Source organism: Hypomesus transpacificus, chromosome 23, assembly GCF_021917145.1.
Source record: "Hypomesus transpacificus isolate Combined female chromosome 23, fHypTra1, whole genome shotgun sequence".
NCBI lineage: Eukaryota > Metazoa > Chordata > Actinopteri > Osmeriformes > Osmeridae > Hypomesus > Hypomesus transpacificus.
Genome location: NC_061082.1, coordinates 11252578 through 11324666, shown reverse-complemented (window position 1 = coordinate 11324666; position 72089 = coordinate 11252578). Strand labels below are relative to the sequence as shown.

General features: G+C 44.3%; 3 protein-coding genes across 4 annotated transcripts in view; 2 read left to right on the top strand and 1 right to left on the bottom strand.

Annotated features, from left to right (window-relative positions):
- Window positions 1-15678, top strand: part of gtdc1 (glycosyltransferase-like domain containing 1) — a 26540-nt gene extending 10862 nt beyond the window's left edge. Inside the window, exons 5-9 of the mRNA XM_047047615.1 lie at window positions 5893-6002; window positions 7418-7562; window positions 9860-9930; window positions 10340-10431; window positions 11130-15678. Coding sequence (XP_046903571.1) covers window positions 5893-6002; window positions 7418-7562; window positions 9860-9930; window positions 10340-10431; window positions 11130-11237 — 526 coding nt within the window. The 3' untranslated portion in view covers window positions 11238-15678. The remainder of the gene's footprint in view (window positions 1-5892; window positions 6003-7417; window positions 7563-9859; window positions 9931-10339; window positions 10432-11129) is intronic.
- A 4128-nt stretch (window positions 15679-19806) lies between these two features.
- arhgap15 (Rho GTPase activating protein 15) lies at window positions 19807-59529 on the bottom strand. The gene is made up of 13 exons (XM_047047145.1): window positions 59427-59529; window positions 58129-58303; window positions 55902-55967; window positions 55472-55621; window positions 53618-53707; window positions 44692-44790; window positions 44249-44402; window positions 42396-42518; window positions 39362-39460; window positions 37417-37494; window positions 35264-35398; window positions 26934-27039; window positions 19807-20411 (listed from the first exon to the last, which is right to left on the bottom strand). Exons 1-13 carry the CDS (start codon window positions 59438-59440, stop codon window positions 20228-20230), a joined length of 1473 nt encoding a protein of 490 aa, XP_046903101.1. The 5' UTR covers window positions 59441-59529; the 3' UTR covers window positions 19807-20227.
- Window positions 59530-70375: 10846 nt separating this feature from the next.
- LOC124485644 (protein ADP-ribosylarginine hydrolase-like) overlaps window positions 70376-72089 on the top strand; it is a 4184-nt gene continuing 2470 nt past the window's right edge. The window contains exons 1-2 of one of the 2 annotated variants that reach the window (XM_047047362.1): window positions 70376-71120; window positions 72026-72089. The exon at window positions 72026-72089 is cut by the window's right edge and continues 279 nt beyond it. In XM_047047362.1, coding sequence (XP_046903318.1) covers window positions 71040-71120; window positions 72026-72089 — 145 coding nt within the window. In that variant the 5' untranslated portion in view covers window positions 70376-71039. Of the gene's footprint in view, window positions 71121-72010 lie in introns of both variants that reach the window. The other variant, XM_047047361.1, reaches the window with a different exon arrangement.

The following is a 72089-nucleotide window of genomic DNA, read 5'->3' as shown; positions in this document are numbered from 1 at the left end:
CCCCTCAGCCCCACCAGCGCTGCCCCTCTCCTACAGCGCTGCCCCCCTCAGCCCCACCAGCGCTGCCCCCCTCAGCCCCACCGGCGCTGCCCCTCCCCTACAGCACTGCCCCCCCTCAGCCCCACCAGCGCTGCCCCCTCCCCTACAGCGCTGCCCCCCTCAGCTCCACCGGCGCTGCCCCCCTCAGCCCCACCAGCGCTGCCCCTCCCCTACAGCGCTGCCCCCCTCAGCTCCACCGGCGCTGCCCCCCTCCTGCCCCTCCAGGAGTGTTGTTTGACAACATGCCGGGTGGAAAACTAGTGCACGTTTTCATGTCAAGTAATGGAGTCAGTTAGTAGACGCCAAAGCGACGTACCCAACAAGGGGGATTTGGAACCTGCGAGTTCTAGCGCTCAATTGCTCCAACCACCGAGCTACACCCTCCTGTTCTAGAAGCTGTGGCTGGAGGTTGGATGGTGAGACCTCATGAACTCAGATGAGTACACCGGGGAACTCTTATTGTGAAATTCTTAGTTCGAGTGGTGTGTTGATAGTTGATAGACTACCGGGAGTGCGTTTAGCTCTCACAGGGAGAATCCTCCTCGGAGGGTTTTTCGATCCTAATGTGACGTAGTGGTGCAAGTTGTTTCAGCGTTCTATGCCAGTCTCCGGAGAGCAAGCCCCCTGTGATCTTCTGCTGTGTCCGCTGGCCGGTGTCACTGAGGACAAGTTCACACATTCTTCTCCTCTCCAACCGCCAGAGAAGCTCTGTTTCCTCACCAAAACACGTCCGTAAATCAGATTAACTACCGCAAAGACCACCAGAGCTGCTCGTCCTCGCTGGCGGCGGCGGCTGTGGTTCTCCGTCGGTGCCCCCCCGCCCCCCCATCTCTGTGTTTGCTCTGGCTAGCTGTTTTTCACCTACTCTTATATCAGTAACAAAAGCACCCAGGGTGTAATCTCCTCTAAACTGAGCAAAACACAGATGGATTATCGCTCCCAACATCCAGGCTTCATAAACGCTGGCTTTATTCTGGGCTAAATTAGGATTTACCGATTGAGGGGCAGAGAGAAAGAGGGAGAGAAGAGGATAGGTGGGAGCAAGAGTGAGAGCTAGATAATCTCCTCGATTGAAGCTGCTCGCAGTTTGTTTTATTTCCCTACTTCCTTTCTTCCCTCCATAGCTCCACACACACACACAAACTCACACACACACACACCACACACACTCTGTCTCTCTTTGTTGCTCCATCTCTCTCGGGGGCTCACTAGTTTTTGTATCCTCATTCCCAGATTGTTAATCTGTGTGTGGCCTGGATCCCTGAGATTACAGGACTGTCTTATTGCAGGCACTGACCAGGGGGGGGGTGGAGGTGGGAATGGAGGGATAAAGGGATGAGATCAGAGAGGCCAGCCAGTAGACAGATGTTTACAGGTAGGAGGATGGCCTCGTGCCACGGTACTGAGGATCAGGGATGGAGAGAGAGAGAGAAAGGGGGGGTTGAGGTCGAGGGAGAGAGAGGGGTAGAGGGACCGAGGGTGAGAGAGAGGGTTAGTAGAGAGAGAGAGAGAGAGAGAGAGAGAGAGAGAGAGAGAGAGAGAGAGAGAGAGAGAGAGAGAGAGAGAGAGAGAGAGAGAGAGAGAGAGAGAGAGAGAGAGAGAGAGGAGAGAGAGAGAGAGAGAGAGAGAGAGAGAGAGAGAGAGAGAGAGAGAGAGAGAGAGAGAGAGAGAGAGAGAGAGAGAGAGAGAGAGAGAGAGAGAGAGAGAGAGAGGGGGGTGAGGGTCGAGGGGGAGAGAGAGGGGTAGAGGGACAGAGGGTGAGGGGAAAAGAGATGGAGGGAGAGTAGAGGTTAAATCGAGCAGAGGTTTAGCCCCTGACAGCTCAGGACATAGAGGTTGAGCAGGATCAGCTCTTACCTCAAGAGGATTGCAGCCCCGGGGGTCTGTTGATTTGAAAATGACAAACAAAGCAATCAGGACTCACGTAGGCACACCGCTGTGAAGACGAGGGGAGAAGGAGGAGGAGGAGGAGGAGGGGTGTCTTAGACGGGTGTCCCTAGATGAGGTTGGGGATAAGGTAATCATTTGGATGCAGGGCACGCGGTGTGCAGCGCGTCTGACGCCACCCTCAGACTGATGACGTCATCGGCGGTGGGGATGTTTCTCCGTCTTTGTTAATCCGCTCGTCGGGCTGGCAAGTGGTCATTATTGACGCACATGCAGACACAATCATACATGCGCGCATGCACATTCACACATACATACGCACAACACATACAGTACCTACACACACACACTCACTCTTGGCGCTCATCTCAGCATTCCCCGGCCTCGCCCTGCCTCCTGACCTCAGAGAACCCTTCGTCAGCAACTTGGGACAGGAACAGGAATTGAAAGTCAAACGTGGAGGCATGAGGCAGAAGCACACTCATTTAGCATCCCAGCAAGGCAACTTCTGCTTTTCAGCTTCATGCTCGGTTTATTATGGTAATGAGTAAGATCGTAAGTTCTACAACCCTGTGTGGAGTCAGATGGAGAGAACATCCAGCTATTGAACCAGGCTTGTGGACCAGACCTCTGAAATAGCTAGTGTATCATGCTTGTGGACTTGGCCGCTAACATAGCAAATGTATCAGGCACCAGGACTCTCAACACTTCAGTGTCACTTTCAGTCTATCTACGACGTCCATGATCCTTGTGCAGATTCACTTTAACTCACTCAAATTAACCACCCAAGAACTGTCAATGGGTATGGGCAGTTGATGATTAGTACCCCAGAAAATATGAGGTGTTTGAACGTGAACTTATGGCTCTCTACTCTTTTTCTCTTCTGTTTTCTTGTCTACTACTGTTCTGTACTACTCTACTTTGTTACTCTACTCTGTTATCTTCTCTACTATATTCTGTTTCTCATCTCAATTACTCCACTCTGTTCTCTACTCTGTCTTCTACTCTACTACCATCTTTTCTCTACTCTGCTTCTACCCTCGCCTCTGTTCTCTACTCTACTAATCTGTAATGCTACTGATATGAACCCAGTCTTTGTCTTTCAAGTGTCCCTTAATTAGGGCTCTGCTGTTCAGTTTTCCCGTGATTGGGCTCATTTCACATTGTGCATCGGAGTAAATAGTATTTGAATTTTAAAACGCACCTCTTGGGTGCAACATAAAGGGGAATATTTAATCCCAGCTTTCTAAATGAGAGGATCTTATTTTCTTTTGGGCTGGTATGTTCTGCATATTAAAGAGGGATGGAGACTTCTAGATCATTTCTCCGCTTCATCTGTAGACGTTGGAGGTCACTGGGGTGGTGTGCTGTACCGGCACAAAGGACTGGAGCTACGGAGCAGAGGAGAAGACGAAAAAGAGAGTGGAGGAGAAGGGAGGGGAGAAGAGAGGATAGGGGAGAAAGGAGCGGAGGGGGGCGGCAGAGAGAGAGGACAAGAGGGGAGGAGACGGTGGAGGACCGGCGAGGGGAGGAAAGGAAAGGAGAGGAGGGAAGTAGAGAGGATACACGAAGAGGGGAGGGGTTAGAGGAAGAGGGGAGAGGAAGGTGAAAAGGGGAAATTCAAACGGCAGCCATGAACAGCCACATCATCTTCACGGGAGTCTGTACCACAGATGTTTACCTCGTACATAGAGACAGGCCCACCCTTTTTGAACGCTCTGGTTTGGGGCGAACGATCCGTCGACCCACCGCTCAAACGAGCCCCTCAGAGGGACGCACCTTGACTGCCAGAGCAGCCTGCCTCTGCCTGGATGCAGGTCAGCAGGCTGGGGAGGATGACGGGAAGATTTCGCCTGTCTTTGTTTGTCTCTCACTCTGCCGTCAGGGGGGAGGATGATGGCGACTTGGTGCTCTGTCGCTGGGGGTTAACGGGCGTCATCAGGGCGAGATCCAGGTCATCAGTGGGGGAGTCAGGCAGGGTGGTGTGTGTGTGTGTGTTTATGCATGCATGCATACTTGGCAAGAGGGGGGGGGGGTGTTTATGTGCATGCATGCATGCATACTTGGGTGTGTGTGTGCGAGTGAGCGAGCCGGTGCTCCGGACTCTTCCTGACAGTCATATCCCACACATTAATGAGCACTGCTTTGTTTTCCAGTGGGGGGAGGGGAGTGTGTGGCGCTATCACAGACCTCTCTGTCACTGCGCTCCTGGAGCAGTAACAAGGGGATAGGGATTCAGAGGCAGGAGAGGAAATAAGGGAATTAGCGTCTTATCCGCAGGGGAAGGGAGAGAATACGAGGGCTGGAAATGAGGATAAATAAGCTCCCGTAATATCTCACCTAAGGAGGTCCCAGAGAGGAGGTGTGTGGAAGAGTACTGGTACTGTTTGACCTTCACACACACACATGAGCACACACATGAGTACACGCACCACACACACACACACACACGCATGAGCACACACACATGAGCACACACACACACGCGCACAGACAGCTACGGGAGTTTCTCCTTGCCACTAATATACTTTCCAGCGTAAAGGACTTTTTACCCCGAGTGTGTCTGACACTGCAGACTTCATGTGAAACACAGCATTTCCCTTGTGTGATGTTGTTGTTGTAACGTCTGTCGTTTTTGGGAGGACAATTCTGCCCTCGCTCCATCTGTAAAGCTAACAGTGACAACTCAAATTTAAAAACATGTCGGCCTGGTCGCTAGTCTGCACCTTCTCTCCCCCTCCTCTCCCCTTTCCCTCCGCCTTCCCTCTCCCTGGGGTTTAAAGGATCCTTGTTGATCAGTTTAAAGGCTGCCCCCTACTGGCCTGGCAGCATCGCTGTTGTTCTGTCATCACAGATTCAGTCAGCATGTTGGCGTGCTCAAATCCGCCTGCACCAGAGCCCTGTTACGTCACAGAGAGGTGAGCTCGACAGGTCTCCAGAGAGACACGCAAGTGAGACAGGTCCGTTCGCACTGACAACCTACATTCGGGCCTCTGTGATCTATCTGCTGTCTGACCTGAAGTGGCACTCGTCCCGTTGGTGCTGCTGCAACATTCAGCGCTGGTTTACATCACCGGACCTCACAGGGAGAAGGTGTGATGGGAAGAAACATCTGTAGCTGCTGTTTGCGATCATCAGCGCTCCCGTTGGCTCCCCTTTATGATGGCGTGGAAGGGAGGGGGAGAGAACAGGCTGAGGAGGGAGGAACAGGATGAAGTGAAGTGGGGGGGGGGGGGGGGGGGATGGATGGGGACGAACAGGGGGAGGAGAGGAGGGGGAGGAACAGGGTGAGGAGGGGAGGGGGATAGGGTGAGGAGCGTAGGGGGGGATAGGGTGAGGAGCGTAGGGGGGGACAGGGTGAGGTGAGGAGGGGGGGGACAGGGTGAGGTGAGGAGGGGGAGGAACAGGGTGAGGTGAAGAGGGGGGGGGGGGGGGATGAAGCGACGTGTGACATCTGCTCGCCAGCTGAGCGCAGCACCTGTGTGTGTTAACTAGGATCTCCCAGGCGAGCGTGCCCTTCAGGGAGGAGAAGAGGAGCAGAGCAGGCTGGTATCACTGTCTGTCCCCCCCCTCCCCCCCCCTCTCACACCGCCTCACGCTGCTCCTCTCCTCCTCCCACACCTCCCCCGCCGCCCCCTCTCTCCCCACCTGCCGGAGCAGAGATCACAGTCAACTACCCCCCAGGGAAGACTGTGATCTGTCTGGCTGCTGCTGCCTCCTACAACCTGGGCTGGCTGGGCTGGTTCCGTGTGTGTGTGTGTGTGTGTGTGTTTATAGGTCAGAGCTGGTTATGGCCAGGAATGTAAGCCTCCAGCTCTCCTGTGTACCACGTGTGTGTGTGTGCGTGCGTGCATGTGTGTGTATGTGTGTACTGTAGGTGAATGTACTTGTGTACACCCATGTGTGTGTCAAAGTAAAGTCCATCAAAAGGCTGTATTCTGTTTGTGTGTGTGTGTGTGTGTGTAGGGAACACGACAAAGACCCGGAGCTGTTCTTCAGGACGCTGCTCAAGCTGAAGAACAGAGGCCTGGCCTTTCATCTGTCTGTGCTGGGGGAGACCTTCACCGACGTACCAGGTACACACACACACTTTGACACACCAACTCCACACACAGACCCCCTACGCTCGCACACAAACACAGACAAACATACACAAACTCACTCTACACTCCCACCTTACACACACGTAGTCGGGTCTCGGTGGTGAGTGAGTCTAGTTTACAGATGGCCCTTCATGTTCCAAAGCAGCAGAAAAACTTGGTTGACTTTTCACTCACCTTAGAAAAGTGATGCCAAGACATCACGGTTAGGCCGTGCGGGTGTAAATATTACGGCTTTAAACGTAATTGGTTATGAGATTAGATTAAAGCCTAAGGTCACCTGACATACAAACACATTACACTCTTGGGAAGGGTTTTAATTGATAAAACACACTTCCCATTAGGATGTGATGATGCTGTAATGACTTTGGGACACTCCAATGTATTTACTCAGGACTGTTAAGTTAATTAATACTCCCCCTCTAAGGCCTTTAGTGGAGCGGGAGTTACAGGAAACACACTCTCTTATATTAGAATGTAAACTTTTATAGTAGCAGAGAGGCCCTAAATCCTGCCTCATATTTACTAATTACCTTTATGATTGCTTGGAAGGCAATCACATTAGGATCATTTTAATCTACTCTGATTTTCCTAATAGGGTCATGGTATTGATTCTTTTTGCTCGCTCACCTGTTTTTCCTCTTCTCATATTGTCGGCTCTACAGTATATCACATACTCGTATATCGTATAAACCCTAAAGCATTTTTATAGTAAGTAGGAAAACTTGCCCAATTTTACTTTCTCAAAGCATTACAATCCTAAAGCCGTAAAGTCTTTTTAATTGGAAAGAAGTATAAATATTTTTGGTGAAAAAGTGTAGGCTACACACAAATATTTGTTTTGTTTTATTTGATTTCTGGGCCTCAGTCGTCTGTCTGCCTGGCTGACCTTTTGTCTTTGCTGTTGTGTCTGCTGAGACATCTTCATCATCATCACTTCCTTAGCGGGATGCCGAAGCATGGCCCTCGTTAGTCCAGAAGGCCACAGCAGATGGATCCTCGACGACATGCACTCCATCACATTATTTCTCTCAATTTATTCGCCATTCAAAGTGAATTCTTTTCTAGGGGAATCGAATTGACTCAAACTCTCAGGTCGGTGTCAGTGGATAAGCAGTTCATGAAGTAAGCCACTGCCCTGGTTTTTTAGTCATGGGGACAAAGGCCAGCAGTCACTGACATTTTACAGCAATCAGCTGAAGACATATCAAATAATACTCTTTTATACTCTATCCAGGTCATGAAAGACAGCTATTGTGAGATATACAGTCACCTCCCTCTCTCTTTCTCTCTGCTCACTTTCATCCCCTCCCCTTTGTTGCTCCCTTCCTGTCTCTTTCTCCCGGCCATCCTGGATGCCCCTCTCCCCCCTCCATCTCCTCTATCTCCAGATGTCTTTGCGGAGGCCAAGGAAGAGCTGGGTGCCCATGTTCTCCACTGGGGCTTCCTGCCCAGGAAGGAGGACTACCTGGGGGTGCTGTGCCAGGCAGACGTGGTCGTGTCCACCGCCAGGCATGAGTTTTTCGGAGTGGCCATGTGAGTCCCGCTCCCCATGGCGACGCAACGCGGCTCAGTGCTTCTTAGAGCATTATGCGAAACGCCAAGTTAATGTTGTTGTTGAGGAATACCGATAGTATGCAGCCAATGATACCAGCTTGGTAGTGCTGTTGGTTTTCCGCCATTTCTTTTTGGCACTTTACGAAGCAGTGTCAGAAAACCGAGCCCACAGAAGTGTGGATTCATGCACCAGGCAGGTTGAGTTAAACATCACCCCGCTCCCTCCTTCACCTCAAGAGAGTCCAGAGTTGGGACTCAGCGATCCGACCCCCTCGCCCCCTCAGCGCCAGACTTCAGTCACTTTTCTGGGGTGCGCTTGATGTGTCGGGTGAGACGCTCCTGGCCAGGGTGGAGCTGGGACAGAGAGAGAGAGTGCTTCAGTGGAGATGGGCTGTGATCCTGCTGCTCCCAGGGGAGGATGGAGGGGAAAATGAAGCGTGGTGCTTATTCGGGCTGCGGAGGAGAGTGTCCTTCTGAGTGAGAGGAGGGGTCTCCCTCTGGGGGGAGCCTTCCACAATCATGTACTCTGCTTCCTTTCATCCCAACCAAGGGGAGCTCAAGCACGCAGGCCACCCACTGAGCTCTATTGATAGTACTGTGTGTGTGTGTGTGGCTGTGTAAGTGTGTGTGTCTGTGTGTGTGAGAGAGAGAGTGTTTGTGGAGACGCGCGAGAGGCTTAATGCGTGCATGCGTGTGCGTGTGTGTACACGTTCGGGGTCCGGCCGTGTTTTTCAAGGTACAGGCAGGGAAACACGCGCCAGGGATCGATACGTACATGGGCTCCTCTGAGAGTCGACGCTCACCAGACGAGCTCGTCATCCCTCTCCTACGGCTCGCCCTCACACCTCTGCAGCAACACTACGGGCGAGCACATTAGCTTTAGTAATGACTGAGAACAACAGCAGATAAGTACTGGCCCTCACTCCAGGGATAATGCAGGCCTCTTGAGTCCAACGGAGAGAGCAGTCCGGTCATGTGGCCCAACGGAGGTGTCACCAAAGTGTTTCATCCTCATTACAGTTGAACGTGGCCTAATCTGATTAATCACGGGCAGGCGAGTTGAGCAGGCGCTATGCATGCCCTAAAGTGAAGAAGTCATTTAGCAAAAATGATCAGCTAATTATATTTGAGATGAAAAGCCTGATAACCATTTGGGCGCTTATGCATCAGAGGGGTGAAACGGAACTGAGCTTGATAATCGCTTTCATAGATCGTGCTGTCAGACGCCGTGGGCCTGTTGTCCACCTGGGAATTAGCACGATCATCACAGCTGTGTTCTGGAAGGCAGGACTGAGTGCTGTTGGATTACAGAGCGTGGACTTCTCCATCCTTGTGCTTGAATGTTACTGTTGGTCCATTTATCAACAACGCGCTGCCCAGAACCGAACTGTTGCTGTTCCAATAAAACGTACTGTAACTGCATTTCATCTGTTTGGGGAGGATTCGGGTGTCGTGTCAAGGCCAAAACAACAATACTCTGTTGAAATTACGTTTTATTTATTAGAAGATGTTGAAGTAGAGGAAATGAATCTCTTTTCACCCCAGCGTAACATTGCTAACTCTTTTGTACACTATATTTTCCAAGTGAAATCAAATGAACCTGGGAATGATAATCTGGCTGTTTAAATATGCATGTCGGTAGCCAGCGTGAGAGATGGTGCACCATGGTGATGGCGAGGAGTGAGATTGAAGAATCATCAAATATGTATGTGCCATTCCACAAAATATTTCAGAAGCTGTGTGTTTAGGAAGCCTACTGTGGTCAGTGGGTGTTCATGGAAGTGGAATATGCTAGAGAATTGATTAAACTTTGTCACTATTCTCCAGTGTTAGTTGCAAAAATGTCATCAGTCTTCTTGCGGTTGTTCTAAGAAAAGGACTGGAGGTTGATCCTTGTCCTGCAGATATTTTCTCATCCCTGCCTTTCTTTTGAAGGTTCCATTTATTCAGAAATGTGCATGAAAATAAACCAGTGGCAGAACAGTGTGGCATCAGACTCAATGGACTGCATTATCCAGCTCCACAAGGCTCAACCAATTATTAGTGGCAGAAATGTCATGCATTTTTCTTTTTTGTTGGGCGAGAAACAAACACATTGTGTGCTTTTCCTGAGATACATTTGTGATTGAAACATATTTTTCCAGCACATTTAAAAAAATGTTGTTGGACCAATTGTTTAGAGTATCAGAAACACAGAATATTTTATTATTTTTGCATAATTGCATGACAAACTAAATGTAATTGCAAACTAAATGTGTTTAACATTGTTCCCCTAGGTTAGAGGCTGTCCATTGTGGCTGCTATCCTCTGTGTCCAAAGGCCTTGGTTTACCCAGAGATATTTCCAGGTACTCTTTCCTTTGGTTTCTATTTGAACGCTGGTGATGAATAATCTCTCCAGAACAGGACAGGAGTCTCTCACTGAACTGTTTCGTTGACATGAAGAAACCTCTAAAAGAATGTGACCTGGATTTACCTGCTTCTAAAGTCTCAAACTCCGTCTCACATCCATTATATTTGCATAGCTAATGGGAACCTTTAAAAAGAATACTAGCTCAATTATGTACAACCTTCCCATCAGTGTTTTATGCATTTTTGATGATGAACGTGAGCTGTCAACGCTTTGAGGTTTCTGTTACATTAATGATGCAGCACTTCTCTTTTCCCCCTCTTTTCCTCCTTCATACTTTCCTGTGTGTGTGTGTGTGTGTGTGTGGGCATGCGTCTGTGCGTATATGCTTATGTGTGTGTGTGTAGTGGATTATCTGTATGCCACTCCAGAGCAGCTGTGTAAGAAGCTGCAGGCCTTGTGCAGAAGACCTGATGTTGTCAGGAGACATCACATTCAGGTAGCACACTCACAGCCTGACACATGCAGGAACACAATCAGTGTCGGACGGGCCATCGGGAGAATTGGGAGATTTCCCAAACGGCCGGTCAAACTAACAGTCGCTATGGCCACGGCACTATGCAGAAAAAAAAAAATAGGATGTAGCCTAATAGTTTACGCTCACTTTGAAGACGGCCTGAATACCCAGGGACTGTTTAACTGGAGCGATCCAGTATCCAAAGGGTGGGGATTCCCCCCGTTAAACTTGAACGGTGCACTTGTCCGTCCAGTTTACAGATCGCAATTGGTCAAAAGTCAATCGTTTTTCGGGTAGGCCCTAAGGCCAGTTCCATGGAGTGGGTGCGGAAGCAATGAGATTGCGTGCAGTGTTTTAAAAGTTGTTTGCAACCGGTGCCATATTCATTTTTAGATACTGTATTAGATCACATTTTGTTAAGTCTTATTTTGTTAAGTCGTATTTGTATTATGTACATGGGTCGCAGGCAGGTCTGGGTTTCAAAGTCCTGGGCTGTTTTTTGGTCCCAGTGCGACCCTGAACACAATCCCCACATCCTGACGAACGCAGGAACACATGAACACTCTCCTGGTTCGTTTTTGTATTTGTTATTTATTCGGTTTTTCTTTTGTCATGTTGTACAACCTCCCTCTGTCGTGGCCTCTATCCTGGCCTCCCTCCGTCCTGTCCTTCCTCTGCAGGTTGACACCAGGAAGTACTCCTGGGCAGCATTGAAGGAGGGCTTCCTCAGTCTTCTGTCTGGAGAGGAGGAGGACCCTCACCCTGACCCAGTCCCAGATCCATCCTGACTAGACCCTGACCCAGACTTTAGAAGAGGACTGTGGAAGAGGAGAACCTTCATCCCTCTCCTGGAAGCCTCTCTGGAGCTGCATTCTTACTTCACTCCATAACAGGCTGAAGGAGAGGGACTGGAGGTAGACAGAGAGTCTACCGAGTGCTGGGAGTTCGTCATAGTTGACTCACTGCCACAAACCTGTGGTGGCTTCCAGCACCTCCTCTCTACTCTCCTCTTCTCTCCTCAGCCTCTCCTCTTCTCCTCTCCTTGCTTCTCCTCTTTTCAAATCAGAACCAGTCCTCTTCTGGAGACATTGTGCCGACCCTGTAAATGTCCCCCTCATCTTCACGTGCGAGAGAGAAACTTTTATGTGTGTGGTTTCTAGAAAGAAAAGAAATGGAAAAAAAAATCAAAAGGAAAAACGTGTAAAGGCTTTCATGTTTCCCAAAGGCAGTGCCACCTCACATATCCGGTCGGGGCCATTTTTATCCTCTGTTCTGGAGAACGTGGGGCTGAAAGGGACTCTTTTTCTTTCTTCTTCTTTCTCCTCCTCCTCCTTCACCGCTGCCGACAGACTGGCAGCCAAGTTGTGGCTGGAAGTTCTGTTTTCTGTGGCTCCACCTGGGTTGCCAGGTTTGAGGGCAGAGGGCCTGGAAAGCTGTGCTTGCTGAAGTGCCTTAGCAGACTGGCTGCAGGGCTGCTCCACATCTATGGTTATGGGTGGCTCCTTTACCTCATACTTTTGTTGAGCCATTGATAGCCATTGACAATGCCTATATTCTCAGCAGTTTTTTTTCTAGTTTTTTTCCTCTCGTAACAATAAAAGTCAACTCAAATGTATAATCTGTTTGTAGACCATGTATTTGTGGCATGATGGTCTTTGGTCTAATTCCGTTCAGGGAAAGGTTTGTCATGGGTAGGATCCCATTGCCACCATACACTAGACCATAGTTTATATATTTAACCACCTTAGCCTGTTTGGGGAGACCTTAAAACCACTCTTTAAACCCTTCCATTACGGAGTGAAAAGGTGGAAAGTGTGAAAATAAATGGCTTCCCACTGTAGTTGTGAAGCCCTTTTCCTGCTGCTCCTCTCCTTCCTCTGAGCATTGCTAACAGCAAACTGAATCCCTCATTCTTTCGTGTACCCTTGATCTTTTATAGAGAAATCACAAGAACAGACTGAGGAGGAAACGGCATCCAGACAGACAGAGAGAGAATGAATAGATATAAAGGAAAAAAATAACTTACTGAGAAGAAATGAGAAGTTGTGTATGATGCTATGTATGATGCTACTAGTGTGACTGTGCTGAAGCAAGATGGAAGACTGAGGTCTAACATTACCAAAGCCAGAAGAACCTTAGGAACCAGAACAACCCTGTATGTGGTGCTATTGGAGACTGTGTTGTTAATTCTGGGTTGATACTGGTGTTTAGGGGGAACACAGGCACCCAACTGCCTACCCCCACTATGGAACATAACACTGGGGAGCAGCTTGGAGCACCCGACCCCCTGCAGAGACAGACTGGGGGAGACCCTTCCCCCATCTCTCTCCTCCTCTACTGGCCCACCACCATTAGCTTGCTCACAGATCACTAGGTGTTTATGCTGCTAACAGAGGATGATGCAAGAGTCCATAGGGTTTGAAACTGACTGAAAATATCACCAGGGGCTAGAGTAGTCCATAGGGAAGGAGATAATCTCAGATGTGTATCGTTAAACCAACTAGCTGAACTTTATCACCAGGATATGCATGCCCTGTGTTTTGGTTTATTTCGTTTATTTCGTTTTGGGAAAAAAAAAACCTTGAGCCTCCATTTTACCTAAAGTCCCCTGGCTCTCTCCAGAGGCAGCCCTTCAGTATGCAGGGCCACGCAGAGCAGCAGAGTTGAACCATCATTTTCATGAATTAAGCAGCTCTAAATACAACATGACACATCACGGCAATTTCCCCTTAACATGTATTCTAGCTGTAAAAATGGCCGTCCAGTGTTTAAATACTGTGAATGATTTCTGCCCTGTGGGCCTTCTCTTCCACCTGGGAGTCAGAGGAGAGGAAGTGGAGGATTAATTTGATTCCTTTTGCGCTAAGCGAGAGTCTGTCATAGCAACTGCTCCTAGCCAGACTTGGTGGTGAGCCACAAACAAGCCCTGTCTCTGTCCACAAGGCCATGGTGTAACTGGATGTAAATCCAGTCAGTTCAATATGCACAGAGTGGACATGAACTGTGATAGCCGTATTAGTGATGTTGTCTGATATTGCTAAATAAATAGACCATTTGAAATTGAGTTCTTGGATTTCAGCAGGGGACACGGTCTTTCCTGGTTTTAAAGGGTTTTATTCCTCAAGCATTGTGGTTTTATTGGCGTCTTCTTCCATGTTATAAGGTACAACAAAGGCGTATGATCGTCTGTTGTTGCTATCCTAGCTGAAACGCATCTGACACACTAACCAACACTTATGAAGCTATGAATCTCCCATTCTCTATGATTGGGCATTAGAGACTAGGGGACCATGAGCACTAATGCAGTTACATCACAACGTGTTGCGTGACATGTTGAAGATTACTCTCATCACTCCTCATGCTATTTTCTTATCAAATCAGGCTTTGTCCGACTAACCCTCTCACCGAGAACTCATCCACTTATCACTCCCTCATCAGACACGGCCAGGCCGTCACCTGGCCATATCTGGTTTGTGTGGATATTGTTCGTTTAATCACCGTTCTGAGAAGAAGAGATGATTAAACAACAGCCGGGCGCTCCGACGGTCGGCTCGTTTCCTCCAGGAGGGGAAGAATAAGAACGATTCACACGCCACAAAAACAAATGTCTTTTTTGGCAGACAGTCAACTGTCCAACAACACGTGGCACTAGCTCGGACAGGGAAAACAACTCCTAATGACCTGAGTGGAGGGAGAGAAAGCCCGAGAGACAGCCCTGCCAGATGACCCCTTCAGCAGATGTATGGAGGGCATACCGTGCTGGACCTGCAGCAGAAGTGGGTCAGGCCTTGGAGGGCTTAGCATGCAGAAGCTGATGCACAAGTGTCATTGGGCCAAAATGTGCATTATATGCTGCATGGACAGCTTTGGGTGTCTGCCAGTGGCCACATGACCATTCTGCATCAGAATAGAAGACAACAAACAGGACACATACACACACACACACACACACACACAAACGAAGCACAACAAGACCCGGGTGGTACGTGATCGTTTGAATCTAGAGTAGGTACATGAATACCCTCGCACAATGGCTGCAGTGCTAGCACAGTAAGTGGCACTCAGTCAAGTAGAGTGATGTCTATTCCTCATCCATAACGCTCTACTCAGTGCTGTGACTGGGACCATTGACTTGTAGGACTCCCACAACAGGCCTGGGTCGCGACCTGACGTCGCCGTTAACCCTGTCACAATGCAGTCAGTCTCCTCGTTGCAAAATGCCACCCCGCTCATAAAGCTTTTACAGCGCAGTCCATAAAACACTGAATGCATTAAACCTTTTCATAGGCTTGTTAATAAACGTCGCTTTGAACAGTTGGTGTCGTGTGAACGGCCGGGTGTTTACTGTATGGCCTGTCTGTGTCGTGTGTGTGTGTGTTTACTGTAATGTGTGTTTGCAGTCTACCTCAGGGCTATAAGGCAACTTATTTCAAACTACTTTCCCCAGCTTTGATATGTGTCTACAATGAAAATCCCCACCATGGTTTAATCTTGGAAACCTCCACACAAGCTGGTTGTGTGCCCCACCCTTAGTTAAGCTAATTAGCCAACAGCGGTTATTGGGGCCTCCCAGTTGCTGATAAGCCACTGCACAGCCATCGCCACTGCTGTAGCAGTTAGTTACACTATGTTTCCAGAAAAGCCTTTAAAGCAAACTTTTAGGAGGTAGCTTCAAACCATGTAAACCATATAAACACCCTGGTCCAGGAGAACCCGACAGAGCGCAATCTCTCCTTGTCTTCGTGTCACATTTCAGCTGTTGTCATCTTCCGTTCCCTCTGCTCCTGCACACAGCCAAGTGAGAATCATTCTCTCCGGTAATTAAAGCTTTTTTTTTTCTCTCTTCCTCCCGTAGCCGGGGGTGAAAGAAAGGGGAGCGTTTCTTAATGTGGAGGCTGCTAGATGAGTGCATCATTGTAGCTGGGGGTTGTGAACGTCTAGATTGTGGCCGTGAGCCGTGTCTAGTTCAGTCATCTCAACCTCACAGACAAATACACTTTTCTAAACCCATCAACTATGGCACAACCATTTTGTCTCAAAAGGCTAATACTGTCTGCCCCCACCCCCCTGCCCTCCACAACAGAAATGACGATCCTGCAGATCCGTTTGTTGACGAGGATAATTACCGAAACTGAAATGAGAATTCAATATTTTGGGGGTAAACAAAACTTTTTTCTCCGTTCCTTTGGAATATGGAAGTCGGAGCAGGAAAGCAAGAGCGTCCGTTATTGACAGAATTTGAAAGTAAGAAACTGTTGGTTTGGGGCCCTTTCTGGGAACTGGTGGATTATCAACAAAGAACAGCAACATTAATTTCACGCATCAGGAGCAGCCCTGGTTGAGTCCTCCTGGCTTTGCGTCTGTCTGATTGTGGGCTGAAACAACACCTCCAGCACAGAACGACAAACCAAAAGAAAGACAAAAACAAAGACGCTGGTCTGGGAAATGTGTTTATGCAAATGTTTCTGTGCACATGTGGCAGTGGATAAGACTGCTCCACTCAGGACATCTGATAGACGGATCTCACTGGAGAACCTGCTTGGAACATACTGGAACAGTTACTGGGTTATAACAATGAGGATCACAATATCAGTACTCTCACTATGTGCTTGGAGTATATTGTGTCTGTGTATACTTTTGTAAATATGTTCTTAGCTATCCTACCTGGTTAAATAAAGAAAAGTATCGTTCATGACATCAAATTCAGAGCAGTGACTTGCCTTCTGTTTGAAGGGTTTGGTGAATGAAGCGTGGGTGGAGCTGTAGTTCTAGTTAGCTCTGCTCCGCTTCTACAGGTCTGACTGTTCTCATCCTGTCTGTCATCTGAAAACTGTGTCTGGATGGATCACACAGAACATCAGAGAAGATAGAATGTGACGACTTACTTTGAATCTGACTGATGTTCTACGTCTTTGTCTTTCGGCGCCCCTGCGTTGACGTGTTCGTCAACACAGGTAAACATGAGCATAACTGCAAGATCAAACACGTTCAACAAAGGCATTTCTTTGATGCCGGTGTTTTTTGTGCCTCGAGATTGGTAACTGAACCATGTGAATCCGACCTTCATCGCCGCCGGGCATAATAAAGAGGTGCATCAAAGGAGCAGGACTGTCACATTATCGCGAGGGTTATATTAAAAAATGCAACACTTTGACAAATAAATGTTTAAATAAAAGGCCGGGCCTCAATTTTCTATGAGACTTCAGAGCCGGGCCCCAGTGGAGGAAGGTGCCGTACACAGGGACTCTAACGCCTCCACACTGGTTTTCTTACCATGGTCACATGGACCCGCGTGAGCTCTCTCTAATCCTGTGTCTTCAATTCTCTGTCTCTCTCTCTCAATCTCTCTGCCTCTCCATTCGCGCCGAAGCTCCTGGAGGAGAGAGGAAAGGAAGAACGGGATGGAAAGAGCAGTTGTCCTCAAGTGACACCGTCATGTGCTCTCAATGAGCTGCCATGTTCTCCTGTGTTCCCCTGGAGGCTGGTCAGCAGTGTTTTCACAAGCCTGGTGGTTAGAACACTCAGGAACTCCGTTATGCTTCAATTTCACTCTTTTATTTTAGAATGAGGGACTTTTTTTTGTTCTTTTTATTTTTAATTTTTATACATACCTTCTTTTTTTCAAGCAGGCAGACGGCCATTTTTATCCAGCGAGGGACAAAGAGGGGGCCATCCAAAACAAAGTGGTCTGCAGTTATTGTATGAAATCACTGCTGTGAGAGTGGTTTGGCTGGAGTGGTGAAAACAAACCAGCCCCATACAAACTGCAGACTGTCTCATGGCCCTGGAATGGAGAGTCCCTAATGATGGACCTGGTGTCATGCGTCTGTGTTTGTACCTCTCTCCTTCTTAGACATCCTACTCTCAATGGAAGTTCACTCGAAGTCTACATGAGTAGTGGTAACATGTCCATGCACCACTATGGTTCACATTTGCGCAGCCTAACCCCAATAAGCACCCCACCCCAGTAGTCTGTCCTTCTACCATCTTCTCCACCATGAAGGCCCGTGAAGGCATCCAACAAACTGTCCCGATCCCCGAAAGTGTTTTTCCTGTCAGAAGTTCTGTGTGTGGAGAGAGTGAAGCATGGTGCTGAAAGCTGTGGCCTGTCTCGCTCGTTTGGTCTTCGAAAGTGTCTGTGTGTGCGGGGGGGTGGGGGGGCACTCGGAGCCGGCGCTCATTCTGCCTTTTCTACTCTGGGGAGATTTAGTGAAACACACGACCACAAAGCTAGTTTAAGTATGTCACTCTCCCATCGTTCCCAGTCTCGCTGCCAAAGCATGAGACATCTGATTTAGAGAATAATAAAATACAGAAAAATGGCTTTCCCATAATTACAGACTCTCTTATCTCAGCGCAAGAGAGAAAAAAGGGAGAGAATGAGAGCGAGAGAGGGGGAGAAAATTCCTCACAGGCAAAAGCCTGCATAGGTTTTTTAAATGGGTATAAAAAGAAACTGCTGTTTGCGAGTATGAAAGCAGTCTGCTGATTGAAAACTGATGTGAACGCTGTCACTCAGTCCCACACAGCTACAACTGTGTTTCAGGGGATTATTTTGTACACTGAAGACGTGGAGATATGCTGACTGAGCACTGATCCTGACAGTATTTATGCAACTCATATTTACTCCTTGACGATAGCCCGTGAGGTATCAGAGCTCCTGCTTCCACCAGGAGAGTTTGTGTTCTCTACATGGTCCTTTACAAAGGGGTCTGATCAACCCACCAAAAACATAACCAGCTCAACACCTCTACCGTCGAGAAATAGTACATCCTTTTATAAACAAGGACAATGAATGTCTACTTGAATTGTACATTCGACATCCTGGGTTGTTGTTGAGGTGATGTCTGCAGCTTTTCACCCAACAGTATGTGCTCGTGTCCAGGGAGAGGTATCCAGTCTGGTCCCCGGAGACAGAAATAGCTCAAAGAGCACAGAGCCCTGACTTCAGTAGGAAGAGGGGGAGCACAGAGAACGCACGGCTCTTTACTGTGGTCTGGGAGGACGGGTGGGAGAGAAGCAGCTGTGCTGATATGACTGATGGACAACACCTGTGTGAGCGAGTGTGTGTGTTTGTGTGTGTGTGTGTGTGTGTGTAAGAGTAGTTTAAGGTGGGTGTGCATACTTCCGTTCATGTTTTCCGTGTCTTTGTACGTCTACTCTACATGTTTATGTGTGCGTGTAAGACATTTCCCTAACCTCTGATTAGCAGGAGCGGGTGATAATTACGCTCCACCCATCTCTTCAGCAGTGTGACTAACCGTCCAATTACATTGATTATCAGCTTTAACTCAAGCCGTGTGGCGATTCGGCAGCCCTTGTCCAATGGCTGCACTCCTCCTCTGTGATCTGAGCAAACCAGACTGGTGAAACACATTTGGCAGAGCCTATCAGGAGGCTTGACCCACACGTTGGGCTGAGGGCAGACATTTAGGAGAACGAGTCTCGTCATGGTGACCCACGGCCAGGATTAAACAACCCAAAGTGCCGAAATGTGACTTAGTAATCATCAGAAATTATCTGAACTTGATCATTGCTTTGGGCCAAAATGGACATGTACATTAAACAATGAATCCAAAACAAAACTGAAATGACAGAATTGAACAGTGGCACATTAAACCATTACACACATGTAGATGAGGGTTAATATGGTTGAATTGCAGGCAGGCTTTGAGAAGCAACTCATGAAAACTGACAGACACATCATCACACAGCTCTCCTGATCACTATTAGATGACTGAGATCCATTCCTCTCTCTCTTCTTCCTCCCTCTCCTGCTCTCTCTCTCTTTTTCCCAATGTATCTTTTCTCTCTGAGATTGACTGCTTTCTTTCAGGAGTAGATCGATTCGTTATGTTTCAATAATGGCTCGTCTGTCCTAGAAAATAATAGAAAGTAATCTGCTTTGCAGGTTCGGCTGTGTGTGCGTGTATGTGTGTACGGGTGTGTGTGTGTGTGTGTGTGTATGTTTGAGTATGTGTGGCCTCCAGAAACACAATGGCGGTACTTCTATCACAAACTTCAGCCAATTCAGAAATGCGATTCAGACCTCTTCACATACTGAACCATTGTGACAAAACAGATTATATTATGTATTCAAATAATCCCATTACTCATTCTGTATTTACCAAATTTTGACAATCTGATGTCAATCTTCTTTTGATTACTCTAATTTTAATGATGTCTGGACTATTATCAGCCTGACAGTTTTCAAGGTAAAGCAGCCAAGCTATCATTACACCGGTATACGTTACCGCACAAGTTATGTAAAGGGGCAAATGTCCTAATTATTTCATAAACATTACACTTATTGTTTCATAAAGGATTAAGAAAAAATCTTCAAACATTAACATTTTTTAGACTTGTTTTTTATTATCAAAACAAAATCAAGAAACTGAAGTTTGTTCAAAGTTTGGTGCTCTTCTTAACGGTTGAATAACACACTCTCACACACCTCTGCATACATCTGCACGCGCACAAACACACACACACACACACACAGGCATGAATCATATCACCCTCAGAAAAGCACATAGTTTTAAAGCCTTCACTCTCTCTGAAAGTCAGGAATCCCAACCTGAGCACTGGGATGAAAGTATACCATGGATAAAAATGAAATATGGCATGAATATATATCAGTCATGAATAAATGACATATCATCTCTGAACACTGATAAAATACAACTATTGGCTTTACAGCCTCTAAACTAGCTGTAAACTTGTATCTCAATACCACCTCCAGTCTGTGGAGGTGTGCGATGAACAAGAGGAGTCCATGTCATTTGCTATCCAGACTGAAGATCTCCACACTCTCCATGAGGATAAACTCCACGATCTGGTTCTGGTACACCATGTTGAACGCCATGTTGCCACAGTCCAGTTCAGGCCACATCAGCGTAGGTCCGAACACGATGCTAATGCCCTGGGTCGACATAAGGTTTTTCACCGAGCATTCCAGGATTCTACCAGAAACAGGAAGTGGATGGTTGCATTTGAGTTTGTTTACAGGCACATGAACAGGTTACATGCAATGAAAAGAACACTGGAATTTTTAGTAGGAGTAGGAGTAGTTGGTAGTTTTGCGATGATAATTGATGGAAAATTACTATAAATAACAAGATTGAAAATAGGAAGATAATATCACAATATTGTACAGTAATTTGAGAAGTGAATAAGAAAGAAGAGAAAAGGGTCAGGAAAATGAACGGATCCAAATGTGTTTGATGCTGTCTGTGGACTTTTCAGCAGTTATAGCCTAGAGATAGAAACTGTGTCAGCTGGTACTGGTGGTCCTAGGAGACAGGAAACCTTGGCAAGAAGGAATTGTAATTCCAGGGTCATAGTATGAATCTGAACAAAGACAATTAAACATTTCATTGTTAACTTCTGGGATTTTCTTAACTTCTGTTGGGCATCAGTACTGACACTTTCCATTTGTTTGTCTTCAGATAAACTTTTCCTTTCCGTGAAGATGATAAAAAATGCATTGGAATATTTGACCAGACTATCAGTGCATTACATCTAAAAGGTAGAAAGATAGAAAGTACACCTTGTTTCAGAATTGGCAACATTGGGTATGGTTATCTTGATCTCAGCTTTAGGTACTCAAGCATCCACGTTTAGTCACATCTGAAGGAGCTCTCTCCAAACCACATATTCAGAAACAGCAGTTTTTGCTGCAGAACACCCATTTACTTGGACCTATTTGAGAAGAAGTTATAAAGAACGGGGGTTCAGTGTGGGTATCCTGGAGACGACTGGGAAACCATACAAATTTGGAAGGAAAAATACACACGCAACTCCTATTCACATAGGTTATTAAAGACAGCCCCCCCCCCTCTCCTACTACTGACTGAATCTCTTCCTTCACAATGACCCACTGGAAATGTAATCCATTAGAATGTGAGGCCAAGGGTGAGGCCAGGACGAATCTGAGGACAATGTCTAGGCTAGGGCCGAGGCTATGGATGAGACTGGGGCTAGGGCTAGGGCTAGGGGCTAGGGCTAGGGCTAGGGCCAGGCTGAGGAACGCTGCCCATGTGCAGCGGAGATGGTGGGGGCGGGGGTAAAAGCAGAGTTGGATGCAGCATTCTGACTGAGATGAGATGAGGTTTGGCTGGGGGACAGAGAAATGTGTGTGTGTGTGTGTGTGTGGGGGGGGGTACATTTACGGAAAAGAAAGAGAGAGAAAAGGGGAAGAAAGAATAAGTGAGGTGGAAAGCAGAAAGAGGAGGAGGAGCAGAGCAGCATGGGAGGGCGGGAGAAATACAGGAGGAAGAAGGAGAGGAGGAGGAAGAGAAGGAGGGAGGAGCAGGGGAAGAGAGGAGGAGGAGAAGGAGGAGGCTGCCCACAGGCTCCTGGGCCCGTTGTGGAGTGAGGCCTGGAAAGGGATGGAAGGACTGTGGCGTGGGGCGTCTCTCCAAGCTGTCAGCGGGCTCTTGACGGAGCATTCTGAGGTGGGACTGGGTCCCTCCTCTGCCCAGAACCCTGGGCCTCTCAGTGCACAACAGTATCCAAAAGGTATTGTCAGGGTGCCAGGCTGTTATGCAGCTCTGCGGCATCCCTAGCTGGTATTTTGGAAAGCAGAGTCGATGTTATCTATGGCTTACATGCCATAAAACAAAAAAGCAAAAAATACAAAAATTGCGTAATGTCCCACACAGCAGCAGAGGAGACTGGTGCTTGACCGTAGCCGTGCTGGGAGCTATCCCATGCTCCTCCGATACTTCTCCCTCTATGTTGGGTCCCCTGTGAAGGTCCTCTTGACCATGACTTTCAGTCACAAATGAATATAAAAAATATCTGAAGAGATATTTCAGGTGTTATGGTCCTTTAGTTTAGAGCTGGAAAAGCACCACATATATCAGGTGTGTTTTTTTCAGATGAGTATTTGGAGTTGAAAGAATCAACGGGTTTTCAGAAATGGCATGTTAACGGTACGCAGGCCTGAAAAGGTCAGAAATCAAGCTGTGTCTATCCCCAATACGAGTTAGCTGCAGCATCGTTAATCATGTGTGATTGTCAACATCTTCCCCTGCCATATGTCATTATAATATCTTCTAAGCGTTTTACGTGCTGTGCATATTCCTTCACCTCATTAAGGATGGAGGGCACTGATGATGATGATACTCTCTGACAATCATTATGAATAATCGTCCTCACGTTGAGCGAGTCTGGGGAATCTCCCTAAAGATTGTGTTGTGGTGCTTTGCTGTCAGAGTTGAAAAGGAGGCATATCAACTGTAGAGTCCAGGGTAATAGAATTATTCTGACCTAAGATTAGGAAACATTACATCGTTTAACTGGAGGGAGTTTCCAGTTTCTGTCGGTCACATGCTTGCTCAGTAATCCGTGTTCAGGGCTCCTGGTTGGGCTCAGCAGGGCTACCTGAGAGGTCAGCGGTCAGGGACAGGGTTAGTAGGCCTACCTGAGAGATCAGAGGTTGCGGTTAGGCTCAGCAGATCAAGGTTTAGCTGTCGTTGTGTGTCCCTGCTCCACCGTGTTCCTATCAAGGGGACTGTCTCGTCATTGCCCTTGCTTGAGAAGAGAGGCTGTCACACGTCCAGCTCATTTCTGGTATGCTGTGGTATGCTAACTGCAGGGTTGGTGGAGCAAAGGGGCTGGAGAAGTGCTGTAATAGATTCCAGACAAGGACTGGGATCCCAGGTGGGAGGGTACAGTAACTACAGGATGGGGATTCACTGGCAGACATTCATCAGCGTTACCGAGAAACAATTAAGATGCTTTAACTGTCACCACACAGGCCCTGCCCTACCATGATCTGGCTATGTGATAAATGAACAAGATAGACACGATAATTATATTGTTTATGATGAATGCATATAAAGTACTTAAGGTAATGTTTTAATAGGTGTTGACGTATTTTATCCTGCATGAGCAAGGCTGAACCTTCAGTGCCGTGTGTGTGTGTGTTTGCACATGTACATCTATTCATGTTTGCATTAGTGCCCACGTGTGTGTTGCATGTCTGCGTGACCGAGTGTCTCAGGGTGTGTCTTTGAGAGCACTATGAGTGAAACCTTATTACAACGTGTACACACTATAATTTTCCATTTATGTCTGCAATTAACCTCAGTCACGCCCCTGGCCCCTGTGAATCACAATTGCATGGCCGGCCCACTGCCAGGCTGCTAACCTCGTTAGCAAAGCACCATGATCTAAAGGTCTGGATTGCCATGCCTAATGGCCCACTAACGATCTCCAATAAGGAGAGTCAATTATTAAAGTCCTTCTACTGCACGTTCACAGGATGAATACATCACCTCGATTCCCAGGCTGATTCTGCAGCACTGTGACAACTAGCTAGAGGAGAAGTGTTGATCCGCCTGCTGCTAGACTCTAACCATTCTCCCACTACTACTCCTACTGGTCCTACTCAACCTTCACAACCCTAACCTCCTTCCTGTTCCTTCCTCCTCCTCCTACTTTCCCCATCAGTAACAACAGGAACCCTGGGCCTCTTTCAAAATACCTTATGCACAAAACACAATTTTGCCTGTAATTGACTCTCATCAACACTCCAACACCAAAATCCTAAATCTCCCAGGATGCCGTGCGTGAGGATGAGAGGCCTGCCTTCCCCCAGAGGAGGCCTCAGGGGAGTGGCTGATGATGTGATCCGACCAACCATTGATATCTCCCTCAGAAGGGAATGTGGTAATTAATTAGCATCTCATTTCTTCAGGGCGGGGGTATGACAGGAAATGGGAGCTGGACCATGATGGCGATGGCGTCTCCCCTCGCCTGGAAGGCTTCTGCTAATTGGGTCAGCATCATTGACTCCTTCAGGATCATGGGACTGATAACAAATTGAGGTGGGGAAGGAAGAGAGGAGGAGGAGAGGGAGGGAGGGATGTGGAGCCGGAGGAGGGAGGGCTAAGGGGAGGGAGAAAGGGGGGGAGGAGGGGGCGAGAGAGGGAGGGATGTGGAGCCAGAGGAGGAGACGGATTGGGGGGTGAGGGTAAGGAGGGAGGGGAGGGAGGTAGGGAGGGAGGGGTCGGTGATTGCTCGGGGGTTGAGGCAGTAAGTGTCATTCTCACAAAGTGAACGGACAGCGCCCACATCTGATCTGAACTAAGAATACCCCCAGACTACAAAACATACATACTGTACGATCAAGGGCCCGAAGTTTCCGGAGTGACTCATATTCTTCGAGTTGACTGTGACGTATGGCATTGTGGGATGCATGGGAGCCTGTTCCTCCCTGATATCCAGTGTGATTTATTAGCAGTAGATCTCAGGACTGTGTGACGGCATCGCGTCTACAAGGAGACTCTCCTCTCTGCGTTTCCTCAGAAGGAAGAGAGAGAAGACAGAAAACAGACAGCGAGCGCTGGAGGTTTCAGGGTTTGTGTGGTGGATGGCAGCCATGAGCTACACTGACAGCAACACTCGCAGAACGAGAAGGAAAAACATTGCTGAGTGGAGGTGCATGGCAGAGATCCTGGTCTCCCGGACCACATCATCACAATGCCAGTACACAGCTCCATATTGAAGCCAGATCCTGTGGATTTGGGAGAGAGGAAAAATGGAATTCCAGTTCTGAACAGGCAGAGAGGAAAGCCACAACAAAGGAGGGAAAACCTTCATAGAAACTCCCAGAGAACAGGCCATGCCAAGCACTGCCAAGCCCAGAGAGCAGAAATAAAACTTTGGGGTTACAATTAACATGGCAAAAACACTTTCCTTTTCTGATGTTGTTGAAATATTGCTTCATGTAGTGTTGTAGAAGGCACACAAACACATACACACAGAGCTAGACCCATACTAAGATTCACAAAGGCTCTCTAAATTGCCATTCAGTACTTATGTGGACATCCTTGATGGCCTACAGATTTTCCAGATCTCCAAATGATTTTTCTAGTCTCCGTCTTTCCATTACTCGGATCTAGCAAAAAAAAATAGTGTACAAGTTTGTCGTCCAATGGTACTGAACCCCACCCTACTGGTAGAGAAACGCAGAATAATACGTAAATAAATAAAAAAATCACACATGATCCCAATTTAGTGTGGTCTGGTGTGCAATTTAGATTAGGCATTATGCTATGCACCCTGCCTCTGAGAAACAGGAGACAGAGAAAAGGAGAGAGAGAGACAGAGAGAGAAAGAGAGAGAGATAGAGAGAGAAAGAGAGATAGAGAGAGAGAGAGAGAGAGAGAGAGAGAGAGAGAGAGAGAGAGAGAGAGAGAGAGAGAGAGAGGACTGTGGGAGGAGGGTACGAGAGCAGTGAACAAGGGCTAAACCACATCAGTGGGTCTGGGTGTGTCAGCCTGGGTCCTGGGTCTGCTCCCCAAGGGCCCCTTTCCCCGCTCCATCACATGAGCAGCTCTGGCCTGGTTCAGGGCGGGGGGGGGGGGGGGGGGGCTTACCCTGCGGTACAGGACAGACTTTGAGGCACTGTCGGGGATTTAGTCTGTACCCACAATGCCTTTCTGGGAGCGTGCGAGCAGAACAATGCGACAATGACTTCAGTAGGTTATTGACAGATTTTTGATGGTGATATTATTCAGCAGGGTCTGCTGTCCTGGCTGGTTATATGGAGCTGGACTGCAGTGCTGTGGAGACTTGGAAGAAGAGGAGGTGGAGGAGGAGAAGGAATAAGAAGTGGAGGAGGAAGAAGTGAAGGATGGAGAAGCGTTGGATGCAGGGGATCCTTCTCAGATACATTTATTTACATTGTGATGATGTGTGCTTAACTGTATAGAAGATGTGTTTTCATAAGATATTCCGCAGAAAGAGAGGAGAAGAAGACAGGAGACAACAGAGAAGAGAGAAGGGGAGGGGGATTATATCTCAAGACAATTCTGGGAGATAGAGGGGCTTTGACTAATTGAGAGACCTGGCATTGGCAACAACACACACACACACACACACACACACAGAACAGCCAAAGGCGGTATGTTGTTCCAGTTAGGGAGGAGCCTCATAAATCCAAAATGAGTCATTTGGCGTCCGGCGCAGGGTGGTAAATATGGCGACGGGCTGGGTGTGGGAGAGAACACCTCTCCTGGGAGTAGGGTTTAGCCATATGGCCTCTTTAGCCTGGCCAGCCCTCTCATGGTGGACAGGGGCCAGACAACTTGCACACGCAGCACCGAGGCCCCCTGGGATCCCATACAGTAGTGTGGCCGCGAGGAAGAAGAGGGCGACCTCTCTGTACCCTCAACTCTTAGTTTGACCCCTCTGTCAGTCTCCCTGGCTCAGTAGTGGTCACCGCAACACAGAGATGCTCCAGGAGATGTGCAGCACAAGCGAATTTTGTATTCAATGTTGTGCTCGTCGATGGGACAGACTCAGCTTACTGGTCGGCTATTCTCATATTCAGGAGTCTGGAGGGAAGGGTACTATCTCAAAACAGTCTTTTGCCCGAAACAGAGCTCTTCCTCTTAGGTTGTGGGTCAATTGCAGTTGTGTTGTTGAGTACACATCTCGTCTTGGGTGTGGAGTCGGTGTCTTTGACGTACCTCCGCAGGTGTCTGAAGAGCAGTCTCATGGTCTCCTGGTTGGGTTTGGGGAGCTGCAGGACCAGCTTCTTCAGGGCCTGCACCTTGGGCTTAAGCTCCTTGGTCTCTGTTTGGAGAGAAAGGTCAACATTTCAGTCACAACTAAACTTTGTAATTGAGTCACCAGCTAGCTGGATCCCTCAGCACCACACTTTGTGCCTGTGCAACCAGGAAGTGGCGTGCGAGAGAGACATCCCTTAGAGTGTCAACATTAGGGTTCAGAGATGGATCACGTCCAAATGCAAATGCTTTTACCGCTCTCCTCTTCCAAGTGGAATTAGTGCAACTTTCTCTATTAATGGACGTTTATTACAGGAAGCAATTAGATGCTGTTGGTTGGATCTGTAACATGAGCTGTGATGACTGATCGAATAGATGCCTTAAGGGAGAATCCCCCCCCCCGTCCACCCCGCCCTGCCCTGTCCCCCCGCTCCAACTCTGGAGGCGCCAAATGGGCTCTAATGCAGAGGGAAGCCGGAGATATCATCCAGCTCTCTCATTGGGAGTTGAGGACCCTGCTTGACCCATGACCTCTGGCTAACAGGAAGCATCCATCATATTGTGACTGGTAAACACCTCTAAGGAATGGATTTCCTGGTCAAGATTGTGGATTGGGGCAGTAGCATACTGTTGGATAACAGGTACTGTAGGTTTTCTCCTCCAGATGAACCCTTTCAATTTAAGCTTTGATGAGGCTTTGATTGTGGTCAACAACAGAAACACATTGCTTAGATAAGTCTGATAATCCTGGGCAGAAAATCCTCGATTTAGCCCTGATAGGGCCAGGGACGTGGGGTCAAATTTCTGTCTCTATCTGTCTTTCTTTTCCTCTTACTGCCCAAACTTCCAAACAACTTTGTTAATCTGACCAGATGTTTCATCCCTGTGAATCAACACCATTTAGGAACAGTTGGGTCAACACGTATGTATGTGAGTGTATTTGACAGTTTGTGGGTGTGTATTAGACCAAGTTTGTGTGAATTTGTGTGCGCGTGTAAGATTCTGGAGTGTTTGTCTGTTTGTGTGTGACTTTACAGTCAAGTGTGTGTTTATTCTTGAAATCTAGGATGAAAGTAATAGCCCTTGATGAAAAACCTAAAATCCGACGCTCAACCCCTGACAAGCAGACAGAAACGGTGACGCTTTGTAAAACAATCTAAAACACACTCCCACCAAACTCCATGACATCAAAGAGCTATGCGCGAGAGCCACGCCGTCTGTCCAAACCTGCGACCTGTTCTCTCATCCTACATCCCACTGAAAGGCGCAAAACTTTTACTCATCCACATCCTGTCCTCAGTTTCCTGTCCCCCCGCCCTCCCCCCCCCCCCCCCCCCCCCCCCCCCACGGCGAGGCGCAGGTTAGGCAGCGTCAGCGTGAAGACAGTGTTCTCCTGATGGCAGGTTGTTAGCAGACACAGCCAGGACAATGTCTGTTGTGCCACTGAGGCTCTTGAGCACGGCTCGAGCAGATGTCTGCGTGTACACCGAGCTGGCACGGGCACAGGTGGCAGATGCCCGCGTCGGGTGCCAACCCCCGCCAGTTGGGCACAGATGGACAAACACGTTCTGGGAGAGAGAGTAGGGCCCCTGACCTTCTGCTCTAGGTGAGCCTCTTTGGAATGTGTGGGAGCGCTTTCCTGCGTGTTAGGTGACCTGTCTCAGTCTGTTCCCCTCCTATTATCTCTCCTCCCCTCTGCTCTCCTCTCCTATTTTGCCCTCTCCTCTTCTCCCCAGATACATGGCCAGTACAGTGCAAAGTTTGAAGATCGTATTATAAAGCTCTTCTTTTGGAAAGTGAGTAGAAATATGTAAGCAAGTGCTTGCTGATGCAAAATCGATAGCCGTCAAGCTTTAAAATATTAAATGTAGTCTCCATTCCTGGCACAAAGGACATGATTCATTAATTACTTTGCCGTTGGTGTCTGACATATTGGAGATGCCCTCAGCTCACCATTGTGGACAGATGGCGGGGGCAGTGTCATTAATTTAGAGCAGGCAGAAAGGCTGTTAGTATTGTGGAAGCCGAATCTGCTGATTCACTCTGCTGAGCCTTAAACCTGGTGCCAGGGAGGGTGCACAGGGGCCTGTCATGGTCAAAGTGGTTCAAGGTTCACAAGTTGAACACAAAAAATTTAAAGAAAGCATATCTTCATTGCTTTAATTTCCTGCATATGAACATGATTATCCTTAAATATTTATTTTTATAATTTTATTTTTTATTTTTTACGTTTTCCTTACAAATTAGATAGAGCAGCCTATATTTTATATATGTATGCATACATTTATGGATCAAGGTAAACATGCATGTAGATTCATCCAAAACCTCTAACATTCTCATGTCTTCAACATTGTTAATGATGGAGTACCTTTTTAAATTGTTGCTGGCAACCCACTGAGGAGAGGTGAAGCATGAGTCATGTCAGTGAGTCCCAGACTGCAGCATTAGGCCAGCTTTGGGGCACCTACCGGGGATTGAGTGATTTATGGCCTGTTATGACAAGAGGCCATTACAGCTCCCCATCGAGGTCGTACACAACAACACAAACACCCATGGAATGGAGACGGAATCATGTTTGGCCAGTGTCGGTAAGACGAGGAGTGGTAACATGATTCTGGACAAACACCTAGACATGATTGACTTGAATGTGTTAGATTGACATGGGCACAGTCATTCCACTACGAAACATTACACACATCCAACATTCAATCCAAACATGCTGGGCTGACTAGGCCAGTTATTCACCTATTGTGTGCCTAAGCACTGTTTAAAAAGACACATTTTAACCATTGAGTTTTTAAAGAATGAACCAGACAAAAACTTGAATCTCCAGAGAAAAACGTGAAAACGTGGGTTCCCTCTCATATTCTAGTCGAACGTTTCTCTCTAGACCTGGAAGAGAAATCTGTAATAAAAGAAATTAAAAGCTTTTTATTTTTTGGCATTCTGTTAAGTGTTTCCATCGGTGACACAGTGACTACATTCACATCCCTGCACCCGCTCTGGTGTGATTCTAATCCCATTACAAACAGTGGAACCTATTTTGTTTCAGGAGAGCTTGCTGTACAGCCCATCTCCAGGCTTAGTGTACTGGCTTCCCAAAGCCCCGTCAAGACAAATATTAGCAGAAAGCAAATAATCCTGCAGGTTGTGATTAAGATTTTAAATGGATCCCAATTGTGTGCTTTTGGTTAATGAATAACAAAGTCTTAGAGGAAGGCGCCTGTAATTTATTAAACATGAAAAGCTGCTTGATGAAATATAGAAAGTAGATATATTTTTGCATTTCAAACGATTTGCATGGCCAGCTTACTTGCATGCAAATGAGGAGAGTTTCAAAGAGTTATAAAAAAAGAAATGAACTAATAAGAACGATTAAATCCCTTGGTTTCACAGGAAAAGGTGTCATCTCCATCAGACATAACAGAACTATTAGGGATTCAGCAAAGAAAATTATGAGTTTAATACCAACAGAGAACAGCCCAACTGTACTGTACAAGTCAAGAATTGATTCTGTTTTTCATTCATATTTATGTAAGAGGTTTGCCCCACACCACCCGCTGCCAAGACAAACATAATTAATACTCATTATGGGATGGATTGTAAGTTAATAATCAATCTGGGAAAATAATGAGAGCATTACACTTGATAAGTTGACTAACATCAACAGAATAGCAAAACAAGGCACCAAATATAAACCCATAAAACTTAAAATCACAAACTTCTCTCTGTGACATTAGTGGAGGTGAGGACAGAGATATGTCCTACATTTTCCTCTTAGTTCTTTTTCTACTGGAATGATGATTATTAGCTAAAGTAGACCAGATCATAAATATGTGCAATTATTCATATGTAAATGACGGTTCTTTGAAGCTGTGGAAGTGGAGTGCTACCCAACATGACCTGGAGCTAGAGCTGGACTTTACCGTTTTCCAAGAAAATCTCAATAAAATATGCATCGGATGAGCTGACCCAATTGTGGACGAGCCCCACAGTGTGCTGGATATTGTCTTAATAACCAATTAGAAAAACTGTTCTGAAACACAGACACAACACTTTGAGGATTTGGAATTCAAGGTGTGTCCCATGTTTTTATCCTTCCCAAAGCCCAGATATGGGAGCTTACATTTAAAACCCTCCAAGGTAAAGAGGACATGCAACACCAACACAAAAAAGATTCCTTTGATTGCCTAGAAAAATAGTTTCCTGCTTTGATTCGGATTCTTTGCATCGTTACAGTGAATAAATAGGGAAGTGAAAGTGGGCTAGCTAATGATGGGAGGGCCCTGGTGTAGAGGAGGTTGTGTTGCAGCTTCAGTTTGTGTTCTCGCCTGGGTGGCCCAGTTACAAACTCACATGACTCCATTTCCATGGTTACTGAGGGCAAAGACAAGGACCAAACAACTTGGGAAAATATGCCTTTTTTTCCTAATTAGCATTTTTGAATTAGCAAAGTAAAATATTTTTTGCTCGGATGCTCGCCAGTTTGAATTTCTGGAAGCAAGACTGCAAACCACAATAGGAAGAGAGGTCAAATCTGTGTGTGTGTAAACAAAGAAACACATGCACTCCCAACACACACACACACAGCCAAGTAACATATCTATCCATGTAAACACTTAGCACCTTCCCAAATCCAGCACTGTCCCAGCCCTCTACACCCCCCACCCCAATACCGATTTACACATTTGTTGGCAACACTTTCAACACTGCCCCAGTCAATGACCAAGCATCCTGTCTGCTACCCGTGTTCAAACGCCATCTATGTCAACGCTCAAAACAGATAAAACTCAATTCATCAGTGTTTGCATTGATTCGCTGGGAACAAAAAGGCGTGCTTGTCTGTGAGACAGGTGGCTTGAGATTCCAGATCCCCCCGCTCTGATACTGGGGCCACATGAATAATAGATTGTGCTCTGTCGCTGCCAGGATCACGGCCTGCAAACACAGCTGCTGCTCTCTGCCTTCCAAGAATGAACAGCTTACAGGGAAGAGAAACAGGGCATGGGCCCCACCTGAGGATCTCTACCGGACTACCCAGAAGAGCCGGAGGGAGAGATGAAGGAGGGCTGGGGGGTGAGGGGGGGGGGGGAGAGTTGAGACATTGAGAGAGAAAGAGGGAGTTAGGGACGAGTGACAAAAACAGCGGGAGAGAGAAAGAGTGACAGAGAGATGGGAGAGAGAGTGAGAGATTGGGGGGGGGCATCTGTTCACACAAAGTATAGAGGAAAGATGAGAGGGAACGGAAGAGGATGAGGGAGACTACACTGTATTGACTATGAAATTGTCTTCTAATAAAAAGACAAAGCCTTCACGAACAACATACAAGTGGATCAAAAACAATGTCCCAAAGAAAATGTGGCAATGTTGTGGTAATATTAACAGACTACCCTGAGGATTAGCGACCCTGAATCCTTTTATTCCCCAGCTCGGTTGAAGTATCACTGAACACACACATATTGTTTATTTCAACCAGTCCCACGCTTCACACACTGCTGCCCTTTCATAATGACACACACTGCCAGTGGTGCTGCACTCCCACAGTCGGGTTTCTGGACCAGGGATTTCAATTAGGAACCCAACGATGTGGAGCTTGTCTCATCATCAGGCCTCCTCCTGTTCAGAAGAAACACGGGCCCTCAGGATCCCCCACTAATGCAAGTCCCATTACAGGGGTCAGCCAAGATGGCCGCCACCATGCTAAGGATGCTAATGACTCCTCTCCTCGTTACCTTCTGTACCACCACCCGGAGAGACGCTATCAGGGTCCCAAGTCGGGGGTGTTAGACATGCATGGGGTGAGGTATCAGACTGGTCTGTTCACCAACCACAGACCGGAAACACAGTCACAGCGGTGGGCACAGACATTATTTTCTATCGTATTTCAACAGTCTAAGCTACCGAGCTCAGAGAGCTTATCTTAGTGAAATGTTCAAACCTTGTTTTCTCAGGTGGCATAGGCAGGTGTTTAACGCATATGTTTGTTTGACATTTTTACTAATGGTGTTATATTTCACAAGATTTGGACCAATCCAAAACGATCAGCATTGCATGTTACCTGATTATTCAACTTATCGCCTAGTAGCTGTAAGGTTGGGCGTCACCCTGCCCCCACCTCTCATATGCTCAAATCTGGAGTCTCTGCTTGATCTCTCTCACACCTCATTGTGTAACTTACTGTCGCACTGCTAGTCATCTGTTGATAAGTAAGGGTCAAGATGTGCTCTGATTGGTTGTTCTTATGTATGAAGGGAAGGGAAGTGAAGCATTGTTCTGTGGATTCTTCATCTCCTGAAGGCTTCTCCTCAGCTCTGGCTTTTCCTACTCCTTCTCCTTGCTCACCTCTTACTCTTTCTCTCTCTGATTTACAATAATCAAGGTAGAGTAGGTAAGAGTTAAAACCTTCCTTTTGTAACATGTTTGCCTTGTAATAGTTCATTTGTAATGTTTTTAAATATATATTTCATTTAACCTTACTTTGACCATTTTTGCTCTGATTTAACCCATAGAGTCAAATAATTGCAATTTCCTATTGTCATAATTAGCTTAATGTTAATACACTGTTCATTTCCCCCTCTTCCTATAAACCATAGGGGAATAGTTTTGGTTGTTTGGCCAATATTTAACCCCCTACATAGGTTTGCTGGCACATTTGTATCTTATTTTATGATTTTTTATTTTTTTTTGGGGGGGGGGGGGGGGGAGAGTAAACAAGCATACTCAACTGTAATGGCTATTAACATATCCTTACCTCTACTCTAATCTTTCCAACCACTTTGTTTAGTCACAATCAGTCCAGTCTCCTCCCCACCTCGTCTGATCTTGGTACCAGGGCAACGGTGTGGCAGGTTAGGCTAATTACGACTCCTACTGCGAGCGGCTTCCTCCACGACTAATTAGTCGTCTAAACGCTGTCTGTGAGGCTGCAGCTCATCTGATTAACTGGATGTAACCACCTTGAGCGCCTCTGGGTATTCTGGCCTACATTCCGAACGTGTAAATATTTATTGCCAAATTATGCCATCACCTTGGGATTGTTTGCAATCGTTTTTTTCCGGGGGGTTTCTGAGAGAATATTTGGGCATCAGGCTGGTGCTAAATTGATAATAGATGACACTTTTTGTGATGTGACACAAATACTTTATAGATAAGAAGATGTAGGTCTGCTGTAAATTCTCCATGTATTGTAGCACTTGGGTAATGTACTGTAACCATGTTCTTTTGTGACCTATGACCTCACTTCTGGGAGAAGTTGTCCACCATGATACGCCCAAACTCATATTATTACACAGGCCAAGGAGGCTGTGAAAGAAAATAATTTCTACCACAAGGCCCAATTCATTGTTGGCCTCTCTCTCTCAATCTTTAGTTGAGGAGAGGGACCCAGGTAGCGTTTCAGCACTGAACGCCACCCTTTAGTGGCATTGTTTATACAAGGTTAGCGCTGTGGCGTCAGTTGGTCTGCAGATATGGCGAATCTGATGCGTCAGCGTGATGGTGACTAGTTGAGAGACGGCTGGGTGGACACATGACTCCCAGACAGGTCTGGTGACAACTTCTGTCTGGGCCTGCCAGGCCCTGCTCTAGACCTCTGCTCTGGGGAATTTCCCTGCAAGGACCAGGGGATTTCAGAGGTGAGGGAGGTGAGCTACCCCTCGCTGCTCAACAGCGCCCCCTCTTGACTGGACACAGAGAGAAGTGCCATGATCTGACGGACTCTACCTAGAGGCCCCATAGTTAAAGATGTGAATGTTTCTTCTCAAAGATTAACTCAACAGCGAAGCTTCCTTAAACACAGTGTTTCAGTCCCTTTCTGTTCTTTTTATACCAAGGGTTGTTTTTGACCATATCAATCTCTGCTCTGTTGCTATGCAGACGATGAGAGCACATCATCGCCAGCATGTCGTGACTGAATTCTTAGTGGTCTCTCTCAGACTGTCTGAATGAAAAACATTAACCAAGCTGCCTCCAGGAAGCAAACAGAAGCACACATAGTAAACAGGATTACTTATCATACACTGCGAGGCAAAATGGACGTGTTACTTTGAAAAACGAAGGATTGCCTGAATATTCTAGTGCTATATCAGTGTTATTCTCACACATAGTATTTACATGAGGTTGTCATTGGGCTTGGTGGAGTTACAAAGATGGGGGAAACAGCCGGGATGGGGCCAGAACTCTGGAACAATGAGGGTTACTGCAAGGTGACTGGAAGCTGCGCCAGCATGGAGAGAAAAGAGTGTGACAGGAATGAAGGTGGTGATGGAGGATGGCAGCTGGTGTCTACTCACTGATGGCCTCCACGAACTGGTCGAAGAATCGGAAGGGGAACAGAGGCTCTGGCAGCTCCCGGAAAAACATCTTGAGCGCCCCGGTGACGACGTGGATGTCCTCCCATTGGCTGTCGTCCAAGTCAAGCTCTTCCTCTGGGTTGACAGCAGGGGACAGGAGGGGAAGCAGAGGGAAACACACAGCTTTTAATAGGGAGAATTAGCGCCGGGCTAATTACTATGCTAATGTTTACCTGCTAACAGTGGCACTCGCTTATTTGCTAACGAGGCTTGCGGCTACTCAAGAGGTCTGCCGCCACATGTTCTCAGTCGCGGTTTGAGGCAGAACACCCTCTGCTGAGATGATTCCATTTTAATAGAGCTGAGGATAGGAAGCACCCCTGGTAGTGACTCAGGCCGTCAGGTAGAGCAGCGCAGCAGAGGCGCTGGGCACAGTGGGCCGGGGGAGGGGAGGCATGTGATCCACAGCCAGGCTGACTGGAGGCCTGGAGGTCCGCAGAGCGAGATGAGAGCGGGAAGCTATGCCACTCACATTACGCTGTGTTATGCTGGAAGTCAGCCATATTTCACCTACTGAGACAATTAGCCTTTATGTGATAATAACCATACAGTACCTAGGGGATCCTTCAAATAACTCATTTGGAGACAATTTACTCCGAGGCCTGTTCTGAGGATTGGTAATGAGGTCTTTGTACTGGATGAGTTAAGTGAATGCTTTTATATCCTGTGTCCATTTATAAACTACAGGCAGTACCTTAAACAGTCATGTTTATACTTGGAAATGACTAGCCCTAACCCTAAAGTAGAAGTGTAATTTATCTACATAACTTTTCAGGGGTTTTCTCTACACACAAAAGCCCAGAGCTTGTCTAAAAGAAATCTCAGCTTGTCTCTTCAGTGTTTCCACTCCACCCCTCTGTAGCCTGTGGTCTTTGTGGAGCACTCACATGAAACCCCACTTGGGGGGGAATGTAAGCCTTGTCTGTTGGGAATGCACAACAAGTTCAACCCCGAACCTGCAACCTACGTAAATCAAACCTAAATCCAACCAAGCAGTGGAGTTTGAGTTCTGCATAGCACATGTAATAGGCTATGTTAATTGGGTTACACCCAGTATTTGTGGAAATGTGTCACCATTTTACATAGTTAACCCTGAACCCCTCCTATACACACTTGGTACAGTCCAGTGTCTCTGGGAACGGCCATGTTGGGGGCTGACGGAACGATACACATTCTGGACAAATGGGTGGGACAGAATGTAGGCACATGGTGGCAGAATGTCAGAATGCACGGAATGCGTACCATGTCGCTGGTGTCATTCCCCTCCGAAGCCAGTAATCATAGACCAAGCTATGAGCACAAGAGGACCACAAGGTACAAAATGATAGCGCAAAATGGATCAAAGGGGGTTCTGTCCTCCTGACATGAAAATCCATTTCACTGTGCTAAGACAGGGTAGAGGTTGGGATTGTTCGCCATTACTCCTCCCTTACCAAGAGGAGACAAACACTCTCTTGTTGGCTAAAGAACTGCTCTGGGCACACCAGGAGACATGGGTTAATTCATACAAAGCAGAGGGTAGCAGTGGTTCAATGGAAGCATAAATTGCCCTTGCTGTCTCAAAGGGGGCTTCTTCGTCATGGTGACGAAGAATCTATTCTAAAGGTACAGGAGCTTTGGTACAATGTGCTTCCTCTTGTACAGAAAGTCCTCGTTTGATGAGAGGAATGTCTCTAAATTACTGTCAAGTCCAGATCTCCTAGTTGGAGTAGACTGCAGACTTATGAATAATGGTAAGGAGAATGATGTGTTAATTTTGTGAATAATGCATCATTTCAACAGAACACTCAGAACAGACCAGCTGTGTCTAATATGTACTCAGCTCCATATAATCACAAACATTGATTGTCAATAAAATAAAAAAATCACAGCTAATTCTGCCTTAATTCAAGTCTGTCTAGTGCCGTCCTCGATAACAACATAATTAATCACATGGGGTCAGAAATGGCCAAAAGGATGAATATCCTGTAGCCAAAACTCCAGATTGGTGGGTGGATGGGGACTAGTTTATAGGGCATTTATGTGTGTGTTGCATGTACATGTATGTAAATGCAGGAGATAACTGTTTAATGAAACAGTTGGAGGGAACTTACCTTGGTCAACCAAGAACCGGAGCTTCTGGATAGTTGCCAGATTACCACTAACTCTGTAAATGCCATCAGCTTCCAAGCCTAGCAGAAACGCATAACAAATGAAATAGATTGAATCACTCTTTAAAGCAAACCTAATGACACAAACATGTTCCCGTACTGCCTGCTAAATACAAATACAATATACTTTCACAAGACAGCACATGTGGTCAACCTAGTCTTCTTGTTTATTTTAAACTAAATATGAACATGTTTTGCAGTAGAATGGAGAACTGATATCAAGCCTGGTTTGAGGGTTTGACTTGCGTGCCATATGGCATCGTTTCACAGTGAGATTTTGAGGACTACTTTGATTATAGAGTCGGTCTGCCACTCGGTGTTCCATCCAAGGACATGAGACAAGCCTGCCAAAGCAACTCAATAGCAGTTGACAGATTGTCATGTGCTTCATTGTCCTCATTTTTAAAAAGTGAACATTGTTATTTGGATTTTTTTGTGAGAAGGTTTTGTCTAGAAACTTTTATTTCACCATGCAATTTCTTTTGAAGAATCTATATATTATTCAAATGAAACTGCATATACTGTCGATAACATAGAAGTTGACGGTTCTTAGAAGGGGAGATTTTTGGAATTACATTTAAAGTGTAAGATACCGTAAGCCTTTCTCTCTTCTCCGTATTACAAAACAGAGCATTTTGTAGGTACAGTAAATAACCTCACCCCCATATCAATAGATCATCAGCCTAAATCTAAAGTGGAGAAGAAACCAGTGTGTTCCTTGTATGGGTACCATGGTTTCCTCTGCCATCCTTTGTTGTGTGAGCCACCCTCACTAGGACTCTGGTGTCATTGCAGCCCTGGGCAGAGGTAAGGGAGATGGGGCGACACTCTCTCTGCCCTTTATATTGATTGCTCTAATGAATGTCCAGATTTTCCGGCAGTTGACAGTGTCTCGCAGTGTTTTGCTGTCACTGGTGGGGTGACTAGAGGACATGGCCAGCTTGAAAGAGTGAAGAAGACAGAGATGTTTGACTTAAAAGGGATTCTTGTAGCATCGTATTTCCGGGCTGAGTTCAGATGTCCAGATGGATTTGGGCCCACACTTTGGCCCTTTGTTTGCTTCTAAAACAGTCAAAAGCTATTAATCTCTTCTCTCTGTGCATCAAAAGCACAACCGACGGCCCCCAAACATTTTTTGTTTGTTTGTGCTGAAAGCTTTATTTACTTGCACACTCAAGAACGTGATGTATCGAGAAACATAGCAGATCTGTAAATAATCACAGCAGTTAAAAGAAGTTCTTAATCAGTATTATTTTCTCAGCCAGTTTATCGGTTCACCGCAATTTTACCCTGAGATAACTAATAGTCCAGAATAAACGTTCAGCCAAAACCACAAACGGAACCCATTACACAAACACATAATTCAGTCTCAATTTCGGTGCGTTGTAAACAGTCTGAAGTGGACTTGGATTTGGACAAGAACCAGGAGCGAGTGATTTGGGATGCCGGAGAGCTTTCTCCTGAGGGCTCTGCCCCTTCGCCTCTGCAACTATGCGAGGGAGCCTGGGAAACTGCTGAGCGGACACGCTGGGAGGCGACGCTAAAAGTCAATGACCGAGACGCAAGTATTATAAAACAGCTACATTTGACTACGGATCTCGTCAAATGAGCCCAAAAAACGTCAACAGCGGAGAAGGAGAGTATAAACACAGAGAGGATGCAGAAGGCCTGACCGGGACATCGGGAGACAGAGGCACAGCAGAGGTGGTGAGGCCTGGGACAGGATGCTGAAGGGAGGAGCCCTCAAACTCCCAACACTCCCCCAAAAAGCGAGAGACAAGGAAATGTATACCTCAGCTCACCATGCACTCTTCAGCTCTCAGCCATTGCATGACTAACACACAAAGAATCTTTTTGTGATAGAAATGTAATACAGTGTAGTTCATACCTCTCTTCTCGACAGCCTCCACACACAGCTTGACGAACCTTGGCACCAGCGTTTCTTCCCTCTCACAAAGTGTCAACAAGTGGCACCCAAACACTCGATCTGGAGGAGAGGGACATGTTTTTTGTCATTTTAAAAACCTCCTTTCACAGCACCAGAATCATTGAAGTAGGCAGCCAGAAAGGCAACAGTGGGAGTAATCACAGCAAACATCATCATTACAGGTACTAAGTCCCATTAACAGTAGTTTTCAGTGATTCATTACATCTGACTCACACCCTTACTTAAGTCTCAAGGTGATTTCTCCAAACGGCGTACATGTCATCACAACACAGAATAAACAAACGCACAGTTAACCACACACTTTTTTATCGCAGCATTTTTTCCCATGAACCTTGAGTCCATGGAGCGTCTCTGGTGTAATCAGATGGTGGGCGGGATCACATTCTCTGCCCTTATATGGGCCTTCCCACCGCTCCATCACCCAGCTTTTGTTCATTTAACTCAAGTGTGAAATACCCTCAATCAGTCCCAACAGGCCATACATTCAGGTTCTCTGCAGAGACTAACTTTAACCAGTCATTCTGCAGTGGCTGCCATCCATAATAATGTCAAAAAAAATCTACTATTAGTAAAGCACACATTGAACTGAGACCCTTTTCTCACTATGCACAAAAGTGGTCATTCTCTCGCTCTTTCTCTCTCTCTGGATCTCTCTTTCTGTCTGTCTTTCTGTCTCTGTCTCTCTCACACACTCTTTCTGGAACAGTCTTTCACTTTCTTTTTCCTCTCTCTCACCCCTACTCTCTCTCTTCCTCTCACTCCTTCTGTCTATCTCTCTCTGTCTCTCTCATCCACGTGCTTGTGTCCTGATATCGGGCCCCTCCGCCAGAGCCGTCTGCGTGAGCCTGTGCAACATCAAAGACCTCCCTCTCTTGTTTACCCACTAGAGGGGAGGGTGCACCAAATACATACATGACTGCGAGCAAGGCACCTTTGCATACAAAGTACGCCTCTCCTAGCGCTCCGCAGATAAGCAGAGGGGGGGGGGGGGGGGGGGGCAAGAGTGTGAGGGGGGGGGGGGAGAGGAGGGGGGCAGAGAAATGGAGCAAAATTACTCCTCCTGAAGGAATTCAAATAACCCTCCTTTTGCATGGATTTAATTTGCATTCTGAAGAATGATAGGGGGTTTGGAGGAGAGGGATGGGGGGGCGGGGCGGGGGGGGGGGGCGCTGATTTTAGGAAGCACGCTCTCTGAAGTGACTTGCCCACCAGCTCTGCCAAAAGGACAGTCTGGGGGCCACCTGCCCCAGTCCTTAATCCAGAAGTATTTCATTTATTCCGTCAATAACGTCCTCTCCCTTTGATCTACCATTTGTCCCGTGGACACAACATTAAAGGCTCTTCTTGAAGCTGAGGGAAACTCCAAATACCGTTACCTTCTTCTAAGGATTGCAAATGTGCTTAAATATGCCCTTTAATGGTGTATTTTCCTTCAACCGTGAGCTCAATAAATTAGTTCCCCCCTTTGAGGAATGGATTCTGTGGTTGCTGCAATGGATTGGTGTGGTTTGTTAGAGAAAAATGCAGTGGTTTAATTTGATCAATCTCTGTTGTTCTTTGACTCCTAATATGTCAGGGGAAGAGAACAACCTATATTCATTATTACATGATTATAATCAATTACTAAGTACATTATCTATTATAAAATTGAAGTATTACAGTTGCAGATTCTTTTTTTAAATGAGCAGCTTTAAAAATGACAGTGACAAATGACATGACAAAAAAACAGCCGATGGTAGATTAGTGTTCACAACAATGTGGTAATAATGTATAAAAACATGTATTTCCTTTTCCCCCCGAACGTTCAAATGGTGTCCAAACCATAGATATATATAAAGCCATATATCTATGGTCCAAACCTTCCTGCTTCTGGTTGTACAGACGACAACGCTCACAATTCCCATCTTTTAAGTGGAGCTCAGTGGTAGAGCATTAGCATCCACAGCACTTGATCCCTGGTTCAAATCCCCCCATGTTGCTTTGGATAAAAGCTTCAGTGAATGTTATGTAATAGAAATGTTATTCAATTATAATGTAACGGTTTTTTAACATTAGCCAACTCTGATATTCCTATTCCGCTCAGCTCATACAACCAACACCGGCTTTCCTTTGGCTGAGCTATTTAACGTTGAGCTATTTAGCTAAGAGCTAACGTTATGCTACCAAGATTTAAAGGCAATAACATTGTGTACGGTTGACAAACAGTAAATGTAATTTTACAGTATGTTTGACAAAAACATTGGCTAGCTAACCAGCCATGTCACTGTCCCAAAGTCAATATCAGATATTCACAAACAAAGTATTGGCCATTTACTAGTTCTAGGCTAGTACGGCCGCAGCCTGTGGCACTTGATTCACATGACATCACTGTAGCTTTGCGGCGCCATCTTACCGACCGACTGAACAAGTTATACCTAAAACATAATAAAAGGCCATGTTACTTAAAGTTATGTGCAGTGCCACTCATTACGTGTATTTGACCGATTTTAAAGTTGCTAGCTTTTTCCCTCTGTGTTTCGGTGAAGTTCATCTCAGTGTATTCTGCTCCAAAAAGGTCGACAAGGACAGCGTTTAAGAGAGAACGCGATTCCCCATTGATTTGTCGCATCAGAATTTTGATTTGGGTCACGAAAGTCTTGAAATGTAAGTGAGAATGCGTCGCCCGCATAGGTAGCAGCCCTGCCTTGGTCCCCCGTTACACTGTTTTGACGTTAGCTTCACCAGTCAGACTTGGGTGGTCACTGGCAGTGTTCACAATGTTGTATTTCACTGTATTCTACACCAAAAACGTCAGGGAGGACTGCTTTTTGTACGAGCCTGCCGAAGATAGCCAGAATCTTGGATTTCTTTAACCGATAGTAGGTATGCATATATCACCTGATAATGGACACCCCTGCAGCCAATCAGAATCGAGTATTCACCCAGACCATGGTATAAATTAAGTTATAGCTCTAAATTGAACGTAGATGTAGACCTTTGATGATGCCTTTCTCTTGCAGGGTCTTCATAGAAGGCCGCCTGGTGATGAACTTCTTCAGTCTGTTCTTCACACCGTTTTTGTCGGCACTGTCTGAAGCGCTGTAGTTGAGCTTGGGAACTAATTGGTTAAAAACAAGCACAGGCAAGGAAGGACAAAGTCACATACTTGATTCAGTTGATATTTTCTGGTTCATTTAATTTGATAATAAACATAACCACTGTGCTAATAAAGGAATTTGCTTCAACAAAGGCAGTGAAGAGTTGGTTATATCTGGTTCTAGACATGACTGAACCCTACAGATCAAACACAGGTCATTGTAACGTATACATGTTAAGGCCAAATATGTTAATGTGGTATAAATACAGTATCTGGAGTTTGGAAGTGCTAATATATTCCTAGACATGGTGGTAGGTTGTGGTGAATTTCTTTTCAAATGAGGTTTTATAAACCATAACTCACCACATAAAACATTGTTTGATAGATTATATTTATAATTTGGAGCTAATACATTTTAAAGTAACGCTTCATATAGTAGCTTCTATAATCTCACATTCTCATATGACTTCAATACAGGAGCAGTTGAAAGCAGTTTTCTACCTGATAATTCCCTGGCCCTTCCCTTCCCCAACTCCACAGTTACTTATTCATCAGTCCTCCTTCCAGGAGCCTCCCTCATGGCTGTATATTTCTATAATTCATTCCAATTGAACTTTTACGTGTCTTGAGGAATTCCCTACAGTTTTTTTGAAAGACTGGGGCAACTTGTCATTTTGATAGAAAACGAACATTGCAGCTCCCAAATGAATCAGAACGACCTATTTAGTCTCCGGCTCAGCTTTGCTACCCAGGAAACACACGTTTCTGAGCTACGTGAACAAGAACTGGTGTTCTGTGTCCCATGTGGGTGCGCAGCTAAGAATAGGATGTGTATTAGTTAGGTTATGAGTGTGCTTGCAAGGTCTGTGAGGCTTCACCAGATTCAGTACAGAATACGTGCAGTACATAGTGTGTTGAAATACAGCAGGAGATTAGAACAATACTGTCGACAAGGCTATCACAAATGCATACGTTAGGATTTATAAACTAATACCACAACCAAAAGCTGAAGGGTGCTCAACAGCTTAGATAACTGACTGTCCCCTTCATGTCTTCATCTTATAGAGAATATAGCCGGAATCAAAGGCGGAATCAAGATAACAATAAGAGACTGGATCTTGGCCTCAATGTCCCTCGTCTCTAATTAGGATTTTAATATGATCACCCAACATCAATATATTCCTCTTGCAGCGCTTAAGGTGACGAGATTGATTTGAACCATTGACAGGGATTAACATAATTGCTACTTGACATATGCTGACATAATGCTAATTAGCATGTTCTTGTGTCATGGTTCTATGCCTTGGTCATAATTGAAATTAACAGTCACCACCCATTTTGGGCATATTTATAAAAACACACAAAATGCCAAAGAAAATCTGAGAAATGTGTCATGCTGAGTTACTTATGCTGGAAATGACCACTCAAGTAAAGTGGAAATATGCTAGTTAACAAATAAGCAATTGGTCGACTTATAGTGCTAAGTTTATACACTATGTACCTAGTTTAGATCAGTGTTATACAAAAAACATTTTGAAAATATCAATTAAAAAAAACAATGAATGCATTATTTTTGAATCCCTATACCTTGGAGGGGAAAGTTTGTCGGCCTGCAGACTACATAGAAACTGTTTCTGAATGATGCAGCTGTTGCTGCATTACTCCTTGTTTTGAGCAAACTGATTAGCAACAGGAACACTGCAGAGGGAGATAAGAAATTGGTAAACGAGGTAACATTGTGGAAAACTCACGGATCGAGTGTCTGTTTCCAGGTTTGCGTTCCTTGGTGCTCGAGCGGACAGGGCCATCTCTTGGCAGAGAGCGGCTGGTTCTTGGCAGGTACTCTGAGCTGTTTGACCTCCGCAGGCCCCCCCTGCCACCAGCAGGCCCCCCGGCTGCCCCGGACTAGGAAAGAAAACAGCTTATGACCTCTGGGGAGCGAAAGGTCAAAGACTGCATAACTTTGGTGTTTTATTCAAAACATTCTCTTTACAATTCTCTGTATTCTGAGGAACATTTTTATGTTTGACCTGGTAAATAGTGCATAAATTATGGATTTTTGACATTGGATTTTGAACATTCATTTTGAGCTATTATGCAGTGTATGTCTTACGGTAAATTCCTGAATCCTAATATTTTAGAAAAGGTTGTCTGCTCATTGGACACCAGTATGAGTGCATAGACTGCTACTCACCAAGCTGTCAACTCTCTGTTTTACAGCATCGTGCCATTTACAGATTGTAGGGTAACTGTCAGCTTGGAGAAGAAACTCACTTCCCAAACTGGTTGTTATCTGCAATCAGGGAAGGGAAACCAACTAAACAAATGTTTAAGACTGTTTAAATTATGACAATGAGTAAATGTAAATGACAAGATTTAATTGTAATAATTACAGAATATTTAACAAAATTGTGTGGTTATTACATTTATATTGAAATATTTTACAAAACAGGTGCACACATTGCAACTTCTGGCTTTATGTTATTTAGTTTCTGTATATGTGCAGGGTCTGGTAGAAGTCTTATGTCTGGTTTGCCTGTGTATGCTTGCTGTGTGTGACAACAAGCTCACGTTGGAAAGAGTGTATCCCAAAGAAAGAGACAAATGCAGACTGTCTCCTCAGAGGGGAAAACACAATTAGTGTGATACTTGTCATATTAATATTGGTCCTGCTCTACAGCTCTCCATTGGTGCAGTAACAGAGTTTGGCGCCGTCAAATGAAATAACTGTGCTGTTGGTGAAAGTCTTTCAGAAACCATGGCATCAAGGTCAGCACTGTCAAGTGCGATTGAAATTACACAGACAAAATAACACGTTTGTAAGTAAAATAGCAAACGTATCAGCAATGTAACAAAAATAGTGTTCGATATGGCAAACTCCAATATAGCAAACTTTAATCACCTTCATAACATCTTCCTTTGTTTTAGCTGTTGTATGTTGCCCGTTTTGTCAAGTCTCCACTGAAATAGAGTTTATATCTCAATGGATTACAAACCTGCTTAACTAATGGTAAAAATATATTAGGAAATTAAATAAAATTGGTGTGTTTGGTCCTTCAGTTGTTATGTCAAAACAATATTTTCTGCATGGCGTATGAAGGTTTGGGACCTTCAGTACTGTAACCTTTTCCATTTTTATTCCTACATCTTCTTAATCTGGCACGAAAAGCCTGACCACGGTTGTAATTATTTTTGTCACCCAAAACCTTTTAACAAATTCTGAGAAGGAAATTTCATATTTTATCAGCCGCGGTGCTCTCAAAGTCATCCGTAGCCTCGGGGAATCACTACCCACATCTTCCTGTCTCGATATTCCACCCGAGAGACCGGGCGACCCTACGTGGACCTTCAAAGTTTCGGACTGTTTGGAGCTGACTTTTCCAGACTTCATTACAAACCGTCAGGAGCGGTTAGGCAGCATCCTTTTGTGATGCCAGATATAAAAAATGGGGAATGGTTACGGGCGCAATCCTTGTCAGAGTGTGTTTGCGGCCGCTCTCTTCTTGAGTTACAAGCATCTGAACAAGCATGTTTGCTCTGGAACATTGTTTTTCCTGGAGGCCGCCCCGGGATGTGCCAGTAATAGGGTTTGCCTTCGTGCTGCATTGCGGGGGACAGGTTATGAAGAGACTGGTGCACGCGCTCAGTACAAATACACAAACCCACGGCTGTGTGGATCTTCTCTCCCTCAAACACTTTGATATTTGTACCACACATGGGGTAATTATATCTGACATGAAGACAGATCATGAGGGGTACCTTGCATGTAGACCCTAGGCGTAATAACTGCAAGAAAAACCAAACAAGCATACAGGTCCTTATCTGTTGTTGCTTGTTTCACTCATTCTCTCTGTGTCTAACAAGACCATAATGGACTTGGATAGGTTGTTTCGTAACGTCAGTTAGATGCCTTAGCATAAATTTTGCATTAGCTCCAGTCTGTTCCTCTCATGAATGTTACATGGTGGACACAGTGAGATCCTTCTCTCATCCCAATGGAGACGGCACTACCTTCACATGGGATAAGCGTATGCATGTTTCATCCTTTCATTCCTGGCTCTCTGCCTTTCAGAGTTATGGCATCTCTTTTCAGGGGCTGTGTATCATTCATAGGTAGAATAGGAAAACTTAAGAGTATCTGCTTATCAAGAGGATTTGAAGTGACCTGGTACGAAACGAAATCTCCAGTGAGTGGAAAATGTGCACAGAATACAGTAAACAGGAAATGTTCTGTTGCACCACACTTGGGTGTCAGGTCTAAAAGCCTTAACCAAAATAAATGACTTTAGTTTCCTGAAAGTTGTTATCTTCAAATCCGATGGCTCAAATCATAGTGGATATAGTGAAATCCTACTCCTATTGAATTGTATGAAAGTGGTATTTAACATGCATTCTGGGCAACAGCCATTTGGAAATATATCCTGAGCATTTGATCTTTTTTCTCTTCCCCTGTCATCTTGAAAACAGAAGTCTTCCATTGAAATGTCTGGCTTATACCAAAGTCTATCTGACTTCCTGATAAGGACGAGAGCGTCTCTCTGAAGTTTAATCAAAAAAGGGAGGGCAAACTGCTTAAAAATATATCAAACATCTTCTTTAGGCACTGTGCGGTCAAAGATGCATTAAAGATTATCAAAAGACGACAGTGAAGACATGACAGCGCCCTCTCTGACTCTATTCATTCTGTTAATGAAAAAAGGAGATAAGCTTCTTCAAATAAATACGGCCATATCAAGCCCTATGTCTTCATGTGAGCTATCCTAATCTCAACCAGCACAAAGGTACAGTGTGTGTTCCTCCTCCCGTCACGTCAGGCTGGTGTAGAGCTGTAGGTTGGGTGGCGAACCCGCTGTAATACGCCTTGATGTTAATCCTGACATGTGTGGCAGGCCTCTCGAACCGAAGTTTGTGATTTTAATTAGCATGGTCATTTTATTCTCAGGCAAATGTTTGCTTGGGATGCTAATGTGAATGAAAGCAAATAGATCCCCTGCAGGCCTCTCGAGCCGCCAGACCAAATAGAGGAGAGCAGAGCTCAGGGAAGCTGATCAAACACTGACGTCAAGATATCTACAGTCAAACAAAACTGATACAGGGAAATGTACAGTCATTGATATTGAATTAGCTATGGCAAATATGATTGGAGATAGGTAGTATATCTTTGGAATAACAGTGATCATCCTTACAAATAGATTGATAGACAAACCTGAGGACTTGAGGAGTGTAAGGTAAAAGGTTATCAAATTAGAGAAAATGATGAAAGGCCAAAACCCCAGTGGTCCAAACAGAGTGAGACTTTAAGACCATATAAAGGCTGTATAGTTTATATTCACAAAATAACTTTCTACACTGCCATTATATAACAAAACTAAAAAGTTTCTGTGTATCTTTCAGAAGTGAAAGGAAGTTACAGTAACCAGTGCAAAGTACTGTTTTGCATTTAGAAATGAAAAAGAATATGTAATAAATCAGTTTTTTTCATCACATTTCTTAATAAAGAGGACGTTGAATGTCTGGGTCTTATTTTGACTGGAGCCATTAATATTTAAATATGCACAGCGGTGCAGAGAGGAGAGTGCCATTTGTGCCTTTACATTTGCATTTGGCTCTTAAATTAAACATTAATTATGGTTCTTCATAAAGGAACAATGCAACTTTGAAGCATTCTACTTTGCCAAGTTAATTATTTCCAATTTGCAACAAAATATCTGTGAATGTGTCAAACAGCGATGAAACAGCTCACATAGATAAAAGTTCTTGGAATCAAAGTGGAAATAGTCAGAGTATAAACAGAATCTTAGCGCTTGTGTTTCCTCTCCTCTGACCTGAGTGGAATGCTAATGTTCAAGACAACAGTCTGAACATGTGATTGCGATATCCACATTTGACTTTGTTTATACAAATTGTGAAAAGCAGCTGACCACACACCGCTACCCACAACTCAGTTTTCTTGCAGTCTCCTTGCTTAACTGAATGGAAATTCATCTGAATTTGTTTTCCGATGCGTCACATACTTTGGTGAAGGTAGCAGGCTGAATGCAGATCCATGCATGTTTGGCCTGAGTTAAGTCCCTTGGTTTTACTGAAGAACTTCATTTCAAAGTTGTAATCTCCAAGGCAATCTGCTGCTGGAGGTTTAAACCCTTTCTGACGTTTTGGCGATTAACACACTGCGCTTTCACTGTCTTTCTGAAGAACCAAATTAATGCCCATCTCAATGTAAGCTGCTTTGAAGAGTAAGGGCCACACCACAAATACCTTTTCTCTGCTTTGTGGTTCAAGCAGGCAGTACACTCACAGAGACTCTCTTTAGTTCCATGAATATTAGACGGTACCTTTCGCTGAAACACAAATGCCATCAACTGAATGTTGATCCAACACAAGATCAACAATGTGTAGTGTTTCCATACTCCACTCCACTCTAAACACAATGTTGGAATGCTGTGTGATCAGATAAAGAGCTTTGTTTAACAGTGTGATGTCCAGCTGCGTGCTACAGTAATGCTGTTGATGTGATTGGAGGGGGGGCTCACATATCAGCGAGTGCATGACTAGGTGATGTTTCGTGTTCATCTAGGACATCTGCCAGCAGACTCCCGACGTGTTGTCATAAAGTATCTGCGCTGAAGAGGGAAAATACCAGTAGAGGAAACAATTTGTGAAGACTTTCATGGCTACAAGGAGGAAAAAGTTGTTCCTCCAGCTTCTGAAAAATCCCAACATCCAACTGTCTCATGACAAGCACAACATCACACCAATGTTCTTCAGTTTTCTGTCCTGCCTTCCTCCAACTCCAACCTTATCTGAAGCCCTTAGCTTCAGCAAGCCTGCAGGGTCAGTCAGACTGGCTACTTATCATCAAGTCACAGTGTAACATGTCAGTTTGAGCTAGTCCCCGTGAGGTGAGCACCACACGGCCGTTAGGATCACGCTGTTAAGATGCTGAACTCCCCCAGTTTTGTCACCGTGGAGACGTGCATTGCTACAATATGGTGGACGTCTCTGTGGCGTGGTGTGTGGGCACCGTGCTGTCAGCCTCTGTCTCCCTCTCAGGAGGGGACAGGACAGACAGGAAGGAGAGCAGGGAGAGAGGCGAGGCAACAGATCAACCCAGTAGAGCTGTCATATGTATCAATTATGTAGACATCACTTACAATAACTCGTCATTTGTGTAAATCACAGCACAAATGAGTGTCGAGGCATTGACTGTTCTAGTCTTTTTGACGTCTTTATCATAAATCTTGACAAGTCAAACATTGTGTGTGTGTGTGTGTGTGTGGGGGGGGGGGGGGCACCTTTATCTGTGTGTGAAGTGGTCTCTATTTTGGGCCAGAGCCAGTCCTATTCACAACTGTAATCAGGGTTGCTCATCAGGAAGCAATCAAGAACCGTGAGCTTAAGACGGATAGCATTAAAGTACTCAGGTCAGCGGCTTTGGACGATTACATCCTGTGATCAGCGCGCCAGAGGGCAGTTCTCACAGGACACGGTAGTCACAGCACCGCACACTGCTAAACCTGCCCCGGGGTACCCACAGTGGTTTGCATACATTATATTATACATTATATTCTAATTACGGATTAATGACTTCTAATATCTGTTGTTATTATCTGACTGTCTACCTTATCAGGGGAAGGAGATACCCCAGATATGGGGCCTTGACCGTTTTCATGTTATTTAGAGACATTTGGTGTGTTTGTCTGTCAGATAAGGTAGGTTTATGGTAAATCTTTTCATTTGACTGAGCTGAAGAGTATTTTAACAATGATATTACCCTCAAGGCCTGGTCTTCTCCAAACCATCTTGCCAGCGTAATTCACCTTTAACTGTGACTGGAATGGGAGGTGGTGTTACGGGTCTTTGTAGGAGCTGAAACTTTCTTACGATCAGTCAAGACTTTCAGTACTGGTGGCAGGTTAATGTTTCCCCTCTGCAGTGGACTCATTATTTTCTAGCCCGGGGCACAATTTCATAATCTTTGGCTGTTTTCTGTCATTTAGTTTGTTGTTTGGAGTCTGTTTTCCGGATTATAACAGCAAGAACGATGTTTGTCAGAACAGAGAGGGTACGGGGAGCTCACAGTGCGCGTCGCCTGAAACTCAAAAGAATCAATTAGTGATGAGAGAGAAATGCAAGTCTTTGTGGTAGAGGCCAGTTGATGAAACCAGGCGCCTCTGACATCACATTAAAGTTGTCTCTCTTTCTTCTCGGAAGAGGCCACTATTCTGACTTTTCTCCTCCTTTTGTTATTTGCTTTTAACTCTCTCAAGCCAGACACACACTTACATATTCAGAAATACATGAAAAATGCATGACCACTTATTCAAAGTTGGTCCCCTTTGATTCCTTGAGCAATGTCAAAAATATTTCTAGTTTTATTAGCCTTAAGGGAACCTTTTTGAGCCGTTAGTGATTCAACGTAATCAATGCTGATAACGTAGTTATAGAAAAACTAATAATGAATTGAAAGTATCATCAATAGATTCTACTCATATATTCTGTTACTACTCTGTGACACTTGAAGACATCTGCCATAACATGTCTTCTGGTTCCATGTTATTTAACTTCACATTCTTTCCCATTTGTAAAATCCTTTTGTTCGTATCTTTTCATCATTACAGACTAGATAGCAGTGCAAGTGCCACAGAATGTTTGCATTGTACTGTTTAAAAATAAACGTATGAGAATAAACTCGCACTGCGGTTGTGTTCACAGACAGTACTTCCTGTGGGTCCTCTTGTTGTGCTGAACTTGAAACGGTCACACAGAGGCAGCAATGGCTCTCTCACCACCACCTCCACTAACAACCTTCCACATTTCCAGTTGATTTATTTAGCAAATGCTTTTATCCAAGGCGACAAATTGTGCATAGAAAGTACAGCAGATAATCATGTACCAGAAGTGCACAGTTCCAACAGTTTTTCAACCTTGTAGCCTCACAGCTCTTGTTTCTAGCCCTGTCCATGGCTGCATTCTTTCCGCGAACATGGAACAAGATCTTAATGTCCCTCAGGTGTCTTGAGAATTGAAGTTCAAAAGAGCAGAGCACCCTCTCGGCGAGCCAGGAAGGTCTCTGGTTCTCTCTGTCAGCTGTTTGCTGTCACAGATAGGCAGGATAAAGTGCTCACAACACGAAACTTGTTCTGTTTTCAGAATCTCATATGAAGAGGACTGTGACAGTTGTTTCCTCAGTGGAAAGTGTGGAGTTACCTTGTAGGATAACAACAGGCTCTCCCTGTGAGGCTCACTGTGTAGAACAATAGGTAGGCGATACGCAGGGATTATGATATTGGTGAGTCAAAGGAACTGGCACATAGTGAAGTGTCAAGTGAAAAGGACTGTCACAGCTGAGTAAATACTGTCTGTGATGATAATGGCCTTAGCAGCACTCTACTTCCATCTCCATCCCCTTTCCCCTGCATGTGGAACTTGGAGGACCTGTGACACTTCCCCACAATGAGGAAAGGTGAACAAATAAACCGGGCTGATGAATGACACGACTACTACACCACCTACCTCATAGCTAGTTTCAACTATGGTTTTAGCTATGGTTTTAACTACACTTTTAGTTCGTCTCTCAGCTGCCCTCAGGCAGATCCTACAGTAAGTATGCTAATCCCTGCAGAGAGAACCTTCAGAAATTGATTGAAGCTCTCCCTCAGTTCAGTGCATATTCACTAACTTTTAACTCTGAGATAAGGAAAAGTATATATATATATATATATAGTTTTTTTTTTCCTTTCATAGGGATATTCCTTCAAGGGGTTGAGTTTCAGCTCCCTTCTATCCCTGTCAGCCATGACTTCCTGGAGGAAGAGCAGGCCTTCCTCTGAGGGGCACCAGCACTGCCCATCTGTGAAGTGACTACTGGGGAAAACAGCTGGTCTTGGAAGAGCAAAGAGGTCTTAGAAAGTGGACACTGACTGATAGGCACAACACGGCTCAGGGTCGTGACCACCCCAGCTTTGGCCAGACTGTGTGTTGACGACAGCACTGTCCAATGAGGACGCAGACTTACTGGAATGTGAAAAGGGAGATAGAGAGAGTGAGCAGGGCAGAAGTGCTAGGGAGCGTTTTGAAACCAACTTTAAATTGCTCCACAAATTAGTCAAACGGTAAAATTAATAGTCTTCTCGTATCATCATTTGCAATCCTGCCAAACTTGTCAACTTTGTAAATCGGCATTTGGCATGCGTGGTTCAAAAGAGCACTTATGTTGTCATGGCGCTCTACGCAGCTGAACAACACAAACCTCGGCAGTGAAAGCATGAGAAGTGGCAACATAAAAAAAAGGATGCAAAATAAAATTATTATTTTAATCACATCTATCCATCTGACGTATCTCTGCGAGGTTCTGCTTATATGATAAGTCACACTCTGGGATTGTGCCAAATTAACAGTAACTCTCGTTGCTAATTTTAACTATAATCCTAGTGTTGATTGACAATGTTGTCAGACCTCAGAATAGTTTTGCGTCGGCATTACAAGCACTTTTCTGTCCATGGCACTTGGATTATTTAAGATTATTCTGTAATTCCCATTTTAATCTTCCCTGCATTAAGATTTCAGGGCTGAAACGTTGTGCGGAAGAGTAGCGCACAGCAGCAATGAAGTGTCTTAAGCGTTTGATGAGATCTGAAAATCTGCTCTCATCCTCTCCCCTTTTCACCCGGTTATCTCAGAGTTACTTGCATGAATACTTGCAATGCCAATGAATTGATCAGCAGTTTGCTTTCCTGTTTTAAGCCGTTATCAGAAGATAATCTTCAAAAGGCAATAAGAAATAGAAATTTGGACATAAAAAATCCTAAAGCTGCAAACTGAGGTCTTGGGATCTGAGGAGTGATGGGAAGATGGCCCCAAACCACCTTCAAATGTAATCAAATTATTTGCATGAAATAAATACTTATCTGAGAACAAGTGGCTAACTCTCAAAAAGTCGGAAGAATGTTTTAAAATAATATCCTACTTTCAGTGAACTTTATAATCTGAAGAAATCCACATTGAACAAATGAATTTGACAGGACATCCTGAGCAGCCTCGTGGTAAACCAGATCTGGATCTCAAAATTGATTCTTTTTCCTGTGCATTCACATATAACCTAGATATTTGTATCCTACCTGAATCACATTCTTCCTGCTAGATTTCTCTGTGGTCCAGTCTATGACAGCCCCACACAGGTCCACTCCTTCAGGCTTGTTTCCAGGTTTCTACAGGAAAGGAACGAGAGGGGAGAGAGAGTTTAAAGGCCTGCGCTTCACTCTCACCTCTGAGAGGGACAAATCCTGTCAAATTAGATGTTTTTTAATTAAATCAATAATAAGTATATTTTTGGCCAGTTTTTTTAATTCATGGTATTATTTCTGAACAATCCAAATAACAAACGGGTTAATGTTAAAGACAAAATGACAGAAATATTAACAATTCGACCAAACCAATGAACTTCCTCTTTGGTCTAATTGCTACTGGCAAAGTTTGACAATTAAATGAGAATGAGTATGCATTAGTTATATTTTCAATATTCCATTCCTGCCCTTGTGCAATTAAAGTCGCTGTGTGTAACCATAGTAAAACCAGAATGCCTTTGTTTTCAGGCAGAGAACATTTTGATTTGGAAAAATGCAGCTTTCCAAGCAAGAACTAATCAAGGTAAAAGGCATGCTAACCCATTTAGATATTATTGCCTTTCACTGTAGTATCAACAAAATCAAACAATGAGAAAAACGAAGATGCAGAAGAAAATTAAGATTATGTTACCATTTTGTTGAATGATCTACTAAAAAAAGAAATGAAATTGCCTTATGAAACATAAATGTTTGCATGAAACCAATTGCATGTGCCAGACTCCATCCAAGAGGGAACCTACTTTTGCTACCTTGATGACCAGTTTGTGCCACAATGATGAAAGAATATTCTGGATGATTTAACATGTTGCATTGTCTCCTCTCTTATAAAAGTGTTTGTAGTCATCTCACTGTCTCAGTATCTCTTGACACTGTAAAATCTGAAGTACCATTGTCAGCACTCAACAGACACATCAAAACATAGGAAGCCATTTATCACAAGCTGAAATGAACATAAAGTAAATGATTAGGCAGTTGATCTACAGCCCTCAGGGTACTATGAGTAGCCGCTATCTGAGGGTCACCGGTCCCACACTGCACACTTCCAGAGATTATGTTTATGCAGGAATGGCTGGATATTTTTGTCTGTAACCCAGACCTCCAACTGGCTCTTTCCAATAATGAACTATTGGAGGGGGGGGGGGGGGGGGGGGGGGGGGGACCGACAGACCTTGCTCTGGTGGGCCTCAGTAAGGGAGAGGGCTTTGATTAAGTCCTCGGAGCTTCATTAAAAAGCATGGCAAGCTCATTTTAGAGACACCCCTCTCCTCCGTGCCGGCAGTCTGTGTCTCTCCCTTTCTCTTTCCATCTCTCTCGCCCTCTCTTACTCTCCCTCTCTCTTTCTCTTTAGCTCTCTCTCTCTGCATGTCAGAGGCACATCAGGGTAGGGTGGATTAAAGTCATATAGCACACACACTCATACACCACAATTCATATGCATACAAACATGCATGCGTACACTCACACATGCATACACAAACACACTCACACACAAGCACACACACACCGGGGTTCGCGCCATGAGAGGGTAAACAGTTCTTCCTTGCCTTTTGATGGGGTGAGCTACAGTCCTTGGGATGAAAGCCAAAGTTAATTTGCCAGTTTGAAAAATGTGAAAATGAAAAGAAAATCTTTCATTTCTGACATCAAATTAAAATGCACATAGTGTGTGTTCACTCAACATTTGCACTCTTAATACTAATAGGCAAGTCTTCTGAAGGTTGATTTGAAGCCATAATTGAACACTGGCCCTCTCTTATACAGCCGGTTATGTGGTCAAACCTATTCATTGATGTCACTTTTGACACTTGTATTTGATTCTTGTGTGTATGGGTGTGTGTATATAATTACCAAATTGGTTAAAGCCTCTTGCTTGCTCTCTTTGTAGAGCAGCAGTTGCTCTGAGTCCAACACCACCCAGACAGTGGTCCAGTTCTTCCTCAGTTTCTTCCCCCCGTCAGATATTTTAGCTTTGTTTAAATATTCACCCTTCAAAAGCCCCTAAAATACACACCAAACAGAAGCAGGTTAATGCATAATAGATAGAAACAGAAAGCAGAGACACACAAATATGCTATAAGTATAACAACAGTGTACACCATAGACCAAAACATATTTAAATAGTTAAAAATATATATAAATATATATATTTTTTTTAATTTATAATTAAAATAAAACAACTTTATAATGATGGTTCCAAAGCTTAGCTTAGCCCCAGGGTTGCCCTCTGAGTAATATATCTGTTTCATATCGCTCTTGGTTGGTCCACAGGCGGACTTACAGGGTTGTCCAGGGCTTCACTGATGCCCAGGCCGTGCTGCGACTGGTTCCTGCGATGACGAGAAATCTAGAGACCAGAAGAGAGGATCTTCAATTCTATCTTTCGATCTCTCTGTCTATCTATCAAGATAATCTATCGACTGTATCTATTTCACAAATATTTTTGTACTAAATTAAATGAAAATGGCAGTGCACAGTCATTAAGGATACAGATTAAGATTGAGATTGAATTTATGTTGACCACCTGGTGTAAACTGTAAACATTTTACAATTGATTCATATAATTATGTCTGATTATATGATGGGTTATTTGGTGTATTTGGTGAATGGGACTAAGTAGCATACATAGTTAATGAATGTGATGTGCTTATAATACACTACAGATTTATCAACACATGCCCGTATTACAAGTAAGACCGTTTTGCTAAAGCACTGTAGTTAATGATACGCGACTGCTCTGTGAGAGGCACCTCAACAACGCTATGCTAATCACCAACAGATAACTGACATCCATACCACAACAAAGCAAACACACAGTCTACAAAACTAATACTGCAACAACAAAATAATAATTGCTCAATGTAATCGTGTCATCCTTGACTTCTTCCTCACCCAAAACTAGGCTGTTTAAAATGCACTGAGCTTGTGATGACTCTTGCTGTTGTGGTAGCACATCATAATACTATAGACATACAGAATGGAGGTTATAGTTACAATGGGATTTAATATTCATCGATTTCCTTACAAAATAAACTATGAAACCGAGGCTGACTGCTTTGTATAAACATTTGGTGTGACGTCTGTTTGGCACAGTGCTGACCTGCCCTCTACTGTTCAAATGTGTCTCTACGGTTAAAGCATCCAAACGGTATCTTAAATGCCCTCCAAATCCTCCTACATATTTTAGGGTTATTCCTGATGTAATTGGCTCATATTGTAGACTGTTATTGATGCCAATAATTGGATGTCGAAGGTCATTGTCCAAGCAGGATATATTTTTCTTTTTCTATGATTTTGATTTTTAAAAAAGATAGGTGGGATTGTGTAACCAGTAGTCCCATCTTGTGTTCAGAACAGTGCACAAAGTACACAAGAGGCATACTAAATGTCCTTCATAAATTAACCTTTGATTTATTTTACTGCAAAAAAATGACAACTATGACCATAACCATAAACAACAGACTACGCTGGGATGAAAGACTGATGCAATGTTACAGCAACCCCACACAATGCTCTGGGCTGGCTTAATGACCATGTTTATAGTCTGCAACAACCGGTTAATTATACCGAGTAGCCTTTCGCCTCTCTGCCCCCTGGAAAAACGGTATTATTGTAGTACAGTGTCTCACAAACAAGTGTCATCTGCATAATTAGCAAACAAGAGAGCTACAAAACATTGAGTCTGCACTTCTGGCTATGATAATCTCACAAATTCAGTTTGCTGTCGTTCATTCCATACTGGTGTAGGTAGATGTAACGGTGGAGCCACTGGTTGGAAAAAGATGCTCAAACTTCCGGTCACCTACAGTGATTGCTTTGTCAATAAATGTACTATATTTGGATGGCCCTACTGCTGTTTCACCCATGACCGCAGTCCTTATTAAAAGATTAATTCGGGGGTCATGTCCTGTTCATTGTAAACTGATCCGTAGCTACATCATTCCAAATATGCTGCGACAGATTGCTCATTTTAGTAATTGCATCAGATGTTTGATCTCCTCACCCCTAGTTTTCCCACAGGGTCCTGTCCAGAGTAAAAAAATAGATAATCTAAGTCAAGCTGAGGACGATTACCTAGCACTCTACAATGCTACACCAAAAATACAGTCATGATAACTGGACTTTGTGTAAACACAATGAATCGCAGAACGGCCACCAGTTCATACCAGTTTGAGATACTAGTTCATACCAGTTTAAAATGAGTCTTTCAGCATTGACAGTTTGAGGCTCATTCAGCACTGATAGTCTATTAGAGCTACTTTGATATGGGATAGGGTTAACCTCCAGGACTTTCTAAATAAAACATACTGGAACTCCACAAAACATTGTCTACCCAGGCTTCAGTCGTTTAAAAAGTCAAAAGTAAAAGTTAAACACAGAGCTGGCAGTGCTACAGGTAAAAAATAACATACACGATATCAGTCATTAAGCATGCTGATTCTGTGGGGCAAATGTTTAACAAGACAAACTTGGGTTGATGAATCAAACTTGGGGCTTCTTGTACTCACAGGCTTCAGTGGTGATTCAGGCTCGGTCAGGACCATGGACTTGGTCTGGCTGAGGCGCTCCCCTGGGCTCTGGGAGGCCTTGATGCGCATCTGCACTGCACCCTGGGCCGCGCCGGTCAGCTGGCTGGGGTGGATCAAAGGAGGCTGCGTCCCAGGGCCTGCTATGCTGGTGATTCTGTGGACATACGAATCAAGAGGAGTTGCACGTGTGTTCTGAGAAAATATGTTTATGTTAGCTTAATTTATTAAATTATTTTTTTTTATGGGTGAGGGGGGGGGGGGGGGGGGGGGGGGGGGGTTAAGAGATGACAGACGTGAAAAATGACCTACTTAATAAACCCAGTCTTAACTCACTGTGGGTTACAGCCACGGTGACCGTGAAGTGTAAGTGTGAAATGTTAGATGTCAAATTCAAACTTGTCCTCTTAACAGGGATTTACTATATCTCTTCTATGAAGACCTACTCAATACTTCTTTGTTTTTCAGTCCCTTACAGGGGAAAAGGGCACAGGCTATGAAAAATCTGCTGTGAATGTGTGCCACCTAAAAGAAAAAAATGGGGGTCTGATGTTAAAGCCCTGTTCTCTTCTGTACTTCTGTTGAACACCAACAGCGACTGACCAGATACACACACTATAAACCTCAGTTTAAACCTCATCCTACTACAGACTATGACACATAGCAATAATGTACTTCATATAGCCATGTCAAAACTATCAACAACGTTGTCTATGAATGATTACCTAATAAAAAGCAAAGTACTGCATATGTTTGTCTTTGTGTTGTGCAAGCCAAAACAAACAACAAGATTTGTGTTACAGGAAGTAAATCTTGACGCTCCATCTCACAAATATCTGGAACTAGTGCCATGGATAAGGCCCCCAAATTGTCCAGGTTTGTGATCACATAAATATAACACAATGCTCTTTGTGACACAAAACATCACATCTCCCCTAGGACTTTAAAACAATGTATATAATGTTACAGACTAAGAGGAGGGAAGATCTGCAAACTTTCATTAAAACACTGTCTCCATCCTAGAATGATTTTCCTTTTGTGTTCATTTCACATGACATTTGGTAGGACTGACAAACTGTTAGGATGGTGATAGTGAACCTTAACCAGAACCAGAACAGATTATGAACATCCCTACAATGTGGCAGCCGTGCTTCCCAGACGCATCCAGGATGTAGGGGCCTAAGTCACTGACACCAATCCTCGGGACTGAGATCATACCAAACCTCACAAATATTCTGTTAAAATAAACACCAAATAAAAGCATTTCAGCGGCTTCTTACCTCGTCCCCGCCATTCCTCAACCTGCCACCGATCAAAATGAGAGAGAGAGGAAGAGTGCAAGTCTTTAATTTAGAGGAAGTGAGTCTCGTCACGTGTCACCGTCAAACTAACAAGCTTCTACAGCATAACCGTTGAGCTGGTGTCTATTATTGAGTTGTACCCTGCCACTTCCTGATACCACAGACATAATAGAAGAGAAACAACTGCAGCACCTTTAAAAAAAAAAGTACAAACACCTTTAACATCTTAACAATAACACAGAAGGTGGGAGAAGCCACTTTCATTATCAATGAACATGCTAAATTTAGGTTCATAAATCAGTCAACATGCTTGGTGCACGTAAATCCTGTCTGCAGAGACAGAGTCTGCAATACTCTTGTGGTTTTCCGCTTTTCTCATCAGAGCATTTTTAGAAACAGCTTGTGTCAAAATACCCGTGCCGTTTCCAGAGGTGTGACACACGGAACAGCACCTTTGTGATAGCAGATGGGTGACTTAATTTTAGGGAACACCATTTTGGCTTAAGGGATTTCACACCCTCAAAGTAATGTCTGGAGCATATATTTTGTGCCAATTCTTGTTTGTGATTGGATCACAGCTGTACCTCGAAGTACTGGTTAGCAAATTAAAATGGGAACCAAATTATTTAATAAGCACAAGGCCTAGTACACAGATAAAGTGTAGTTAAAAATCAGGGATGTGGCCTGTCTTCAAAACATACTGACGGAGGAAACTACCTCATGGGCTTGGCTGTACCGTTGAGGGGTTTCCTGTGAAACACTAGTTCTCATTGGCCAATATGCTACTGAACAAGAGCCTGGAATTAAAGGTGGTGTAGGCAATGTTGTTGAGAAACACTTATTGGCATATTGCAGACTTCACATCTTGATAGCAACCAATACATCTAAAGGTTTGACAGTAATTTGAAATCAATCTGACATCTGTAGGCGTGGCAGGACTGTATATAAACACCACAAATCATTAAGACCGTTCCAAGACTAATGATTGGACAGACTACCTGTCTGTCTTCCTACCTACCTTGCACTCAATGCTCGTTGCTGTCATTTTTCAACCAGGCTAACATGCTAGCTTGAAAGTAGTGAGTACGAACGTTAGCCATGTCTAGGTTCATTATGATAACGTTGTGTGTGTTCTTACACGTGAATGCGACATGGGGTAATTTGTCAAAGAAAACGATGCAGCTCTCTCAAAAGCTCCCTCACTGTCGTGGATTAAAGGCAGGGTAGGAAAGTTGTCCGAAGCTAACTATTTTAGCTTCTTGTTGACACGATTCAAAACAAAATATCCCATCTCCTCCCTTCAAAGCCACTCCCACAAAACTACAATTACACAACAACATTTTTCATGACTGGGAATCAAACTAGCAACCTTCTGATTAATAGCCCGATTCCCTAACCGCTCAGCCATCTGGACCCCATATTGTTGTCTCAGTTACACTATCAGGGCTTCGAAATACTGTGTAACTTGCTAAAGTAGGCAAATGGCTAGTTGCGCATAACGTTTCATAACCCTTGTGTTATCTTCAGGTAATTCTAACCCATCAGTCATTGTGACCCACTGTCGTATTGCGCCAACTTTACCGCATACAAAAACAAAGTTAAGCATTTTCTTTGAACCGTTTGGCTGTTTCAGACCCCCCACAACGTTAGCTTGCAAACTTACGTTGGCTTGCAAACTTACGTTGGCTTGCAAACTAACGTTAGCTTGCAAACTATAGTCTGCTGAGTGACTAAATGTAAATGTAATACTTGCTGCCATTGTTGGTTTGATCTTTTTATTTTCAGGTTCACGGCCAATCAGAGTCAGAGAAGGGCGGGTGTCTTGGCGGAGAGTCGATTTGAAAGAATAGCGGAGGCAGCTCCACATATATGGAAGCAAATCGTGACCAAAATTCAAATGAAAATGCATTTCCAGAAATGCATTTTCATTTTAAGAATGTGGCTGCATTATTTGACTCATAAATCAAATTAGTATTCAATCATCCTATTTGCATTTTCATTTTCTTCTTTAAGACTGCTCATTCTTTCCCTTAATTAAAATGAAAACGAAAAAGACATTTGAAATTTAATTTTCAAAATATGCCCCAGCAAATAGATTCCAAAATTCAATTTGAAATGTAAAATTTGAAAATGAAAATGCATTTCCAGAAATGCATTTTCATTTTAAGAACGTGGCTGCAAAATCGTGACCACAATTCAAATTCAAATGCATTTCCAGAAATGCATTTTCATTTTCAAGAACGTGGCTGCAAAATCGTGACCACAATTCAAATTCAAATGCATTTTCAGAAATGCATTTTCATTTTAAGAACGTGGCTGCAAAATCGTGACCACAATTCAAATTCAAATGTATTTCCAGAAATGCATTTTCATTTTAAGAATGTGGCTGCATTATTTGACTCATAAATCAAATTAGTACTGATTAGTACTGAGCGGACATTGCATTTTCATTTTCATGTTCTGCCCGCAAAGAACTGCCCATAATTCGAAAACGAAAATGCATTCTGAGCGGCGCAGTTGAGTGACGTCAGTAGCCGCTCTTCTTCAGCTCCCTGCTGACCGAGCTACCCATCTTGTTCGGTAGGGGGCGGTGTGCACATACGCATTGCATTACATGGCAAATGTGCCGGGAAATTGATTGAATTGCCGGGTCTTTAGAGGACGCATCACAGATCATGGCGCTCCCTCAAATTGTGCAGACACTGATAGAATTAGCTGAGCTGGTAGAAACTAATAATATATCTGAGTCTGATGCCCGTGACCGAGTAGAACAAGTCACAGAGAGCTTGGCTGCATACTCTGCCGTCACAGACGTACACATTAATGAGGTTGCCATAGTAAACCTCTCTTCAGTCCTGGAACGGCTGGATGCTGTGGAGCCTCAAATGGGACGGGGACGACCAACCATCCACATCCCGTTCGAGTCCATCGAGAACTATTTATTAAATGGTCTACTTTTTCCTGTGAAAGCAAGCTGTTTCACCTTTGGCCTGGTTCAGACAAAATCTGAATTTCCGCAATCTGAATTTGAATTTCCGCAATCTGAATTTCAAGAATCTGAATTCCTGCAATCTGAATTTTAGAATGTTTTATTTTTGGATCAAAATAATTCAGTTGTATTAAATTTGGCATACAAATAATTCAGATATTATATATTCAACAGCAATATATTTCAGTTTTATGAAATTCGACACACAAATATTTCAGATCTTTCATATTCAAATTCAGATACTTTTGTCAGCTTTCTAGCTCCATAAATCCGTTGCTTTGCATCCTCCGACGGATGGTCTGCTGGCCGACAACAGCTCCGCTATGTCCTTCATTTTTAAACCATTTAATAAATAGTTTAATTCAAATTCAGATTGCGGAAATTCAGATTTTGTCTGAACCAGGCCAAAGGTGAAACAGCTTGCTTTCACAGGAAAAAGTAGACCATTTAATAAATAGTTCTCGATGGACTCGAACGGGATGTGGATGGTTGGTCGTCCCCGTCCCATTTGAGGCTCCACAGCATCCAGCCGTTCCAGGACTGAAGAGAGGTTTACTATGGCAACCTCATTAATGTGTACGTCTGTGACGGCAGAGTATGCAGCCAAGCTCTCTGTGACTTGTTCTACTCGGTCACGGGCATCAGACTCAGATATATTATTAGTTTCTACCAGCTCAGCTAATTCTATCAGTGTCTGCACAATTTGAGGGAGCGCCATGATCTGTGATGCGTCCTCTAAAGACCCGGCAATTCAATCAATTTCCCGGCACATTTGCCATGTAATGCAATGCGTATGTGCACACCGCCCCCTACCGAACAAGATGGGTAGCTCGGTCAGCAGGGAGCTGAAGAAGAGCGGCTACTGACGTCACTCAACTGCGCCGCTCAGAATGCATTTTCGTTTTCGAATTATGGGCAGTTCTTTGCGGGCAGAACATGAAAATGAAAATGCAATGTCCGCTCAGTACTAATCAGTACTAATTTGATTTATGAGTCAAATAATGCAGCCACATTCTTAAAATGAAAATGCATTTCTGGAAATACATTTGAATTTGAATTGTGGTCACGATTTTGCAGCCACGTTCTTAAAATGAAAATGCATTTCTGAAAATGCATTTGAATTTGAATTGTGGTCACGATTTTGCAGCCACGTTCTTGAAAATGAAAATGCATTTCTGGAAATGCATTTGAATTTGAATTGTGGTCACGATTTTGCAGCCACGTTCTTAAAATGAAAATGCATTTCTGGAAATGCATTTTCATTTTCAAATTTTACATTTCAAATTGAATTTTGGTATCTATTTGCTGGGGCATATTTTGAAAATTAAATTTCAAATGTCTTTTTCGTTTTCATTTTAATTAAGGGAAAGAATGAGCAGTCTTAAAGAAGAAAATGAAAATGCAAATAGGATGATTGAATACTAATTTGATTTATGAGTCAAATAATGCAGCCACATTCTTAAAATGAAAATGCATTTCTGGAAATGCATTTTCATTTGAATTTTGGTCACGATTTGCTTCCATACACATACCCCCCACGTAATAAGAAGTACACTTATAAAAGGAAGTATGCTAGACATGCTTCACTTCTGCACACTACTAGTTCTGGTCCACTGATGTTAAAAGCCTTTTTTTGTGGTCTCACTGTCAAACTTTGTTGGCCTATGCCTATATGGTTATTATCGTCATAGCTGTGTATTCAGCAATGTTATAAGTTGTGATTTACCACCACTGCCTCTGCCAGTGTTGGGAAAGTTAACTTTCTACATGAACTAGTTCAGTTCATAGTTCATAATTCAAAATTTTGAACTAAGTTTACAGCTCAAAAAAAATTCTAGTTCAGGTCTTTTTTTCAATATGTTGCAAGCTATAATTTTTCTAAATTATTTACACAGCCTATATTCATAGATGCCACCTATGTATGTCACGTCCAAACAGACCGCCGCCATATGCACTACCGATCTTGCTTAGTATGGCCGCCCAAACTGCTGATTTCAATGAGAAAGAGACAGATATGTAAAAAAAAATTAGGCTCTGATCCGATTTGGTGCCCCCAGTTTTCTTTGGTTCCTTATTATCTGCATTAGCAGCTTTCGATGAGAGAGCTATAAACATTTATCTTGTGCATAAACCTCCCCATCAGTGGGGATAGCTTGAAGGCACGAGTACGGATGCTTATAAATATGCTGTAGCTGGATGGGTGAATGACATGAAAGTCCGGCACCTGGGCACCAAGGACTTATATTTAATCATGGGAAAGTTATTTATTATTTAAAAAAATCAAATGTATGGTTTTGGTGGTAGTTTACTCTGACTAGGTAGTGAGTTGTTTGCCAAGTGGCAAACAGCTAGCAAGCACTCAACTTAGTACCACTTAGCTCGCAGCTATCTGTCATTAATCTTGACAATGTTCTTTAATGTCAGATGCAGGGCTTGACATTAACTTTTTGGCACTTACGTTCTATGCACAAAAGTTACTTGTTCGAAATCTTTAAATAGCCTGACCTAGTGAAACGGGCAAAACAAGCCTGGCTAACGTAGGTCGCTTTCTCAGGCAAATGACGACGGAAACAGGCTCGGGTAAAGAAATCCAATATTCTGGCTATCTTCAGTAGGCTCGTATCTACCAAAAGCAGTCCTCCCTGACCTTTGAGGTGTAGAATGAAGTGAAATACAACATTGTAAACGCTGCCAGCTAACATCAAAACCGGGGGACCAAGGCATGGCTGCCGCTACTACTACGCGGGCGACACATTCTCACTTACATTTCAAGACTTTCGTGACCCAAATCAAAATTCTGATTCGACAAATCAATGGGGAATCGCGTTCTCTCTTAAACGCTGTCCTTCTCGACCTTTTTGGAGCAGAATACACTGAGATGAACTTCACCGAAACACAGAGGAAAAAAGCTAGCAACTTTAAAATCGGTTAAATAGACGTAATGAGTGGCACTGCACATAACGTTAAGTAACATGGCCTTTTATTATGTTTGAGGTATAACTTGTCCAGTGGGGCAAATACATTTCGCTTCCACTTTCCCTACAAAAAAAATCCACTTGTCCCGGAAAAGCGGATGAGATGTGTCGAACCCTGAGATGTGTTTGGAAAAACATATGAAGGGAACGAGCCCTACAGGTTTACAGAAGATCTACGACTCCAACTATTATTATGCTATCCATTATAACAATAGTAGGAGATTTAGTGTTTTGGTATAGAATGAAATACCAGTTCGGGGTTCCTCTTTCAGCTGTTGTTGCAGGCAACTGCACAACATATTGCAGGTATTTCTAAGGCCGAGTAGGTAGGTAAGATGGCGACGTAAAGCTACAGTGACGTCATGTGAACCAAATGAATAGAACCGTAGACATATATGAATAGAACCACAGACGGTGCGGCAGTGTGACACTGGTAGCTGCCATTGCCAGATTTGAATCTCTATCTGTCTGCAATACTGCTCTCAGCCTCTACGCAACTTCGGCGCTCTCACACTTGCCAGGCATAGACAGTAGAAGAAAGCACACGCAGCCATTGACTGGTTGGGCAACCCTGGACACAGGACTAACGGTGTGCATTTCATCTGGAAGTCTCTAGAAATCTGGCAACTTATTGAACGAAATTAAAAAGAGTTCACAGACACCAGAATGAACGCGTTCACGGTATCGTTCATCAGGCAGTAATACAGTACGTTCAGTTCACGTTCACCAAAATTATGAACGAGTTCATGAACTTTCGTTCAATGAATAAGTTACATGGCATTTTATTTATAAATACGCCTCCCTTTTCAAATTCAGAATTCAAATTACTAGACAAAAAATTATATCCTGAGAAAAGTGGATTTTGAGGGGTATGGCTCCATAGACCTCCATTCATTCTGCACTCGACCGTTAGCGCCCTCATATGGAACTAGGGTGGAACTGCAACCAGTTCAGAACCCGGAAGTTTCCCGAGAGTGGGAGTTATTTATATTTATTTTTAATTTTTTTTGAGAGTGGGAGTTCTCCCCATATTAGACATTCTATGGTGCGACAGATGTTCTGTTCAAGATCACGTCACAAAACGTCTCAAAACACTTTGTCACGTGACCGGAAGTGTTTTTAAAATCCGTCTCGCAATGTTGTTCCATAGAGTTAAGATATAGTTAGATATAAGTTAGACTTGTTGTAGCAAACGAACATAGCACATTTTGCACAATTCCACCTAATTATTTAATATGTTAGCAGCGGGACTTCTCGGCAGTTCTCCATTGAATTGAATGATATCCCCGGTAAAACGGAAGTTCAAATACAACGGAAGTGCAAAAAGATGAAAAAGTGGGCGGGGCGGAATAAGGTGAATTACTAGAGGAAGCAACTTTTGTCTTCCAAGATGGCGTCATTTCTATGAAAAGTGCTCAGTGGCGTAGTGAGGCAAGCGAGAGCGCGACACCGGAACGCCCCATCTTTCCACTTCCGACTCTTCCGGTCTAGCGGAAACAATGGCTCGCTTTTTTCCTAGCTCCGAGACTCGTGCACGCTTGCAACTAGCTGTACACGTCATACTTTGCAACAACCAGTCGCAAGCATAGATTTATATGGTCGCCAGCATAGACATAATAAAGAGTAGACGCCGCATTGGCTGCTGGGCACGAGAAATGCGGCCGCCATCTTGGAAAGGGCAAATTCCTACTTGCTTAGCATCAGAGTAAACAAGATACCAGCACTGTGCAGCATATTCCTGCTCAAATTGGCAAACCATCGCAAACAGGGCTCGGGGGATTACTTTTCACAAGTAAAATGTAACATTACCATACTATTGGTTTTATTTTGTGAAAAGAATAACCATGTCCTGTATCATAGCTACATGTGTGACCTTGGCAGCAAAGCAAACCGTGTGAAAATCAGTTTGGTATTCAGTTAGGTATGATCAATTAAATGCGTTGACAGCTCATTAACCCAGCCAAACAGATTACACTGAGTGGAGCGGTTGCCCTTTCCAAGATGGCGGCCCCACGGCTCTTCAGCGCCAGTAGGCAGTAGCAGTGGATGCGGCGTTTACTCTTTAGTATGTCTATGGCTGACAGGTTAGGCTCTCCTTGTCAATACACATGCTAGAAAGAGTTTTGGGTCTCTCATGTTGTTGCTAATTTTGCTAATGCTCTGACATTCTGATTCTGCTTCGGATGCCATCAAGCGGGATCTCTGGTCGTAGTTAGTCCTTCACTAACCAATCAGCATTCATTAGCAGAATGCTAGCGTGTTATGAGCAACAAGTTCCGGTCCTAGCACATCGAGCGCCCCGGGCGAGTTTATCACTTGGACCCCCCCCCCCCCTACCCTGCAGATAAGAGAAAACCGCTTCGCGGCGCAGATATTTTTTTTTTTTATGCTTGTGCGCCCCCCACGTGACATGAAAAAATGCCGCCCGGTCTTCTGCCTGGTCCGCTTTTTTTCTTCATATTTTAAATCTAAATTTGTCTTCCTAAAACCCACTAAAGGACACTATTTAAAAGGATATTTTTCCCCCAAAAATCTGGGGGAACATGCCCCCAGACCCCCCCTAGTTTTGCTGGGTCGCAGGGAAAATAATAGGTTTTATCTAGGGGCTTAGCCCCCCCAAAAGTGGGAACCTAGATTCGCCCCTGTGATGAAGTATAGGGTTGCCAACCGTCCCGAATTGTCCGGGACAATTATGGGTGATTTTGATTTGTCCTGTCAGGGACAGCTCCTGTCCCGTATTCCAATCACAGCCTCACCGGACAATAGGCTAATAGACGCGCAAAAACTCACGCAAACGTTGCTATGAGACACGGTTGTTGCTTGTTGGTGACAGTGTGTGTGAACTGGCCACTGGTGAGGTGAGCGTTATTGTGTGTCAAAAGGAGAAACTTGTAATCATTGTCTTATCTATTACTATGACCAATACATCCAAGCGAGTAGCTATTAGTGGTTTGCTGAAATTACAAATTACTCAAATTAGTAGGTTTATGGCTAATGAAAGCTTGCGATTTCCGTTATTGTTGGTCAGTGCGCACATGTACGTGTGCTGTGCGCACCTGGAAGAAAGTGTCCCTCATTTGGGGTTGAGAAAGTTGGCAACGCTAATGAAGTCATTACAGTAAACAAACTTGCTTTATTGTTTTTCAAATGTGTTTTAAATGTTTTCATTGCTCACATATAATCTGCACGTTTCCAGCCAAATCAACCACAAGCCAAAGCTATGTCAAACAAGATCTCTCTTGAAGAAAGATATGAGGCCTGCATAGTTCTGGGTGGAGCAGGGGATGCTTTGGCTTACAACCACGGGGACTGGGAGTTCGAGCAGAATGGCAAGGTCATCCATGCCAAGGTGAAGAAGAAAGGAGATATTGCCAAACTGGACACCAAGAACTTCCCTGTCAGTGAAAGCACTGTGATGCACCTGGCCACGGCCGAGGCTCTGGTGGCGGCAGGGGAAGGCAGGGTTTCCCGTAGCACTTTGCTGTTAAAATTTACTTTTTAAACGTTTTTTTATTTTATTTTTTTATAAGCGATATTTACCGTTTTCCCGCCAGTTTTCTCCCTTTCATTCCAACGGCAGTCACACTTCTCTCTGTCTCTCCCCCCCCCCCCCCCCCCCCCCCCCCCCCTTACCACCTTGACTAACACATTTTCTGCAGGAAACCCTGGAAGGAGCCACTCTCCCTCAGGTGTCATGATGGACATACACGGGATAACCCCTGGTAGGTTGAGCCCTCTCGCATCTCTGACTTTCCGACTCACTCATGTTTGTCATCGACACTCACTCTCTTTTCATGTCAAATAGTGCAGGATATGTTTCATACCAATATTGAACCACTTGTGTAAAACTATTTCGAAATTATTAGGATATATTTTTTATTATAAATGTGCAAAATACAATACAGTGCAACACAATATATTAACGCCCTTTCCTGGATTAGTCAAAGTGTTCTCTCCTACAGAGGTGGGGCAGGGTCATTTTTAGGATCATTCTTTAAACTGGGTTAGTTTAAACTAGTTATGGAAATGGGGTTAGTAATATATATATATATATATATATATACACTGTATATGTATTACTTCTAGTTGGACCGTTCAACATTTCTGAATTGATGAAAATAATCAAATGTGATAAATATATGAACACGCATGTAGAAGAAATTTACCATGACTACATTATACTTAGTACTGTTTGTACTGTTAGTATAGTTAGACTTGTACACCACTATTCAAGATTTATGATCCCTATATATTGAATGTATGCACCTTCCTGCCAAAGTTAATTCCTTGTCTGCAAACTTTCATGGCGATTAAAACCCCGTTCTGATTCTGAACAGGATGCATCCATGCAAAATGATACGGGTGTGACTTTTGTTATAGCCAGCAGGTGATGCTGAAAGCACACGAATCAAATGCACATAGTCTTTCTACATTTGACTTCCTGCGAGAGGTTTTCATTCCATCATGAGGGTTCTGTAAGCTCTGGTTCTGTCTCGCACCATTAATGAGAAACACCTATTTGATCTTAAGTGATTCTTACCAGACTTCCTGTGAAACACGACTAACACACGTACACATCACCCAGTAACGGTGGAAATTCGACGATTCTACACTCTTCATATAGAAACCTAAATAGAAGAATTGTCATTAACAACTCAAATGAATACTTTCTATGAGGTGTGTTATGAGTTTGTGCAAAGTGAAAGTCTCAAAAGACAGGAAATGCAAATATGCACCACAACCTTAACTCTTACCATTGCACAACAAAACAACAATGTGTTTAGTGATGCATAATGTTTGAAGGACAGTAGACCTACATAGCTGCAGTGTTGTCACAGGTGTATTAGCTGTGCTGGAATAAACCTTATTCGTGCATTGGTAGAGTTAGAGTTCTCTCTGTACGGTGTTAGCACTGGTAGCAGTCAAGCCAGGCCGTATTCTATCCGCAGAGATGGAATGCGCAAGTGCACTGTTTTTTCTTCGCCTGTGGAGGGCAGCAATGTGCTGATCGCCGTACTTTGACCGTCGTGTCGTAGATATCAAATAAGAAGGAAATATTACCCAGTCCAGATGCGCATCCACGAGAAAATGAACGAATCACTCGTGGCTCCCGGATCATACTAAAGAATTCGTTCAAAATGAACGTTTCGTTCACCGACGCGGCAACGACACAAATCTAACAATAATTGCAGCTGTGTCAGAGTAAACAAGCTATGTGGCTATCTTTGTAATGTTGCCGTTTGTTAGTTTCTGACCACACGTGCCACTTTTTGTGACTGGATAGCAAACTAGAGGCAAACTATTTAGCTAGTCTAGAATCAATCTATATGATATGCTTAAACAGTTGTTGGTAGACAGCTATTTCAATCAATACTTTTGGTTGACGTCTACACAGGCGTGGCGTATAATGGGCTCACTCAGTCTTCGACCTGAAAGCGAGTGGCTTCCTTATACCTTTTAAACTTTAACCTATCTCAAAGTAATAGTCATAAACAGTTGTCAATCGAAGATTTACAGTAGTAAAGCTAGTCAATCTTCCTCCAATTCGACATTAATTCTATGTTTGTGGTTAATGGAAGTGGGTACCGTAATACGGAAACCTACTGAAGTTTTCGAAAAACGAAACTCATGCATGGCAAATTTCTCTGGATATCGTTAACCTCCTCCATTGTAGTCTACTACTTGATAGTGTACACATTCCAACCACAGGTAAGTAAAACTCAACACACACATGATTACCAAGATTCTAGAAAGCGAAACTGATGTTTGTCAAATTTCCCAGGATTTCGCTAACCTCCATTATAGGCAACTCATTTGACAGAGTAGACATCCCAACCCCAGATTAAACTCACGCACATGATTACCAAATAATTTAGAATGCGAAACTGATGTTCGGGAAGTTTCTCTGGATATCGCTAACTTCCATCATAGACAACTACTTGACAGAGTAGACCATATATATCTATGGAGTAGACATCTCAACCTAAGGATTCTAGAGCTACATTTACCACAGCAAGGACTCATGGGTACCATCTAATAATCAGACACAGGGGGAGTTCTACACGGGGGCCTACAGGGGCCAGGGCCCCTGTAAAAATGTCCCTGGCCCCCCCTGTGGCCCCCCTGAGCTGACTTAAAAAAAAAAAAAACATGTTTTTCTTCTTCTAGTAGTCATCATGAATTGAGGAAGGGACATTGCAGCATTTGTTGCCCCAGTAAATACAAAAGTTAGAGAAACATATCAAGGTATTGAGAGAGCTGAAGAGCTGGAAGAGGGAGAGCCAGAGCCGTTTGTATGATTTTAATGTAAAGCTAAATTTAAGTATTTAATATTTGAATATCATTTGTTTGTTTTTAATGTGCCCCCCTGATTAAACACTGGCCCCCCCTTGGCCCCCCAGTAAAATGTGTCTAGAACCGTCACTGATCAGACATGATACACAGTAACAATTGTACAAAAACTGCCACAGAGCAAGTCTGCACATTTAAGCTTTATTTTTGAAAAAACAAGTCACTACTGATATGAGGTCATTAAAGTAAACAAACTTGCTTTATTATTTTTCAAATGTGTTTTAAATGTTTTCATTGTTCACATATAGTCTGCACGTTTACAGCCAAATCAACCACAAGCCAAAGCTATGTCAAACAAGATCTCCCTGGAAGAAAGATATGAGGCCT

What these genes read in the sequence shown, in the direction of transcription:
- arhgap15 (XM_047047145.1), bottom strand. An exon ending in AGAGAAAGGCATCATCAAAG is followed by an intron (nt 39,461 to 42,395) that starts GTCTACATCTAC and finishes CCTCTCCTCCAG; the next exon opens with ATCGAGTGTTTGGGTGCCAC. An exon ending in CCGGTTCTTGGTTGACCAAG is followed by an intron (nt 35,399 to 37,416) that starts GTAAGTTCCCTC and finishes CTGTCAACCCAG; the next exon opens with AGGAAGAGCTTGACTTGGAC.